General features: G+C 38.4%; 3 protein-coding genes across 5 annotated transcripts; all 3 read right to left on the reverse strand.

Annotated features, from left to right (window-relative positions):
• Positions 1-16,317: 16,317 nt before the first annotated feature.
• Positions 16,318-18,956, reverse strand: LOC149830853 (uncharacterized). Of its 2 annotated transcripts, XR_016432967.1 has the most exons (3): positions 18,120-18,956; positions 17,286-17,582; positions 16,318-16,555 (listed from the first exon to the last, which is right to left on the reverse strand). XR_016432967.1 is itself a non-coding variant. In XM_090011890.1 (2 exons), exons 1-2 carry the CDS (start codon positions 18,654-18,656, stop codon positions 17,346-17,348), a joined length of 774 nt encoding a protein of 257 aa, XP_089868016.1. In that variant the 5' UTR covers positions 18,657-18,956; the 3' UTR covers positions 17,163-17,345. The 2 variants fall into 2 exon arrangements, 1 of the variants encoding a protein (XP_089868016.1); XM_090011890.1 differs by lacking the exon at positions 16,318-16,555 and having other exon boundaries at positions 17,163-17,582.
• Positions 18,957-26,840: 7,884 nt separating this feature from the next.
• On the reverse strand, positions 26,841-44,882 carry LOC149830854 (universal stress protein PHOS34-like). The gene is made up of 2 exons (XM_090011892.1): positions 43,946-44,882; positions 26,841-27,095 (listed from the first exon to the last, which is right to left on the reverse strand). The coding sequence occupies exons 1-2, from the start codon at positions 44,601-44,603 to the stop codon at positions 27,082-27,084; spliced, it is 672 nt and encodes a 223-aa protein (XP_089868018.1). The 5' UTR covers positions 44,604-44,882; the 3' UTR covers positions 26,841-27,081.
• A 7,373-nt stretch (positions 44,883-52,255) lies between these two features.
• Positions 52,256-58,041, reverse strand: LOC149830855 (uncharacterized). 2 transcript variants are annotated; one of them, XM_090011893.1, is made up of 5 exons: positions 57,442-58,041; positions 57,222-57,285; positions 54,932-55,096; positions 53,419-53,484; positions 52,256-52,733 (listed from the first exon to the last, which is right to left on the reverse strand). In XM_090011893.1, the coding sequence occupies exons 1-5, from the start codon at positions 57,711-57,713 to the stop codon at positions 52,494-52,496; spliced, it is 807 nt and encodes a 268-aa protein (XP_089868019.1). In that variant the 5' UTR covers positions 57,714-58,041; the 3' UTR covers positions 52,256-52,493. The 2 variants fall into 2 exon arrangements, with proteins under 2 accessions (XP_089868019.1, XP_089868020.1); XM_090011894.1 differs by lacking the exon at positions 53,419-53,484.
• Positions 58,042-64,421: the final 6,380 nt, after the last annotated feature.

Genomic DNA, 64,421 nt, shown 5'->3' on the forward strand with positions numbered 1-64,421 from the left:
AAAATTATTTATAATCAAATAAAATTAATAAGAGTAGATAAAATTCAAATTAAGCTAATGTTTTTTTTCCAAAGGTAATGTAGTTAAATTGAGTATATCAGATAAAATGAAGGCACTAATGGTTTTAAATACTGTGGGATAAATAACCAAGGGGTCTGATGTTCGAATTTCACAGGGATATCCCATAGATCGCATATCACGAGACAAGCTGACATAGTGCGGCCCCCATGCTGGATTTTGAGTCAAGAACTTAAGATCCCTCATACAAACTTCAAAGAAAATGAGAAAGAGATCTAAGGGTCTCTTGTCCAATGAAGAGGTTGAATCCAACTCAGATCCTCGGATCTCAAACCCATGGATCTCATTCGGAACTGAGATATGAGGGATTCAAATGCATCCTAAGAGATGGATGGTTGTGGAGAAGCATAAAGGGTGGCAGATAATGGAGTTGGTGCAAGTATGGGCTAACCAAAAAAAATGTAAGATGTAATTTTTCATTTTGTTATGATTTTGCTGGAGCTTTATTTTTTGTTGAAATATCACTATCTTGTGATATTTTTCACTATGGCCCAAACCCCACCCCATTACACACACACAAACCGGGGTGTCCAACCATGTGTTGCAGGTAGAAATGTCAACAGGTTGAATATATCCGACCCGATTCTGAATCCAATTAGTCAAATTTGGTTAAGAAAACTGAACCCTATTAGTAATTGGATTCGGATCCGGTATAAGAATTTCATGGCTGAAACCGTTGGACATCTGAATCCAATTACATGTATTTTTGGCATATGGTATTGGCTTTTTCCCAACCCGAATCTGAATTTGATTAGACAATATCCTATAAGTTGGTTTTGGTATTGGCTTCATCCAACCCTGACCCTTTACTTAATTGAATTGATCCTATGATTCTCCAAAGTAAAGAAAGAAATAGCCAAAAAATGTATGTTGGTTTTTTTACTTTTACTCGGAGAAACCACCCAGGCGCAGAGACCTAACGGTGTTGGCTTAGTCCGCCATATTTACAGTCACTGTCCTGTCAGCGTAAAACTCCAAGGGCTTACCCATCAACCCCAGAGACTCGCCAAAATGTATGTTGTTGCCATTCCGGAAGATTAAAGATCACTCTAAATCATAGTGACAAATATCTCAAGATTTATGAAAAATCTCGCGATAATATCTTGAGAAATTGCCTGAAAGTTTAAAACGGCAATTTCTTGCAAGATTTTCAAAATATCGCGAGATTTATGAAAAAACATAAATACCGTGATTTAAACACGATATTTAAGTTTTAAATGGCTATTTATCGCAAGACAAACATGTATTTTTATTTTTAAATAATTTTTATTAATAGTTTCTTATAAAAATAACTTTTATATTTTTTAATTTATTTTTTTTATTGCAGAGATTTTGCCGAAAAAAAGGCGAGATTTTACGAAAAATTTTCAATTTCTCACGAGTTTTTGAAAAACGCGTTTAAAACTTTTGTCACTATGCTCTAAAATCTAATGATTCAAAGATAAGTGATTACAAAACAAGAAACCACCATTTTCAATTATTGTCTCAATCAAGTGGATGGGATCACAATAAGAAATGATCCAGGTGTTGCGGACGGCATCAACCAAACAAGGTGGTTGGCTTGTAACATCTCATCCACTCCAATAATAGTAAAAACTACATGGGGCAGGAACACCAGTTGAACTTGAAATGATAAAGGAATATTTGGATATTGGGAATGATTACTACCTTGGTGCTCAAGAGTGCTGAGATATGGAAGAGTGAGCTTTAGAACTGTATTTGACATGGTTCTATCGATCTAGATTCCCTTGTAAACAATGGCATTTTATGCGGCGAGGATCATATACATCTCCCCACTGGACTGTCAATGTCGCTGATGTCTTTAAGTATATATATATATATATATATATATAGTGTTGACTACATTACCGCGGTTGCATCAGACCATTAGTTGTGTGGAGTGACTGTTAGCAAGGTGCTCAACAGTGCCACAAATATTGTGCTGGAGATTTTCTCAACAAAGAAAACAAAAAGCTAATCATTTTGGTTTAAATCCTGGTAAAAACAACATTTTATCTTGATCGATGAAAACAGGCATGAAATTTAATTTATTGCAATTTTATCTGAATTCGACTTTTTCAATTTTAATCGTGAATTTAATGAAAAAGCAAAAAGGAAAGCTTTAGTGATATTTGTTACTATGGGCGCTGAGCTTATCACCAAAGTAATCAATTGTGAAAACCGGATCTTACTGGTTTACCGTGGAATGAACTTTTCATATATATATATATATATATATATATATATATATATATATAGAGAGAGAGAGAGAGAGAGAGCTAACCATCATGCTAACAAGTTTTAGAAAGGGTTTTTCATGTTTTTGTTAAAATTTGACCATACATGTATTTTACACGTTTGATTTTTTAAGAATCGACTGTAGGATGACGGTTTAATATTTTCTTAAATATTTAAGCCTTAAAAAGTATTTTTTTCATCGAAAAAACATGATCTAAGTGCTTTTTCCTAGTAAATTTTCCGTGCTAAACACATTTTTATGTTCAAATTTAAGTAACACGGGAAAAACCCTTCGAAAGTCTGGTTAACATAGCGGTTAGCACGAACAGTAGTTAGCAGCTATCTCCTTCTCTTTTTTTATATATAGTTTTATTGAGAGAGAGAGAGAGATCACTTGTGGAAGAGCTCAGTTGTGGATGCTTGTGTGCTGGGCCCTATGAAGTATGATCCCCTCTTTCCCTTTAGCTTTGGCGTTCAGCAGAAAGAACGGAAAACAATATAATAAAGGGGGATCCAACTTGTTGATGAAGTAGGTTGGCTGGTATCTATTCAGCTCAGAATCACCACCAAATCACCCCAAGATAACCCAATCAGACAGAACAAGTACATGATTCCCACGAGAAGCAACGATTCATGTATTTCTCTGAATTCCCTATTCGTGCCGTTGATGTGAAAGCAAGCGTGGTATGCACATTGGATATCCATTTCCATTGCAAGCACTCACTGTTGGATTCTATTTACTGGTTTCTCTTGAATAGATGGTTTTGGTCACTCAAAACTCGAACTTTCTAGGAGCCAATAAAACCAACCTAGAGATTGGCTACTTGACTACACACAGGGCTCGACCCTCCGTGCATTAATGTTCACATGTACATGCGTGAGGATAGGGATGGCAGTGGACCGGGGGAAAGCAGGGCCCGCCCTTGCCCCAGTTTGGACCGGGGATGAAAGGTATGAAACGGTGATGGAGGCGGGGACGAAGGTTAAAATCCATCCCCGTTCGGGGATGGACGTACCCTTTTCCCTGCCCCGCCCCGTCCCTGCCACGATCCCCGCCACTTTTCCCCGCCTCATCCCCACCCCGCCCCGCCTCATCCCCGTATGACCCGGGGATGGAGGACATGAAACGGGGATGAAGGCGGGGGTGGAGGTTAAAATCCATCCCCGCGGAGGGTGGAGGTGGGGATGGAGGTTCTAATCTTGAGGCGGGGCGGGGGTGGAGCCCTTGTCCCCCGCCCCGCCCCACTGCCATCCCTACGTGAGGATGTGGCCATATGATTCAAACATAAGCATGTGCTCATAGTGGTGCAGATCTTTCACCTTGAGATGCTTTCATAATTGATCAGGACTGTTATGCACTTTTTATTCTAGTATTAGGCAAATTCTCTCTCTCTCTCTCTCTCTCTCTCTCTCTCTCTCTCTCTCTATATATATATATATATATATATATATATAAATTGTACAAGAAATATAAATTGTGTCGTTCTCGATATTTAATTTTCAAATAATTTTTTTTATTTTTTTTTCGTGTTTGCGATGGATTAGCGGCGGATTATTCCATCGCTATGCATATAAATCTAGTGATGGCTTAGCGACAACTGTAAATCCGTCGCCAACCGAGGTCGTCGTTTAGTACCGGCGGATTGGCGACGGAATACGCCGTTCGTTATTCTGTCGCAACTAGCGACAGAACTGGCGACGGATGTATTTTGTCGCCAGTTAGCGTCGAAAAATTCGCGACGTAAGCTTTCCATCGCCTCGTCGTCGCTAAGCCGATTAGCAACGGAATGTGGTCGTCGCTAATCCACTGCTTTGTTGTGGTGTACCCATAAATTTGATAATCGTGCTAGGTAATGTGTATTTATCAGATATCCACATGTAAGTTGGGTATAAAGTGTATGATCTCGAATCAAACAAATTTTTTGTTATTTGAGACGTCAAATTTTATAAAAAATATGTTCTCATTTCGAGATCATCAAACTCTAAATGACAATGATAAAAATGTATTGCCCATACCCATTTTTGAATCGCAATAATCATTTTCACAAGATCAAGGTGATAAAAGCATAACACAAAACCCCACTAGTGAACCAATTTTTTGATCCAGCAACTCAAATAAGTACCTTTGCTCCAATGGACGTCCGTATATCTAATGCCCATGATCATGCACATGAAACCTCTCAACTCTGTAAATTAGATCGAGTTCGCCATCTGCCATTGTATCTCAAGGATTTTAGATGTTATTCAGTAGCCCCACACTACAAGAAAAACCCTGATTAGCGACAGACATTTGCGACAGATTTTTTTTGTCGCAAATTAGCAACAGAATTTGCGAGAGAAAATTATACATCGCCAATCTTTGAAATATTTCTGAAATTAGCGACGAAACAAATTTCGTCGCTAATTAGCGAGAGATTGGCGACAAAAAAAAATTGTCGCAAAAACTGTAGCAGCTTAGCGATGGAATTAGCGAGGGAAATATTTTGTCACAAAGTTGTCGCTAATTAGCGACAGATTTGATACGAAATATTTTCCTCGCTAATTTTCGATTAAAGCTACCAAATTAGGGTGTTAAATTCTCCCTCCCGAGAGGGTGGTGTATGTTCGCCCCCGATGATTCACTGAATCGCACGTCTGTGTTCGGGGCTTTGAATGAGCACCATGTATACAAGCACATGGGGCTCGTATTCCCGTGTATGTTGACATAACTTTGCATCGGACTCTGGTGTTGTTGCAAAGACTTAAGTACCCTTTCTTGCTATTCTTCCCATAAAGTGATGGTTTGAGAAAATGACAAAAATGCCCTTTATTCAAAAAAGAAAAAACAAACAGTTCAAAAAAAGGACAAACATGTCCTCCATCCAGAAAGTCGAGGATGATGTTGACAATTCAAAGTCTTCTTCTTTTTCTGTTCAAAAAAAGGACAAACATGTCTTCTTCTTCTTTCTCAGTAAAACACTGTAAAACCCTCTCTCTCTAGAGAAGAAATCAAGGGAAACAAAGAGTTCTTCCTGAAGAAGGCCATGAACATCAACCCTCTCACTCTCTCTCCCTTCTCTCTCTACTTCTGTGCACATCCAACAGACGATCCTACATTGCTCCATCGTCATCTTCTTCTTCTTCCTTCTTCGTAAAACACTGTAAAACCCTCTCTCTCTCTAGAGAAGAAATCAAGGGAGGTAAAGGGTTCCTCCTGGAGAAGGTCATGAACACCAACCCTCTCACTCTCTCTCCCTTCTCTCTCTACTTATGTGCCTGATTTAGAGTTTTTGCCCTTACAGGAGGGGGGTCCAGGGGTTCATCCCAGCGTGGGTAGCATCATTCAACTAAATGAGTTGTAGATCCTGATTCAGAGTTTTTACCCTTATAGGAGAGGGGTCTGGGGGCTCCTCCCAACGTGGGTAGCATCGTTCAACTTGATGAGTTGTGGAGCCTGATTTAGAGTTTTTGCCCTTACAGGAGGGGGGTTTGGGGGCTCCTCCCAACGTGGGTAGCATCATTCAACTTGAAGAGTTGTAGAGTCTGATTCAAAGTTTTTACACATTCATATTTTAAGGCATTAGATCTCATTTTTGAACGTCCACGCATGTGCAGTTTGCTTTCATCATGTTCAGTTGCTTTCTAGATTATACTTTCAATTCTGGTGCATTTTAGATCTATCGATTTGTATGTAACCAGAGCCTATTTTAATTTGATTTTTTTACTGCAACTTCATGCATACGTCTTCATGCTCTCCACCAAAAATCAGATCATTCTGAGTTTGTTTGACTCACTTTAAAAATCGAGATTCAAAACCTGTTATTTTGCACCGTCAGGATTTTAGCAAAATCAGGACCAACTTGCGGAAGTGATTTCTCCCTAACCAGAGATGATCTTTCCGATCCGTAAAAAGGGTTGTTTTCTAAATTGAATCTAGTTTGTTTATACTAAATTTCAACGATTTCCATGGTGTTTTCATACCAGTTTCGGGTCAAAAACCATAACCCTATTACCCTGTGTCATTTTAACGGCTCAGATTTTGATCCATTTTGTTTGAATTTTATTTTCCTAATGGGAGATCATTTTTCAATTTTGTAAAACGGGTTCTCTTCGTTTATGTGTCTAGTTCATCTCTGTAAATTTTCAAAATTTTTCATGGTCAATTACTATTTTATTTTTTTTAAATACCATAACCTTGTATCCAGATTTTATAAATGTTCTGATTTTGGCCCCCATATCATGACTGTTGTAGCACTTCTTCAACAAATCGTTATTTGATTGCCAATATTCTTCAGCAAATTGTTGTTATGATTTTTTTGAGTCTCTAATGAGTTTTTACTATGATTTGTAGTATTTTTTGGTCTCCAACGAGCCTCACAATGATTTATAGTATTGTCCGGTATTTTAGCTATGATTTATAGTGCTTTGGGGTCTCCAACAAGCCCCACAATGATTTGTAGTGTTTTTCGATCTTTTAACTATGATTTATAGTGTTTTCGGGTCTATAACAAGACTCACAGTGATTTATAGTGTTGTTGGACCTCGCTATAGCGATTTGTAGTGTTTCTCGCTAAACACTACAGCTATTTGTGATACAAATCGCTATCTGAATAAGGACCATATCTCCCTAACCAGAGATCGGATTTCAAATCCGTAAAAAATGGTGTCTTTGTTATGAAGTCTAGTTTATTCCTGTAAATTTTCAGCGATTTGTATGGTCATTTAATACCCCATTTATATCTAAAACCAGACTCCTATCAGTCTGCCTTATTTGAGTGACATAGGTTTTTATTTCATTTTGTAAGAGTCATATCTCACCAACGGAAGATCATTTTTCAAATCCGTAAAAAAGGTTCTCTTTCTCTATGTGTCTAGTTTATATCTGGAAAGTTTTATAACTTTTTATGCTCATTTGATATTTCAAACCTGTTAAAAACCGAGACATGTTATAAAATGTTATAAAACTTAAAAAGTTTAAAACTTCCTCTATGTGTCTCGATTTTTAACAGGTTTGAAATATCAAATGAGCATAAAAAGTTATAAAACTTTTCAGATATAAACTAGACACATAGAAGAAGAAAACCCTTTTTACGGATTTGGAAAATGATCTTCCGTTGGGGAGATATGACTCTTACAAAATGAAATAAAAACCTATGTCACTCAAATAAGGCAGACTGATAGAGGTCTGGTTTTAGATCCAAATAGGGTATCAAATGACTATAAAAAACGCTGAAAATTTACAGGAATAAACTAGACTTCATAACAAAGACACCATTTTTTACGAATTTGAAATCCGATCTCTGGTTAGGGAGATATGATCCTGACAAGTTGGTCCTGATTCGGATAGCGATTTGTATCACAAATAGCTGTAGTGTTTAGCGAGAAACACTACAAATCGCTATAGCGAGGTCCAGCAACACTATAAATCGCTGTGGGTCTCGTTATAGACCCGAAAACACTATAAATCATAGCTAAAAGATCGAAAAACACTACAAATCATTGTGGGGCTCGTTGGAGACCCCAAAGCACTATAAATCATAGCTAAAATATCGGACAACACTATAAATCATTGTGAGGCTCGTTGGAGACCCAAAAATACTACAAATCATAGTAGGAACTCATTAGAGACTCAAAAAAATCAAAACAACAATTTGCTGAAGAATATTGCCAATCAAATAACGATTTGTTGAAGAAGTGCTACAACAGTCATGATATGGGGGCCAAAATCAGAACATTTATAAAATTTGGATATAAGGTTATGGTATTTAATCAAAATAAAATAGTAATTGACCATGAAAAATTCTGAAAATTTACAAGGATGAACTAGACACATAAATGAAGAGAACCCGTTTTACAGAATGGAAAAATGATCTCCCATTAGGAAAATAAAATTCAAACAAAATGGATCAAAATCTGAGCCGTTAAAATGACACAGGGTAATAGGGTTATGGTTTTTTACCCGAAACTGGTATGAAAACACCATAGAAATCGCTGAAATTTAGTATAAACAAACTAGATTCAATTTAGAAAATAACCCTTTTTACGGATTGGAAAGATCATCTCTGGTTAGGGAGAAATCACTTCCGCAAGTTGGTCCTGATTTTGCTAAAATCCTGACGGTGCAAAATAATAGGTTTTGAATCTCGATTTTTAAAGTGAGTCAAACAAACTCAGAATGATCTGATTTTTGGTGGAGAGCATGAAGCCGTATGCATGAAGTTGCAGTAAAAAAATCAAATTAAAATGGGCTCTGGTTACATACAAATCGATAGATCTAAAATGCACTAGAATTCAAAGTATAATCTAGAAAGCAACTGAACATGATGAAAGCAAACTGCACATGCGTGGATGTTCAAAAATGAGATCTAATGCCTTAAAATATGAATGGGTAAAAACTTTGAATCAGATTCTACAACTCTTCAAGTTGAATGATGCTACCCACGCTGGGAGGAGCCCCCAAACCCCCCTCCTGTAAGGGCAAAAACTCTAAATCAGGCTCCACAACTCATCAAGTTGAACGATGCTACAGTTAGTGTGCAGGTCAGTCGGTGTTTGATGGAGAAATGTTGGATCATTTGTTGGATGTGCACAGAAGTAGAGAGAGAAGAGAGAGAGAGTGAGATGAGGTTTTACCCCTCTCTTATAAGGGTAAAAACTCTGAATCAGGATCTACAACTCATTTAGTTGAATGATGATACCCACGCTGGGAGGAGCCCCCAAACCCTCCTCCTGTAAGGGTAAAAACTCTGAATCAGGCTCCACAAGAGTCAATGTACAAGTCAGTCGGTGCTTGATGGAGCAATGTATGATCTTCTAATAGATGTGCACAGAAGCAGAAATAGAAAGGAGAGAGAGAGTGAGAGGGTTGATGTTCATGGCCTCCTTCAGGGGAGATTTCTTTTTCGGATAATCCTGAAGTGCAGAGACTGGGTCTTAAATAATCATCTTCGGGGCACTTAAGTCTTTACAACCACTCCTTTTCAAGAACCGTCATTTTTTTTTGCACCAATGGAGGAGAGGGTACTTAAGTCTTTGCAATCGCATCAAACTCCAACGCTAATTAATGCTGACAAACATGGGGATATGAGATGCACATGCTTACATACGTGGTGCTCTTTGGGACCCCCGATCATGAGATGTAGCTAACTGCCCTGTTTGGGGGGGGGGGGGGGACATATAACCTGCTTTGCTCCCTCCCTCCCTCTCTCGTTACCCTTGGGGTGCTTCGCCTCCCTCCTCCCCCAGGTCGACTTTGTCGTTGTCCGCGTCATCTCCGACGCCGGCAACGGCGACGACCCCTCCTCGCTCGCGGAGGAGGAAGGCAAAGCCCTAATCAAGAAAAATATCACTTGGCATAGTTCAATTACTTGCTGGGCGCGTGCTATCAGAATTCAGTTACTTGCTTCGGTAGATGGAAGTAACTTCTTCTTACAGTTTTTTTTTTTGTGTGTGCTTAATTTTAGTATAGGGTATGGGATTGGTTGGGGGAAGGGTCTTGTTGAGGGAAACATTTTGGTTTGTTTCATGCACTCCCCATCTTTGTCGACGCGCTTCTTCCAGCTTCGGGCGCGATTCTGATATCTGTCACTTTGATTCTGGCATTGGGGGAGGTACCATTTCCTTTCATGTCCGTTCTGAACTTCAGACAGAAAAAATATGGCTGGGATTTGGATGATGGTTATCTTGAGATGTTCATGGCTTGTGAATGTGGCGAGATTCTCCAAAATCTCAGTTGTTTCCGACATATAGTGATAATCTGAATTTTTCTATTTTTTTTTTTTTTTGGGGGGGGGGGGGGGGAATATTGGGAACATCATTGCTAAAATGGTGTAAAATATGGTTCTTCCAGATTATTCCTCAGGCAGTATGCTCTCGTTATGGACTGAAAATTGGAGCAAAACTTTCTGTTGTCGTTCGTGTGCTTCTGTTTATATTTTTGCCCATCACGTATCCAATTAGTAAGGTATGTAGGAGCTATCAGTGACTTTTATTTGCTGCCTGGTTACGTTTCAATTCTATGAGCAAAACTTAAATTCTTTGTTTTCTTGTTTCATGGACTGTTCATCCATTTGCTTACTCAAGAGAGTAAATTCTATCACTACTTACCAACCACTGTAACGTCTTGACGATAATAGATGTGTGACTAGAACAGAAGATTTTATTTTTCACTTGAAATTAAGATAATACTGAGGTTGGGTTTGATCCTGACACAAATCATCACTCAAACTCAACAGAGGATCAGTCCAAATTTTAGTTGTGTCATCCTTTGTCATTTAGTTCTATCCCCACTTCTTCCTGCACATCTATACTCAAGTAACCTTCCCCTCTTGTAGCTTCTGTTTATTTATGGAAATGGATACGACCAACAGTGGTTCAAATGTTCATCTGACCTGTTTACAGCCTTACTCCAACCTCAGGTTCATAAAAAATCTTGAAATTTCAGAACAAATTGAAGAGGTCTGCAAAACAAGGATTCTTAAAATAGTGACCTCGACCAGAAGGTGTTTCCATTGAGTTGAACAGTTAGGTTTGACTAGGTACTTGAAGTGGTCACTAGTTCGTTAGAATTCTGTATGAATGACACTTTCACACGGACGCGAAGATCTTAGGATATTTTACTTTTCACTCCAGCATGAAGATCTTAGGATATTTTTAGAATTTCTCTTTATGCAGGAGTAGATTTTGCTAATCTGTCATGTAGGAACTGGGATATCATCTTACATTTCTTTAAAATTTATTAAAACTATTGCATCATTTTCATGAGGACTGAAGTGTTTCCATGATTAGTTTTACATACCTGCAATAGATTGCTTGACATTGTTCTGCGCAGGCTTTTCTGAAGGAAGCTACTACTATTATTCGACTTGTTATATTTGATGATCCTTGGTGCCTCGTTTATCTACTGTTCACCAATTTGAAAATTCATTTGTTTGGATCAGGAATCTGCTAGAGAGGTATGCATTAAAAGCATTAGCTTGTATTTAGTCATGATACTAAAGAGGTTAATTTTCATGACTGGCAAAGGTTGTAATTTTCATGAACTGTTGTTGTTTGTCTAGTTAATTTTGTTTCACCTGTATATGTATTTTTTTTTTTATAAGCAGGTTATATGAATTGTATTACGAGACATTTTTCTCGAGTTTCATAATTCAAATAATTTTTTAAATTTTTTTTTTAAAATTAGTGGCGGATTAGCGACGGATTATTTCCGTCGCCAATTTCATTCAGACGATGGTTTGCGACGGACTTTAATCCGTCGCTAACGTGCCGACGAAAAGTTAGCGACGAAGTTTATCCGGATATAATTTGTCGATAATCCATCGCTATTTAGCGACGGATTAGCAGCAGATTATTCTTATCGCTAATTCGTCTGTCGACAGATAAATTTTTTCGCAATTTAGCGACTAGGATTATGCGACAAACACTATCCGTCCCTAACACGTTAGCAATGGAATTTGCGCCGAATTAGCGACGGATAGCGTCCGTCGCTAATTGGCATTTTTCTTGTAGTGCCATTCTTCAATTTAACGATTGGAGTGTGGTGGTCCCAAGCACCAATCATTTCTTTAGTCATTAACTTTCATATCATAAATTTTCTCATTGTCACAGAGTTTTCTTAGCAGTTATTACCCAAAATTTAGAACGTAAAACTTTCATTCAAGCTATGGAACATCAAGATTTGCGTGATGCAATGTCTGTCGAGATCCAAGCACTTGAGGAGAATAACACCTGGTCGGTGACAGATTTACCTGAAGGAAAACAACCCGTTGGATGCAAATGGGTCTATAAGATCAAATATAGATCCGATGAATCTATAGAGAGATATAAAGCATGGTTAGTTGCAAAGGAATATATACAAATTGAAGGCTTAGATTACAATAAGACATATGCACTTGTAGCAAAACTTGTCACCATCATATGTCTACTTGCTATTGCCACAATCTACAATTACCATCTTTATCAAGTGAACGTTAACAATGCCTTCTTGCATGGTGACTTGGATGAGAAAGTATATATGCAGCCACCTCTGAGATTTTTTAGTCGGGTGGCGTAGGGTGTGTCGTCTCAACAAATCCCTCTATGAACTCAAACAATCTTAACAGAGTTGGTTCGCCAAATTCTCATCATATCTAAAGCAAAGTTATTTTACTCAGTCTAAGGCAAACTACTCATTGTTTTCTTGGATTAGGAATAAGAGTCCTCTATTCATATTGGTCTATGTCGACGACATTATCATTGTTGGTAACGATCTTATACAGATTGAGGAGCTTAAGAAGGATTTCAACAATCGGTTTTGTCTCAAAGATCATAGATACCTCAAATATTTCCTCAACATTAAAGTAGCCCGTTCTAAAAAAGATATATTCCTATCCCAAAGAAAATATGCCTTAGACATATTAGAAGATATGGGATATTTGGGTGCTAGACCTTGCAATTTTTCAATGAAACAATACCTCAAGCTTGATAATGAGGGAGGTAAGGCCCTTGAAGAACCAAGTTTGTATCGATGATTGATTGGATGCCTAGTTTAATTATTTGACAGTCATGAAGCATGACATATTGTTCCCAGTTCACATCTTAAGTCCGTTTTTGAGCCAACTGCGCACTACTCATATGAACGCCGCTATTCAGATCTTAAGATATTTTAAGTCTACACCTGGCCAAGGTGTGCTCATGAGCTCTTCCGACTTATTAGAAGTCATTGGTTATTGTGATTCGTATTGGGCGGCCTGCCCAATGACCCAAAGATCCACCTCAGCCTAATCTCTTGGAAGTCTAAAAAGTTGTCCACTGTTTCACACTCCTCCTTGAATACAGATCCATGGTCCTTGCCAATTATGAACTCACTTGGATCAAATACTTGATCACAAACTTGGGCATCCAAAATTCTCTTCCCATGACTATTCTGCCATAATCAGGCCGCCCTTGATATTGCTGTCATGAGTGCACCAAACACATTGAATTGGACTAACCCGGTTTATCATCCAAGAAAAATCCAAAGCGGCTTGATCCGAACTCAATTTGTCCCTGCCACTTGCCAATGTGTTGATTTATTTACCAAGCCCTTGGGTAGTGACCACCTCTCAGTATTGAAATCCAAGTTGGGCATGCTCGATCCACACGATCCAACTTGAGGGAGGGTATTAGCAATATTACATAGTTACCATGTTAACTCATTGTTAACATGATAACTTCTTTTCTTTTTTCACTTACCATTAACATTTTGTATACTGTTTCTATTTGTTTTATTGTTGTAACATGTAAATCTATACAGTTGGTAAATCCCTAAGAACGAGAGAAGTTACCAGGTCGATACTGTAAAGGCAATCTGCTGGATTCAAAGAATCACAGCTGTCTATATGTAGCATTTGTTTTCCCATTTTAATCAAGCCAAAATCAGAACGGTCATTGTGTTTTCCCTTTTATCAATATGTGGTTTATATATTTACTGTATATATTATATGTATTAAATATATATATATATATATATATATATGTGTGTGTGTGTGTGTGTGTGTGCGCGCACGTGTGTGTGTGTTATTAAGCTTAAAAAACACTGAAGAATATTTTTTAAATAAAACAAGCCAGCCCGTGATCGGCTTACCAAGCTCGGGCTTGGCTCAGCTCGGCTCGTTACAGCTCAAGCTGGGGTGTACTCTTAATGAGCTGAGCCCGAACATCCTAAGCATGGCTCATTTGGCTCGTTTACCAGCCCTACATATATAAAAATATATATGAAATTAAAAGTGAAATATAATATACAAAAATTAGTTAAAAGTGTTTTCATATTTAAAAAGAGTAAGCTGCATCTTCTCAAACAGACTTCACAAATAAATGATATTTTTCAAAATATTGCATTTTTCGGTATAATATCAACACTAGAAAATTTGGCTTTAGAAATCATGGTATTTATTTCAAAATAGGGGCGACATTCGTCACTATTCTCACAACTAGGAGGCGCAGATGGACTGGAAATACTTGCATAAGAGATCCAAATCGAGCATGCTATTTCTGGATTTGGATTCGGAGTGCATAATGAAACTTTATTTTTTTTTATTCTGATGGGAATAAAATCAGTATTTTAGTTCATCTATAATTCACATTTGGATCAAAATCCAATCCAATTGTATTGTTTACAACAAAGAGCCTGTTATTGATATTCTATTATAGGATCCGATGTTACCCCCATATACTTTAGATCTAGATTCAAGCCTACCTCACTATATATGATTTGGTTCTACTGTTAGCATTTCAGATTCGGTTTCAAGTATTACATGATTTGGCCTGTATCAGATCCCTATTCACAACTCATGAGGTTTGATAGACTTTCAGATGCACAATACAAAATAATAATCAGATAAGAAAAAAAAAGACACATTGTTACGGAGCCCACATTCATTATTTTTATCTTCAAGCTTGCTCAACCATTAACTCAAAGAAATCCCATTTAAGCTTCCAAATGGAAGAGAACTCCCAAACAAAATAGTACAAAATACAAATCCTCCCCTCTTATCGTTAAGCCATAAAAAAATCACTAAAGACGAGAACGTGACTTCGTCCTCTATCCAGGATCAAGATAAGCACTAGCCACCACGGTTATGGAGGAGCTTATTTAATTAATCAATTATTTAAATTTTTTTGTTTGATATTGGATCCTCTTTAAAAGAAATCTTCGAAAACTTTAAGATCAAAACCCCTTACAAAACGTGGATAGCACAAGCTGCGGACTAGAAGACAAAAGATGGTAACATTGGTTGGGTCATGCATCCTATTCTCAGGCTTTATGGAAGAATGGAAGGCCATATTATATGAAAAAATGCATCACAAAATAAACAGTTTCTTTCTATTGTAAGGGGCATCGTACTTAGCCCCAAGGGCGTTTGGCGTAGTGGGGTAGGACCTTGGCTGCCAGATGGGCAGTCAAGGTTCGATTCCCATGGGCATCGCCCTTCTGCGCAAGCCAACAAGTAGCATAGGCTTTGGGGGTAAGGGTCCTAGCCTCGGAGTTTTATGTTTCTGGCATAATGACAGCAGGTATGACAGGCTGAGCCAGCGTGGCCAGGTCTTCGTGCTGGCGGCGATTTCTTCGGGTTATAAATTAGAAAAAAAGGCACATCCTACTTGAAAAGAATAGTTGGCCTTCTGGAGCTATGGGATTACAACTCAATAGCTTTTGCTAAAGAAGGAAGTGAGGCAGCTTGGAGCAGACATCTACTTAAAATTCAACCCATGGATGTTGAGGACATGAACACACACGCACGCACACACATTTTGTGGTGGACACATCTAAGTTTTTGAAATGGTTAAAAGCAGGTAAATTTTCTTATGGTTACATAAAATGATAAAAAAAAAATCCATCTTGAGTTAAACATTGGTTTGTTTATCAAAGCACAAATTTAGGTGCATTTCTTACAATTTCAAAACTTACATGTACGTTTTATTGTTTTTAATAATTTAGATATATTTAAGGTTTTAAAATCAATGGCGCATATCCTTCATAAATATTCAAGCATTAAAAAATCATATTTTTTCATCAAAAATACACGACCCATTGATTCCTAGCAAATTCATCATGCCAAGTTGGAAATGCCCATATTTCCGGTTCTCAAATTTCAGTTCTCATATTCTAGTGATTCTATATACGTATGTATGGATAAAAAGATAATGCTGGCTACAATCATTGGTAAGAAACCCTGAAAAAAAATAACTTTTTTACTTTTAAATTCTTCTTGTATAGTATATCTGGCTACAATCATTGGATTTAGTAAAAACCATCTCTTGGATCATGTGATCATGTTTTTGGGATGTGTATATTGGATTTTCCAAGAGTTGAAAACTCAACGGCTTACAGTGCAGAGCAACGATTTTTCATCCTTCAAAAAATCATATTTTTAATTATTTTGACCAGATTTCGTCAACGTAACCTCTCTCAATAAGTTCATAGCAACGTACGCTTTAGCCTTTAAAGTAAATGAGTAATAGTGAATCCAAGTGTACGGTCGATCTACTAAAGATACGTGAGTAATGATAATTTATTCGTCACACCAGTTTTGTGGTGTACGTAAGCCAAAGTATAACATATTTTACAGAATGGTAAGAGGAACAGTCAATATCGTGCCAAAAATAAAAATTTTAAAATATAAAGCTTTTTCACATCCAACATGATACATGAAAACATGATTCATATACTAGCAGACCGTGAAAAAACACATCCGCACCAAATTGATCAACTTAAAGAGATCCCACTCGTTGATACGAGCTGTGACAAAGGGAAAAAATTGTAAATTTACCTTTGTATGTTAAAATCTACTGATCTTGTGATCCGAACCAACATATATATATATATATATATATATATATATATATATATATATATATATATATATAGGTCACCGTTAGGATTCTTCAAAATCATAGTTTTCGGTGTTTTATGATAGATCTGAACCGTCAGATGTGTTTATCATTGTTTACTCAATAGAAAACATGTTTTTGACTAAGCATTGTTATGCTCAGATGCATATTTTGAAGAGGTAAAAAATCAATGGTTGATATTGTAATAAAATATGATATAACAGAAGATGCGAATGGCTTTGCTTAAATCCTACTCCAAAAGCACCCACCCACCCCATAATCGTTCTTGCCCCCAAACGTAGCAATGGGCATTTACTCAACACTGACACTGACAAAAGAGTAGTGACTGGGCTCCATTCCATTTCATGCATGCATGTGCCCCCAAACAGTCCCTCCCCTTGACACCCATCCGCAACAACCCAACCCCTTCATCCATGTTTCTTCCCACCCATTTCTCATTGCATTGAAGAGTAAAAACAAACAAAAACCAATAAAAAAGAATAAGAGGAGGAAGAGGCACACAAATTTTCACTATATCTTTTTTGAAATCACGATTGTGATCGCAAATTTACTTATAGCGGTGAGTGAGGTTAGATCGGTTAAAAAAGAGATCACAAGAAAACGAGGAAGGTGCATACCTCCCTTTTTCTTTTTTTGCTGGTTTTTTCTTTTGTCACATCTGAGGTTTCTCGGAGACGTTAGATACCAGATCGACGGTCTTTGCTGCGCTGGACGTCGATCTTCTCGACGCCGTTGGGCATGTCGTTCTGCAGTCTGTTAAGAGTCTCGATTGGATTCGTTATCGAGCTCGCAGCGGCCTCGCCGTCGCCGGATGCCTTCTTCAGCTCCTTCGGCGCCCTCGAGGGCGCGGAGGACGTCGCGTTGTCTTCGACCGTACTGCGATTCGCCTGAGACGACGAGCATCCGTTCACTTCCTGCAATCCGCAATCGATGATCATCAGATCGGCAACACAAAAAGCTCGGGAAAAATTTGAAAAAAAACATGTAAAATTATTAAAAAAAAAAAAAGATAAGAAATCAACGGAAGCATCAAACTTTCAGCATTTTCTACGATTGATAGAAAGAGAAGCAAATCTTGACCAAACATACATAAAAAATGCAATAAAGAAAGAAAAAGAAAATTCATATCGTAGTCGAAGCACTAAAACATCTCGCGTTTTGGTCGATCTTGACAACAAACAGAGAGATGGGAGAAAAAAGACTACTCTTTGAACAAAATGTTTCTCAAAATCCCGGAATCCCTCTCGATCGATCAAATCGAATAAAATTTCACTGAAATGCATAAAAGATTAGTATCTCAGGAAAAAGATTTTACCAAAATCCCAAGCGATCGCTCGAATCCGAACTAAGAAAATCCCTATTCTCAAAAAAATCCCGCTTTTTCCACTTTCCTCACCCTAATTTCTCGCGATGTCTCCGCGGAAACGAAATTGCAGGCAGTTACTACGAACCTGATGCAGGAAGTTCCCGTTCTGACGCCTCCGTTTCATCGAGACTGCCAGCGGAGTCTCGGAACCGACGCATCCGTGGCCGAAGGCTCTTCCGGAGGACTCCTCCTCGCTGCTAGGGCTCGCTTCCGGGCTGGAGAGCGACGTCGGCGGCGTCAACTTCCAGGGAACCACCTGGTTCTCCCCGTCCTCCTCTTCCTCCTCCACGTCTTCCACCACAACATCCACCTCGTCGTCGCCGTCCTCCTCCTCTTCTCCTCCGCTCGTCCTGTCCCGGCTCTCCGCCACCGCGTCCGAAGCCGGCAAGCCGCTGTACCTCCCGGCGCACTTCTCGCAGACGGAGGTCGCCGGTCCGAGCCGGGCTCCAGAGGCTCTCCACGGGGTGGGCGCCTGGCAAGCCTGGCACAGCAGGCTCCTCGAGTGCCTCGCCACCAGGAAGTTCGCTGAGTGCACCTTCGCGTCGCAGGTCCAGCAGAGGCTCGCTTGGTCCGACTCGCAGTGCATCCTCGCCGGCCTCTCGCACAGCTCGCATTCCCTCATCTTCTTCTTCCCCTCCTTCCTCGTCTTCCTCTTTTTCTCTGCAACTCTCCCTCTTGAGAAAAACCCTAGCTCCCTTCCCGATTAAGAAAACCAAACACCAAAAAAACAAACATCCTTCTTTTTAAAAAAAATGTGGAAGAAAGGAATCAACGTTCTTCAGTGATGGTTCCAATCCAATTTAAGTAGGTATTTTGGTGTTTGGTTTCGATAGATCGCTTTGGATCCTCGCCTTGCCTCGCCCAGTTTGGATCGGGACAAAGGACATGAAACAGAGATGAAGGTTAAAATCAAAACTCACACGAAGACGAAAGTGAGGATGAAGGGCGAGATTTTGAGATGGGGTCAGAGTAGAGACCTTGTCCCTTGGCATGCCAGGGTCCACTGCCATCCCTAAATTTAACCCCGAGGCTTCCAGCAAAGCAATCGGTGCTTATCGTCCTTTTTTTATACCACGTGGCCGACCAAGAACCGTCCGATCGTACTCAAACCATTGTCTGGCTTGAACCCTCTCGGGAATATTTTGCGTGAAAGGGTGACGTGGCGTCGAGCTGGTGGCTGGTGAATTGGGGATCGCTCTGTCCGACGTGGCGTTCGCTCGTCCACCAGCAGGATGTGGGGCCACGTAAGGCATCTCCTGGTCGGCCGTTCGCTGGGTCCCGCCAAATAAACAAATGGGTCGGGGTACTTTTCTTATTATCTCTTTATTTATTTTGTTTACTTTAACCATCCCAAACCTTGTTAAACCCAATTATTATAAAATAACGAAGGTAGCGGTGGTAAAGGTTTTTTTTTTTTTTCAGGTGGGTGGGTGGGTGGGGGTTTAAAGCCCCAACATCAGGGCAGCCACACCCATTTTTCTCGATGACGTGGCACGCAATCAATGGCCCAAGATTTTCAGGTGGTGGGTCACACCAAGATCTCCTGCGGCAGAGCGCCACCGCTCACCAACGCAACCGCTTAGGAGTCGGGATTAGGTGTCATCACATAGCCCTAACTTTGAAGTGTGCCGCTGCTTCTGATGCCCTCCATCTTTGACTGACAGTATGTCAGTTGTGGGCCCAAAATCTGATGGAGGGCAGCCAGGTGCATAGGATGACACTCCTTCAATTATTGACCATCCAACCAAAAGGTCTAAAATTTATAACTAACAATTCAATTATTGACCATCTCATCCACCGAACCTCATATATTTGTTCTTTATAATTTATTTAGTAAGAAATATGATTTACATGATGTAGACTTTACGCCATATATGCTGAAAAATCGATGACTTGCAATGCATTTAAAACTTTATAGGCTGTTGATTTTTAATGCTTTAAAAGATACATCTAAAACATCAAAAATTCATAATCCAAAAAATGGCACTCACACTAAATGAATGATAATAATCCAATATGTAAAGTCTGATCGATAAAAAAAACTCAGTCGTTAGGGAAGGAACACAATGGATTATCATCGGTTGTAGATTTTGAATCATTCTTTGGTAGGACGGTTCCTCCTCCCTATATATATATTATCAAGCTTTGGAATACACTTGAAAAACAATTTGTTCAGAAAATAAGTCTGCTCATGATCGTCTTGCAAAGCTAGACTTGTAACCAGTTTGACCTCAGCTCGGCTCATGAAGAGCTTAAAATTTCAGTCCGAGGAATGGTGTAGCAGCACAAACTCCCGGCCGTATATGGGTTAGATCAACCTTGAATGACACTAAATCCTAATTTGAAGAGTAGTTTCAATTTGGATCCTTATCTGACTCAGATCTTATGGATCCAGTTATGATGAGACCCTCGGGCTACGTTACCATGGCACAATACTTAAGGTCCGTGTCCAAGGGGGTGACGAATTGGATACTGTGACATGACTAGAACAGGTTTTGACACTATTTCAATATTTTTAATATTGTAATAATCGTCAATTTATATTTCCATAAAATTGTATCTTATATATTAAACAAATTAAAAAATAGTTAAAATTTTGAAAAAAAATCACAAACTCGTACCTGTATCGAGGGTGTTGTGTGTTCTCCCCGGAACACAAATTGTGTGTTCCGATGTGTACGGAGGAATATTTTGGGACCCGCGATAATTCATATGCCAATGTTGCCCACGATGACTTAATAATAAAATAACATATAAAAAAGGTAGATATGCTTTTGACGGAAATGTCCTCCCGTAAGATAGATATGCGTTGGACAAAAATGTCGTCCCACTCCCCGTAAATAGATTTGCACGCTCTGCCTTTGTTTTTAGCTTGTGTTACAACACATTGTCGCCTTCTCGTTCCTACCTTGTGTTGATAGAAAACTTTCCTGGGTTCGTTCCTACTTCGTGGAGATAACTATAAATCGAACAACTGGTTCGATCATTGGTGGGCGTCATAGGGGGATTTGTCGGCCATCTTTTTTTACAGTCTTCTCTTCTTCTTCGTTTTCGTTAGGTAGTATGAAAAAAAGCAATGACGCACAAACATTCTAACAAGTGCCATTAAAGTGTGGTGAGTACCTTTCCATGTCATCATGCTATTTTTGAAAATTGTATGTCATCGTGAGTGTCATTAAGGCGTTGTTTTATTATTGCAGGTAGATTTTATCGTTTCAATGATTGGAAACTTGAAAACATTTGTAAGACGTTGGGACCTGTTGACAAGAATGCTTAGTAATAGATGCGAGCAAGGGCCTCTACCACATCTGGTATCGTCCATTCACTCAGTATATTCAATGTAACGCAAATCACGATTGTAGTAACATGTATATTGATTTGTGAGATATTGTTTTGTTTATTAATTTTGATTTGTAATATATTCTGTGTTTTCTAGTGTCGATTTATGAGATATTGTTTTGCTTGATAATATCGATTTGTAATATATTATGTCGAATTACCGTATATGGATTTGTAAGATATTATGTATTTTCTAGATTCATTTATGAGATATTGTTTCAGTTGAAAATCTCAATTTGTAATATATTTTATTGAATTTTCGTATATCGATTTGTAAGATATTATGTGTTTTCCAGTGTCGATTTGTGAGATATTGTTTTGTTTGTTAATATCGATTTGTAATATATTATATTGAATTGCCGTATATCGATCTGTAAGATATTATGTGTTTTCTAGTGTCGATTTGTGAGATATTATTTTGTTTGTCAATCTCGATTTGTAATATATTATGTTGAATTTTCGTAAATCGATTTGTAAGATGTTATTTGTTTTTTGGTGTTGATTTTTGAGTTATTGTTTTTATTGTTATTATCGATTTGTAATATATTTTGCTGAATTGTTGTAAACGTATGTGCTGACTAACGCAAATTGATGTTTTGCTCATGACAGTGTTGAGCATATCAATTGGTTCCAGTGAAGATGATGTGTCTCAATCATTGAAAAATCATGGAGCGACGGACATCTATACTATCAATGCACCTAAAGAAGTGAATATGTGCACTATTGATGCACATGATAAGAAGGGTGCAGGCATTGGATTCACTCTAGACTTGAATATTTCAGCAGACGAAATGCAATTCGATAATGATATTTCATCAGACGAAATGCAAATCGATAATGAATTAGACGATCATGACAGTGCACTTGACAAAGGTGCAGGCACCTCAAGTCTACATGATATTACACTTGACTTTGTTCCCGTAGAGAGAATGCAGTTTAATAATAAGGAAGTTGCATACAAATTTTACAATGATTATGCCTTAAAACTTGGATTCAGTGTTAGAAGGTATTCTTGGGCAAAAAATGCACAGAGTGTCGTGGTGAGAAAGGCATATGTTTGTTCTAAGCAAGGTTGGAAGAAGTCAAGTGGAAATTCAACAAGGAGCAAGCCAGATTCAAGATATGGATGTCCAGCGAGAATGGTGTTAAGAAGACTTCTGAATGAAAAATATGTAGTTCGTACTTTAATCAATTATCATAACCATGAATTAGCCCCTTCTTTTATGACTCTTATGTTAAGGTCACATCGTAAAGTAACCGAAGTACATGCTGCAATTGCTGAAATAGCTGATAGCGCAGGCATTGTACTATGAAAGATATACAATTTGTGTGTGTGCATAGATGGTGATCGCGAGAATACACTATTCACACTTATGGATCTAAGAAACCATTGAGAAGGAAGAGGTCAGACAACATGAAGAATGGAGGAATATGTTCTTTGATTGATTACGTACAAAAGAATTCAAGCAATGACCCTAGTTTTTTTAGTGCAATGCAACTGGATGAAGAAGGGTATGTTGTGAATATGTTTTGGGCAGATTCAAAATCAGGAGTAGATTATGAATGTTTCAATGATATGTTTGCTTTTTATACAACAGTGAAGATTAATATGGAACAGTAGCCATTTGCACAATTTCTCAGAGTGAACCATCACTCACGAAGATGTATATTAGGCGGCGCTTTTTTGTATGACCAGACCAAGGAAACCTTTGAGTGGTTGTTCAGAGTATTTACACAAGCATTGAATGGGAAGCACCATGAAATTGTACTTAATTATAGATGTTGATCGTGCAATTGCGACTGCAATGTCTCATGTATGGCCATATGCACATCATCGCCTATGTTTGTGGCATATCGTTCAAAATGCAGCAAAAAACATAGGACACATTTTTAATCAGAAGACAGAGTTTGATAAAATGTTTAGAAAGTGTGGACTTGAAAGCATGGACGAGGTCATTTTTCTGTCTGATTGGGAGCAAATGATTCAGATGTACGACCTTGAAGACTGTGTGGTTACAAAATTTATATGCGGAAAAAGAGAAGTAGGCATTGGCATATGAAAGACAATACCTTTGTGCAGGTATGATAAGCACACAGAGTTGAATCTATGCATGTCACACTGAAAAAACCTTGTATTCATGTTTAACAATGTTTCGCTTCATGAAACAGTATGAATTATTTGTAGACGGTCTTAGACAGAATGAGCTTGAACAAGATGTGAAGTGCTTCAACACCCGCCCTGTAAACACCTAAAAGGTAGATGTAGCCGATGGTGGCAACGATGCTCCGACTACGCTCCGACGGCAGCAGACGATGACAAAGGGTGCTCCAACGGCAATAGACGACGACAAAGGGTGCTTTGACGACAACAGACGATGGCAAAGGTTACATCATCAAAGGGAGCTCCTATTACAGCAGATGGTGCATCGTCAAAGGGTGATCCAGAACGTTTAGGGCGGCATATTGCGAGGAACTCTTGTTAAGGCAAAGAAGTTTACTTCTTAGGGCGAAAATGATGATGATTTTAATCCTTTCTGGCGGGAGGACATTTTTGTTCTTTACTCGAAACATTTTTTTATGGTACCAATAGCGAGAAAGGGTACTTAAGTATTTGCAAACTCTGGCGGGAGAACATTTTTGTCCTTTACTCGAAACATTGTTTCATGGCGCTATTGCGGAAAAGGGTACTTAAGTCTTTGCAAACGCACCGGACTTTGATGATAAGTGATGCTGACACACACGGGGAAACGAACCCCACGTGCTTACATATGTGGCGCTCATTCAGACCCGAGAACACGCACCTGCGTGTTCGGGGGAGGGGAACATATAACTTGCTTCGCCTTTTGGGGGTTATGCAATCGTTGGGAGTGGCCTCTACCCAATGGTTGCCTTATGGCCCATTCACATCCCTACAACCCACTGGACACAAAATGGCCGGGATGGTGCTGGTCAGGAAGGGCGACACCATCCCGACCATTTCCGGCCGGTAGGTGGCCAGACACTTTTTTTATATTTTTTTTCTCAGTTTTTTTGTTGTTTCTTACAACATTCTGGCCACCTTCCAGCTGGAAAATGGCCGGGCTGGTGCTACACTCAAAGGGCGGCACCATTCCGGCCGTTTTTCCTCCGGTGGGTGGCCGGAAAATGGCCAGCATCTGCTTTTCTGTTTTTTTTTTAGTTTTTGATGGTCAAACCTGGTCATCCAAACAGTTCACTTGATACGATTCTGAGGCAAAACCAGGCTTTTGACAAACCTGGTTTTGCCCGTCATCCATTCAGGGCCTATGTTTTGATCGGTAAAAAAAGGCAGCCAAACGGAAAAAATGAAAACTTTTATAGTTTCATGTTTTTATCGGCTTAGTGTCAGCTAAATAAACGAATTAAAAACTAAAAAATATATATGTAAAGGTTTTTAAATTATAAAATTCACGAAAATATAATAGCACTATTTCCTGTGATTTAGATGTTAAAAATTGTAAACATTGCATTATCCGAACATTTTCTAAACCATTTCTAAACACTAGAATATTTTGAACTTTTAAAGCGGCTGACAAAATATCGTGATATTTTCGAAATCTCTGCAATCTTTGTCGCATTGTTTATGAGTTCGAGGATGAAAACAGGTTGGATATGGGTCGGATCAAGCTTGACTCAACAATGCATCTTTTTTGAAGAATGGATTTGAATCTAAATCTGGATCTGAATTAGTGGAGCCTCTACTTCAGTCATGATCTAAGCTTTTGCATTGATGGATCTTGCTGAAAAGAGGTAAACTTTTACTTCATGTAGAAAAGGTAAATGGATCTAGTAAGACCGAACCTAAGCCCGAATGGATTATATGTATTTGCCCAATTCTGAACCGGATCTGATAGACCTGACCACATTTGTTATGGATCTGACCAAGACAGAAACAATACTGCCTGAATCCAGTAATATGAGATGGATACGGGTTGCACCCAGGTCAGAGCTCCAAACCATTTGCAACCTTTTTTACCAGATTCAGGTCGGAAAGGTAGGTGTTGCCCAGCGAAACTCGAGTCCAGACACAGATCCAGATCCGATTAGGTTCTATTTGATTATTGTTTATATCCAAGGGTCCACAATAAGCTGACAACCTTGGATATAATTTGTAGGCCACCAGGAGCTATCAGTCTTAAGGGAGAAGGCTTTGAGATAGATTATAGCTCAGTGTTAGGTTCCAAGGTAGTAAATAAACCTTGCTAGATATCTAATGAATTATTATTAACTGAGAAGAATTGATTCTAGTTGGGCCAAAGCATAGTAAATTTCCTTAGTATACCAACCATATTGCGATATACTTCCACATCAAATGTCCTATGTTGCAATGATATGGTTAAAAGAACACGGGACGCCATTTTTGTGTAAATTTTCATTAAAAATAGCATACAGGGGACAAGACACGAATGTCCAACATGGACAACAACACGAGTATGGCAAGTATTCATCTAATTAAATCTAAGCAAATTTTAATATTCTTTTGTGTAGCACGTTCCTCGGCCAAACAACTATCTTTTTATAATCAAGATATTGCATTGAGATCCATGTATTTAGAGTCTTAGACGTGCCCTGGAAGAGACCTCACGAATTCCAACATCATAAGACTCCTTTAACCATCAAAAGAGCACAAAAGCGAATCTCAATAGTATCATCCAAACAGTTCCTGCGGTAGCTAGCCTGGACCACGACTTCAAAAGTAAATACCAGCCCAAGGGACACCTCACTAAACCAATCAAGGTTTCCTAATCTTACCTAGGGATGCAACTCGATACCCGACCTGAATCAGAGTCAATTAGGAGGATTTGGTAGCCAAATCTGGATGCAATTAATTATCAGATTCGGGTTTGGTATTAAGTTTTGCATTCAAACCAGAACCTAAATCCAACTAAAACATGACATGACCCGATTAAGTGTAAAAACAGTGTTTTACGCTAGTCATTTAGAGGTTTGGTTTTATCTTTTTTCATCCAAATTCAAATCTAAATCCAATTAAGCCAAACCTGATTAAATGGGACTTGGTAATCTGGATGCAATTAGTAATCAGATCCAGATTTGGTATTAAGTTCTGCAATCAAACCTGAACCTAAATCCAACAAAAACCTGACATAACCCGATTAAGTGTAAATACAGGGTTTTAAGCTAGTCAGACTCGGATCCGGGTTTGGTTTTATCTTTTTTCATCCTAATCCAAATCTAAATCCAATCAAGCCAAACCTGATTAAATGGGACTTGGTAATGCCCAGATCCGACCTGAATCCCAACTGTTTACATCCCTACTCTTACCCTACCAGAAAACAAACCGACTGAAAAAACCCACGTTGGTGACAAGTTCAGGTATTGCCATATTGGACCTCATGCACACAAGCACAAAACATATATATATATATATATATATATATATATATATAGAGAGAGAGAGAGAGAGAGAGAGAGAGATCAACCACACGCATGTGAAAATGTTTGAAGTCTAAAAAGTGTCACTGAACAAAGCCAACCCAAACTAGAGACACCAACAGCATCCGTCAACCTGATTCTATAACCACAGGCAATTGATATGCAGTCAAGAATACAAAACTACCCACGACTTGATCAAAGTTTAGAACCCGCATGAAACAGTACCCACATCCAACACCCATGACTCAGTCTTCACTTTCTGAAACGAAAAAAGAGAACTGCCATATAAGATGAGCTCAAGCCTCTTTTTCTGCAACAGAACACAAAGCCCATGGGAAACATTAGACAATTCTTCGAATCAAGAATCATGGCTTTCAAACTTTCCATAACAGAAAACAAGGTAAAATTAGATGAACATTCTGCAAGGAACCCTTAGTAGTGCATCTGTAATGGACCAACTTGAATGCCAGAAGAAAAGAAAATTCACAATTTAGATATTCTAAGCTCTTCACTTAATAATAGTCAAATTTGAACCAAAAAGATTCTTAAGCTTCATATCAAATGCATGGACAAGGCAAATAGAAAGATACTCCACAAGCATAAAAATGTAACAGATAAACAGCCCTTACCCATGATAAAATGGTGAAAAAGAGCAAATAAGTGGATAGATATACTACAGTAAAGCTAGAACAAGACCAGAAGAGAAACAATGAGAATGGTTGTAAATTCCCATCTTGGATGTGAATCACTTTGCAACACAACTTACCAAGCAAAAGAGAGGAGTTGAAAACGTAAGAAACTATTAAGAACACTCAACCATGCATCTCAAAGCTATGAGTAAATCTACTTTCAAATATTAAGATTCTTTAATGATGCTTACTTTAAATTGCCTGATTATGACCTCTTGCACTGTAGTTGAAGATATTAGACTTTCCTATCACACCACGGCTCCATGTATCAAGCTGGCAAAACTTCATTATCAAAATATCCCAGCAGCATAGGTGGTTCCAATAATCTCACATTTAAAGCCTCAAGAGAGAAGGATAACTAATTTTTTCTTTCTTTCCGAGAGGTGTCTGTTAAAATGTAACATGTAATACATATATAATATATATATTAATAAAATAATAATATAATATATATTTATAAATATATTTTTTATTTCTTTTATTTTTTTTCTTTTCTATTATCCTTTTTTTTATTTTCTAATTCATTTTGAACTAGTTAGTCAAGATCTAGATAGATCTTGTACAACTATATAGTCGTCCAACTGCTCTATTTATAGCCATTGGACTAGTCGACTCTTAGGAAGAGCTCTTCCCACCTCACTCTCCTCTTCTATATATATATATATATATATATATATATATATATATATATATATATATATGGGCAACCCCCTCCTCTGCATTTCAAAGCTTTTTAAGCATCTCTTGTGAAGAAATAAATATTTATTATTTTAGTGTGTTCTTTCATTTTTACCTTTTTATGGGTTGTGCTTGAGGTGTCTCCAATAGACACTCTTTTGAAGGTTTCTCGTTCTTTTGTGGAAGGCCACCATTTCATTACATAGTATCAAAGCCTTGAAGATTTTTAGATCTTGAATAATTCTCACCTCATTTTTTGTGTCTCCTTTGCAAAGGGTGATTCATTCTCTTGTTCGTGACTCAAGAGGTCTATTTTGAAGAAGGAAAGCATTTAGAGGAAGCTTTGTTACGAAAAATTGTATTTGTATTAATTCTTATTCTCTTATCTTTCTCTTTCTCTCTTTTTTCTTCTTTCATCTATTCTTTCTTTTTCTCACTCTTGTAAAAGATAGATGACAATGATAAGATCACCATCGTACTCAATGAAATTAAATAACACTAACTATGTGATGTCGGCACATTTGAAAAAAAGGGTTGTGAGGTATAGTGGATGGTTTCAATTCGAAACCGAAACTAATCCTCACAAAAGTTGAGAATGATAAAGAAGTACCTCTCACGGAATGAGAGAATAATAAGGCCTTGGCGACCTATAAGAAAAAATGGAAAGAGTAGAGGATAGGACTGTTAGAAAATAATACATGTGTATATATAAATATAAATATAAATATATATATACATACATACTCTTCTTAATACAAGAGTATATATATGTATAAGTATATGTATATAAATATATATACTCAAGTATATACGTGTATATTTGTAATCTTTTCTTTAATTCTATAATTTTCCTTTTTTATTTATTTTACCTTTTAAATTCTTTTTATTTAATTTGTCATCAGCTGAACACTGTCAGTTAATGACAACAGACTGTGTAGCACAGTCTGTCAACTAATGACAGACCGTGTGCGGCAGAGTCTGGCAGCCAAGAGACATTGGGAATGTACCCAACAGCTCTACAGCCCAACGACGCCCTCACTTTTACACACTATAAATAAGGGCTTTTAATCCCATTGTAAATTCATTCAAGAAAGGGTTTTATATCCCCTAGTGTTCATTAATGAAATAGTGCATTTTATGCACTTTCTTGCTTTTGTGGTGTGTAGTATTTGAATGTTACTTTGTGCTAGCCTATGTTTTTGTATGTTTGAAATATCAAGTTATTTGAAAACTTGATTGTTTGTAAGCATCTTCACATAGTATCAAAGCAAGGTTTATGATCAACGGTGCTTATTCTACTTCATGGTGATGACTTCCTTTCCTCCTTTAATTCACCATGGATGAATCTTTTCCACACAATAGAAGCAACTCCAACTTTATTCCGCCGTTCAAACTTGAAGGAAGCAACTATAATATTTGGGCAGGACACCGAGAGACATTCATCAAAATTCAAGGTTTGTGGGGATGTGTAAGAGGTATTATTCTTAAACCCACTCCCAAAATTTCATTAGGTGAAAATGGGGTTGTGACTAGTCTTGAAGAAAGAAACAAAGTCATAGAAGAATAATAAAAGAAATTGGATGAACGGGAAATGAGAAACGCAAAAATTCTTTCATGGATGCTAAGTGGAGTTGAGACAAAAATTGCCTCAAATCTATTATGCTACAAAAAAGTAAATGAAGCGTGGGAATATCTTAAAGGTATGTTTACCGAAAAAGATATGGCTCACAAGTATTATTTTCAAGAAAATATTAGAAATATCAAACAAGGAGATAAAAATGTAAGAGATTACTTTATGAGTTATCTTTCATTTGGACCCAACTTACCCAATTTGAACCCAAATGGGAAGGTAAGTGTATAGAAATGCGAAGAGTTCAAGTTGAAGAAGATATACTCTTCACTTTCCTCTATGGTTTGAGACCCGAATTTGAACAAAGGCCTTTCTGCTATCATCTTCGTCACCCCCTCCTATTCATGAGATTCTCACTAAACTTAGTGGAGAAGAAACTAGGCTAAACATGAGTAAAAATATTAGTGTTCTTGCTACTTTTAGCAATGGTCAGGAAGAGGACTGCGCTTTTTCCGCATCAAAACCAGGACATTATATCAAGTCATATAAAGAAGAGAATCAAAAATCATTTGCCATAATTGTAATGAGCCTGATCACATTAGGCCTCAATGTCCTAAATACAAATATAGGCCTCAAGAAAAATGTGTTGTCATTGCACCATCAAAACAAGATCAAAATACTCTGAATCTCAAAGGTCTCATCAAATCATTATCTCAACTGACGGAAGCTTTCAACCATTGCTTAAAGGATCTACGTCAGGAGCGGTCACTGCATCATCTTCTACTCCTGGTATGTGCTCTTAGCTTATAGATTCAGGAGCTTATTTTTATATGACTTCACATAAGTCTATATTATCCGAATGTCAATCTAATTCAAATACATCCTTTGTTTTCACTGCTGATGGTACTGCCTTAGAAATAGAAGGTGTTGGAACTTTTAAAAATGATTTATCAAAACATAATAAATTTTATATTCCAAAAATAAGATTTATACCTAAACTACATCTTAACCTACTTTCAGTTTCGCAAATATCAGATCATGGATGTGATGTTATTTTCTCATCAAATAAATGGTGGGAGAAAATAAATGTTGGGTGCAGGATCTGAGAAATTGATTAGGGAATGTTCTAGGCAAGGAGATCTTTATTATATGGATTTCCTTTGTATTCCAAATGAATCATTTTGTAACATTGCCCAAACAAAAGATATACGGACTTGGGCATCCAAATATAAAGAAATTAAATTTTGTACAAGTTACCAAGGATATTTGTGAAGAAAATTTTGAACGTACAGAATGTTTACTTGGTAAAATGATAGCCTTACCTTATGGTCAAAGAACTTTTTATTCTTCAATGCCTTTTGAATTAGTTCATTCAGATGTGTGCACCCGTAGCTTGTAAAGGAGGATTCTCCTACTATGTTGTATTTATCAATTATTTCACTAGATATTATTGGATTTACTTTCTTAAGTTTAAATCTAATGTATTCGCAATCATCAAAACATTTCATAACATGATTAAAAATCAGTTTGAAAGTAAACTCAAAATCCTCAGAACTGACTCTGGAGGAGAATATTTGTCAAATGAATTTAAACAATTTTTAGAAAATGAAGGAATTCTACATCAAAGATCGTGTCCTAGTACTCCACAACAAAACAAAATTTTCGAAAGAAAACACAGACACATTATGCAAACTACAAGGACTCTTCTTATTGCTAAAAATGTTCCAAAAATTCTTTGGGCTGAAGTTGCATTAACTTCAGTATATCTTATAAATAAGATGCCTTCAAAAACATTGTCCAATGAAATTCCCTTTGAAAAATTATTCAAATATCAACCTGACTATAATCTTTTGTTGCAAATGTTATGTTTTAAATGATAAAGTAGATAAACTGTCCTCTAAGGTTATTCCCTGTGCGTTCATTGGCTATTCAGAAACACAAAAAGGATTCAAATGTTGTGATATAAAACATGATAAACTTCTCGTATCAAGGAATGTTAATTTTGTTGAAAATGAAAGTGGATTTGAAGAAAACATGTCGCAAGACATAAATTTTGATTACACATTCTTGTTTCAACTGTTGTCTAATGATGAAAATATTTATGTAGAACTTCCTATTGAGAATATAACAATAGTTGAACCAAGAGTATACACCAGAAGCAATCAAAATGCAACCAATGAAGGTGTAAATCAAAGTAATCATGAAGCTTTAGAAATACCCTCACAATAAACAACTATTCGTAGATCTGAACAAACCTCAAGGATCCCAAATAAATTTGTGTCTTATGACTCATTCTCTCCTAAACATAGAGCATGTTTTATAGTCATTCATTCTTACTTTGAGCTCTCATGTTACAATGAAGCAAAAAATTTACCCGAGTGGATAAAAGCTATGCATATAGAATTAGATGCTCTTAAAGAGGCTGATACTTGAGAAATTTACCCATTGGAAAGAAGACCATAGGTTGTAGATGGGTTTAAGGTAAAAACCAAAAGTGATGGATCCTTGGAAAGATATTAAGTCAAGCTAGTTGCCAAAGGATATTCTCAAGAATACGGAGTCGATTATGAAGAAACTTTTGCTCCTGTTGCTAAGATGACCATTGGTCGGATGCTTGTAGATATTTCAACTATTGAAAATTAGAGTATATTTCAAACGAATGTTAAAAATGTCTTTTGAATGGGCATCTTAACGAGGAAGTATACATGGATGTTCTACCTAGATTGATAATTCTTTCAGGTAAAGTGCTTAAATTAAAAAAGGCATTGTATGGTCTCAAACAAGCACCTAAAGCTTGGTTTGATACCTTTAACAATGTTATTACAAGGTATGGTTTTAAACCATGTTAAAATGATACAACTTAATTTATCAAGAATTCTTCTGCAGGTATTTTACTTTTGTATGTTTATGATATGTTGATTACAAGTAGTGACAAAGAAGGAATCAAGAAAGTAAAATAGCCAGCATGTTGAAATTGGAAGGCAACTTGATATGCGGTCTATCCCCATGTGTCGCTGCTCCACCAGCTAAGACAATCCTCAACCAAACTTTTTGTGTTACTAACAAGCACATCTCTAGCAGTATCACTAACAAATCCTTCTCCCTTTCAAATTATCGATATCTTTTGATGCAACCTACATAAAGACAAGTCACAACACAAATAGTTTCACAGGCAACATAACATCCTTACACATTGGATCCATAGGCTCAACCAGACAAACATTTTGATCTAACATCTAAATCAACCAAAATTTCAGTATGCAAATCACCCCTTTCTGGCCCCAAAAGGGTTTGGCTTAGTGGGATGCGCAGGTGGTCTAGGTTCAAATCCCATAGATGTTACCCTCTGCGCAAGCCGAAGCATGGTGGCTCCCTGGGGGCAAGGGGTAAGCCTACAGAGTTTTACGCTGCCAGGACAGCGACCATAAGTACAGCAGGCAAAGCCAGCGCAGCTAGGTCTTTGATCCTAGGGTGATTTCTCCGTGTAAATATAAAAAGAAATCAGCCCTTTCTGAAATTTCTAATATATATATATTGTCATACCATCCCAATCAAGGCAAACATAGGTGGGAGACCAGCAGATAAATCCTGCTATTTCCAACTTTTTGCTTGCAAATAAATAAGGCAAAGTAATCTTTTTTTCTGTAATACAAAAGTAATCTTTCTAGCTCCTGCCATACAATGTACCACCTTCCAAACAACCCCCACCTCCAACTACCTCCCAATTCATGCACGTATGAATGAACAAATTAACAAATAAATGCAAAGATGCAGACATGCAAAACAGCTATTCTTACATTTCCATGATGCACACACTAAGCCCCTAGAGAAAATGCCGCATCTCTCTCTGAATATGGGATCTTGTCCTTTCGGGGTAAGTTGTTCATATAATGATCCTCTGTGTTTTGAATTGACAAAAATGTGCCACATTATCAGTGTGAGATCATATCATTCAACCTCTAGCTATAATTTTCTAAATCACTCCTCCCTAGATTTATGTCGTATATCTCTACTTGTAAAAGGAACTTGCTACATAATTATTTAGGCACAAGGCTGTTATCAAAAGAAACACAAACAGCTGACAAGGGTCTCATTAGTAATTTCTAAAGTTACAATACCGCAAACAGTTAATTATTGTACAAAATGCACATCTCAGTTAATCTTCACAATTAATACATCCAAACCCATCTCAATCACCTTGAAGGTTCAGCCATGGCCAATAAAATCAATACTTAACAATCTTCTAGGACTGGCGTCAGGTAAAGAAAAAGAGACAGTAACCATTTCCTTTGATTTTTCTCCATTATTTTACAATCATTCTTTTCAAACAAACATATGTTTACATCAAGCATTTCTAATCCTAAATTCCTAATCATACTAGCTAAATTAAAGGCCTCCACTGGTTTACCATAACAAAGTCAATCTTCAAACGTAAACCACAATAGTCATGATCAGTGTTGTAAGTATCGTACCATGTACAATACATATCGTACTTTTTTGAAGTATGATACAATACACACTCGTATCGTGATATGAGTATGTATCGTACGATACACCCCTATATTGTATCGTACGATACAAGTGTGGCGCACTTAAAAAAGACCCAAAACTTAAAAAGTTTTGGGTTTTAAAGGCCTCTTGAGGGCCGACTTCTCTATTTGTCCAAAGGTTGTTAGAAGAGAACCCACGCACCCTAGGAGTCGTGAGATCGATTTGAGGGCCGATTCATGCACAAGAAAGAGAGTTTTTGTGATTTTCTTAAGAATGCATTTTCACCATTTTTTCGCTCAAGGAAGTGGGTCAAGGTAAAAAATCCCTATTATTTGCTTCTTATTGAGTTTCTTTCGGGGAAGATGACATAAGAGGATTTGGCATGGCAATGGGGCAATCAAGTAATGAGTAAAAACCGATTAAAAATCAAGTGCAACTATTGCCAAAATTCTTTTTCGAATGGTATCTCTCGGTTGAAGCATCATTTAGTCGGGACACATCACAATGTGCAAGCATGCACGTCAAAAAAATTGTCGAATGTTGTAAAATGGTAATGCCAACACTATATGAAGTGAGAGGAAAAAGACAAGAAAGAGAGATGAATGAGGCAGAAATTTGGTATGCGGAGCCCTTGAAGAATGTGTATTACGAAGATGAGCTCCATACTTCCGATCCTACAGCCCCTAACATAAGATCAGAAGTAGGAAGTTCTCTAGCAAAAGGGAAAGGTGTATCTGATGCCAGTAGTAGTGTCGTTGTGGGCACAAAAATAAGAGGAAAGAGTTCTTCGAGAGGAGGTAGAACTAAAGGCTCTATTAGGAGCTTTTTCCCTCATAAGATTGCTCCTGGGATGCAACCCGACATTCGTACTACTATAACTCATAAATGTCACGATTAGGAGATGGTTCTATAATGCATGCATTTCTTTCAATGCGGCAAATTCCTTTCATTTTCAAGTAATGGCAGATGTCATAACTAGTATCGGGCCTAGATACAAGATGACTTCGTATCATGCTTTGGAAAAAAAAGTTTTAGATAATAATGTGAAAGAAGTGAAGGCATATTGTGACGAGAAGAGGTAGTCGTGGAGAGAAACAGGGTATACCATCATGGCAAATGGGTGGACAGACAGAAAGTCAAGGACCTTGATAAATTTCTTTGTCTACTTTTCCAAAGGAACTATGTTTTTATAGTCAATTGATCTGTCTAATACGCCCAAGACAACAGATGTATTGCTCAGAGTTTTTTATCAGATTACAGAAGAGGTCCAACCTCAAAATGTTATGCAATTTATTATTGATAATGCAGCAAATTATAGGGCAAGAGATAAAGAATTAGCAGACAATTTTGGGTCATTCTTTTGAACCCCGTGTGCTTCCCATTGCATAGACCTCATGCTTGAAGACATCAGCAGCATGGATTAGATAAAGCAAACAGTTGAATGTTGCCAAGAAATTACTAAATTTATTTACAATCATGCATGAGTTTTGAGTCGAATGAGAAATTACATTGGTAGTGCTAAACTGATTCGTAGTGCAGTTAGTAGATTTTCTACGAATTTTTTAACAATGCAAAGTCCAGTAAAGAATGGAGTTGCACTAAAAAAATGTTTTCATTAGAAGAGTAGAATGCATATCCTCATGCACAAAAAAGAACCCACGAAATTGTAGATATTGTATTCAGAAGTGAATTTTGAGATTCATACGTGAAGTTGTTTAGAATAAATATACCTTTGGTGAAGGGGCTTCGATTGGTTGACAACAAAGACAGACTAGCTATAGGCTATCTCTACGAGGCTATGGATAAGGCAAAAGATGTCATTAGAGATAATTTGAAGGGTAAGAAAAAAGTATACATATCATAGGTAGACTGGGCAACTTCATCAACCTCTTTATGTTGCAGCATATTATTTAAATCTTGCATTTAGATACTCTTCTGCATTTAAAATGGACAGAGAAGTCAACAAGGGACCTTTGGATTACATCGAAAGGTTAAACCCTAATTATAGGGTTCAAGATCAAATTCATAAAGAAATGAAAACTTATAATAATGCAATTGGAGACCTGCAGCAGTGCAAAACCGTGTCACGATGCGTCCAAGTAATTTATTTTGTCTATTTCAATTTTGATTTCATATTGTTATTTAGTTATGATGTTTTTTATGATTGTATTTGTTATTGTCTTATTGATTTCTCATTTTCTTATTTTTTTTCAGACATATGGTGGGTCAATTTTGAAAGTGATGTTCTAAATTTGAGAGCTTTTGACATTCGCATTCTTAGTCAAACATATAGTAAAAGTAGATGCAAGAGAAACTAGAGTGTCTTTGAGAAAATTCATACAAAAAAAAGAAATAGATTTGAGCACAAAAGGCTTAATGACCTCATCTACGTCCGCTACAACTTACGAGTGAGGCAGAGGCAGAGGTATATAAAATTATAAAGTTTATTTGTCATTTTCACGTGTTTATTTAAAGTTTTTTTATATCATTCAAAACCCAACTAATTTTAATTTTTTCATCTCATCTTTTCAGGCAAATCAAAAATTTATCATCAATGAGGCATAAAGAGCAATTTTATCCCAACAGTTTGGAACATTTTGATGAATTTGATGCATGGATTGAAGGAAAAGCAATGACTCTTTTGAATGAATAAGACATACATGGGATTAACGTGGAAGAAGCACAAGAGGTAGATGATAAAGACCCACGTATCTTGGACACGATGTGGATGTCGAAAGAGAAGAAGAAGAAGATAATTATGATTATTGAAGTTTTATATAATGTGTTTTAAAAAAACTTAGTTATTTAACATTTCATTGTTCATAAACTTGGTTATTTTGTTTTTATTTATTTAATATGAAAGTATGAGTCTTGTGACATGTTCTTAATTGCAAGATATTTAATATTTTGCAATGTTCTTGTGAGATATGCATGCAATATTATCTATGATTCTATATTAGTTGATGTTTAATGAGATCTTATGCGGTTCATAGAGACATAAATGCTTCATATGTGATTTTATGGTTGTATTTTGTACAATTTATCATTCTTTCATGTAATATGATTTTTTTTAGAATTTTTGCTATTTTTTCTGATTTTTTGCTATTATTTGTATTTTTTTATTTTTTGCAATTTTTTATTAAAAATTTATGATATTTTACTATACGATACAATACAGTGTTACTTTGGGCCCGACCGATACGGGTAACGATAAAATACTTACAACCTTGGTCATGATTAATCTAGACCTATTATTAATTATAACATACGACTAGTGTTATTAAAAACGCACCTCAAGGCGCAAACAGCGTGCCTCGCCTCAAGGCGAGGGCCTTTGAAGTGTAAAAGCCTCGAGGCGTACGCCTTGAGGCGCGGGCATAAAGTGTAAAAGCCTCGAGGCGTATGTCTCATACGCCTTGAGGCGTTCACACCTCATTTGTTTGGTCAACTGAGGGTCAAAGCCCTCATTTGACCAAAACTAAAATTTTATAAAATCAGGGCCCCTGCATGATTAACCTAGACCTATTATTAATTATAACATACGACTAGTATTATTAAAAACGTGCCTCAAGGCGCAAAAAGCGTGCCTTGCCTCAAGGCGAGGGCCTTTGAAGTGTAAAAGCCTCGAGGCGTACGCCTCATACGCCTTGAGGCGTTCACGCCTCATTTGTTTGGTCAACTGAGGGTCAAAGCCATCATTTGACCAAAACTGAAATTTTATAAAATCAGGGTCTCTCTCTCTCTCTCTCTCTCTCTCTCTCTCTCTCTCTCTCTCTCTCGCAGTCCTCTTTTGGGTTGGAGTTGGTGTAGCATTGTCAGCATTATTCTCTTGGTGAGGAATAGTAAAAAAATTTGTTTACTTAATCATAGTTATTATAGTTTCTCTTTTTATAACCATGTCTGTCTCTGATTTGGAAACGATTACTTTTTGCAGGTAGCGACAAAATTAAAGGTGTGTCTTTTCCATTTAGCAATCTAGTTTTAGTCAAGTGTTTGTAGAATTTATTTGTCTGCATGGACAATGTGCCAGATGTTTGGAAGGACTTGGATGTTCCATCAAATGCAAATATAAGCTTCTTTTCAGAGAGTTGGAATGATAAGCTAGCTAGCTTTTCTGAGTCCCAGAACATCCCACTTCCATCTGCCTTAAGGTTTCCCTGATTGGTAACACTGTCAAGCCTTTGGATACTGGACACCACAGGTGACTCCAGTTATGTAAACGATTTCTTAGTATATTTTTTTTATTGGTTAATCTCATATTTTTTCCAGTTATGTAGTCATTTTTTTAGTTACTTTTATATGTTAATCTCATTTTTTAGAATAATCTCATATATTTTAACTTTTGTAGGTTAATCTCATTTCTCATATATTTTTCAGTTATTTCAGTTATGTAATAAGCTTCTTAGTATATTTTAACTTTTTTTGGTTAATCTCATATATTTTCCAATTATATAATCAGTTTTTAGTTACTTTTATATGTTAATCTCATATTTTTTAGTACTTAATTGAGATTTTCTATTTCTTATTGGTTGTTATTTCATCAATAAAGTATTTCTTTATTATTTGTATTTTTAGATATTTTTTATAATTTTTTTAAAGTTTTAAAAAAAAATTAAGGCTTACGCTTTACGCCTCGCCTCGATTTTTGGTGGAGCGCCTCGCTACGCCTCAACGCTTTTCACAACACTGCATACGACCATCAAAAACCCCATAGATCAATTCTAAAACCCAGAACTATACTAACGAAACACAAAGGTCAATGGTCAAACTCCAAACTGGAAACAACTGTGATGTCTGGTTGCCTGTTTTGGGAGAAATTGGTTTTGGATAGAGTCAGATAATACCTAATTTTATCTCACCCACATTTTACACAAAGAGCATGCCAACTCACATGGTAAAAACTTACCAAATGTGTAAAACCTACAACCATGGTAAATTTCATATTCTAGAACACAAGTCATGTGCTCAACCAACCCCTTGTTATCAACTCTCTCAATGTTACATCCCATGGTGCACAAACTCACGTCACATTCTTAAGATCACCCAACAAGTTCAGGTAAATTAAAAGTTAAAATCAAAATAAGCCAGCACCAAACATGAAGTATTAAAAAGCAATGAGAAAAATTATAGGGAACACTGATATCCACAAAGCTTGATCTCCACTGCTGAGAACAATTATCACATACACCATTGACCAGGTCATGCACACAAGCAAAATTCAGATTTTCCACATGCTGTTTCATGCTCAAACTTCCAACCTGTTGCTCTTCATCTCAACACAGGTTTTCAGATTCAGAACGAAGAAGCATCTTAGACTCATTTTTCATGAAAACTAACACGTTTGTTCACAAGAAATAAGACAAAGAACCCCATTTTTTCTTTCATTTTCCATTTGTTTCTTGAGTGGCCAAAAAATAATAACACGATGAAAACTAACATATTTTTTCTCCAAAAAGTTGTTTTGGGCTTTATAAAACACACCGTTCCAAACCTTTTTTGGTTCAAAATGACAGCCAAACATGTTATTCGGCAAGAAACGCTGCAGAGTGACGATGTTCTTCTGGGGAGAGGGAAGGAAAGGAATCCACAATCTTCCGACCATTTCTTCAGAATAACTCTCCTGCAAATCCCTCCAGTTCCACTTGGGATTCCCCCAAATATCAATCCCATCTCATCATCTTATTTGTCAACAAGAAGCTTGGGCATTGCCGATGGAGTTGCTGCTATCATGGTGAAGAATCAAGTGATGGAGTTGCTGCTATCATGGTGAAGAATCAAGTGACGGGGTTGCGGTGATCATGGTAAAGAATCAAGTGATGGGATTGCTGTTATCATGGAGTTGGTGATGGAGTTGCTGCTATCATGGTGAAGAATCAAGTGATGAGAGAAAGAGAGATAGTTTGAACAGCTTAAAGATAAAAATGTAAAATTTTGGTTTTAACACTACTTGGGTTAATGAAAACCCCAGTTAACTGAACCGAAAGTGCATTTTTGGTTAACGGCTCAAAGTTTAGGTGTGTTTCTGACAAAACAAAAATGTTAGGTGTGTTTTTTATTATTGATAATTTGTTAGGTGCTATTTAGAAAATTTCCCTAAGAAAAAAGGAATCATTTCTTTTAGGCCATGATCTGAAGCCAAAAATGGAGAGCCTCGAATATGGTTAGTTAAGCCCTTAAATCACCTACACAAGAAGCTCAAAATTTCTTAAAACAAATGCTTGGGTGAACAGTTAGTCACTCTGTTCACAGTTCAAAATAGCAACTGGAAATTTAAGCCAAAAACTAAAAGGCAAAGCAAAATATATTTGGAGTTAATGGTCCTGCTCAAGAAAAGGTATGGAAAAGATAATATGTCAGCAGCCAAATTCAAATATTCAAAATAAGCTGTATGTGAGTAGCACTTCCTTTACCCCTTGTTTGGATCACTTTATAAATTGCTCCTAACCATTTATGCCTATTTTGAAGAGCAAGTTTTGATGTTTGGATCTTTTGTTTTTACTTTTTTTAATGACTTTTTATAAATTTCACCCCTTTTTTAACAAGTAGAGGGAGACCTACTTTTTTTTTAGTACTTATTTTCTTCCATCCCACTTCCAGCATCCTCATCACCACTGCCACTGCCACCGTCACCATCATCACTACCACTATTCCACCATTACCACCACTATCCATCACCACCACCACCACCTTTGTCATCACCACCATGACCACTACCATCACCATCACCACTACCGCCACCACCATCATAATCATTACCATTGCCATCACCACCATCACCATCTACCATTACCATCATCACCCCTACTCACTAATATTCTTTTCTTGTTTATTATAATTTAAATAGTGATGATCCAAACATTCCCTTAATTAAAAGCAAAAGCAAAGGCCTTAATAAGTTATTAAAAAAACAAAAAATAAAACCAGTCCCCTTTGGGAGTTGTGTCATTCTCAAAAGAAGAGGTAGTCTCTAAGCAACTATCATAAACTGGAGGTTTCTTACTAAAAGAACAAATAAGTTTATAATATCATTTTCGATTAGTAGCAACTGTTCATGTGGCTAGACTGTATAGACTCAAAGCACATTGTTTTCCGCTCAAAGTTCAGATCCTGTCAATGTTACTTGTAAATGCTTGCCCAACAGCAGAAAGCAGCCCTACACAACCCAAGTTTAATAGCATATGATGACGATCCCGACATCCTGCACCAACTTAGGCCAAGTTCTCCATCATATGAAGAGAGAGAGAGAGAGAGAGAGTCGTGGCCAGATTTTACAGAAGCAATTGTTATGGCAGCCTGAAAGTCATCTAATGCACCCAATAGGACGATGTGACATGCATATGCAGTAGGCAAGAATTTGAAGCATGAATCAAACATCTTCCAATTTCTTTGTGTTGTTTCTCAAAAAATGAATCCAGTATCACAACTCTCGGCATCGGAATTTTCTGGGCTATGACAAGTTAATAATATCTTTTTATTTTTGGGAAAATCTAGGCATATCTAAAAGTTTAAAAAAACATATAAAGACATCGGAAATATGATAACAAATTTTTGAAGGGGCAACATCACGATGGAATCATAACATTTTGAAGAAAAAGGTGATAATTATCATTTATGTGACATCGCAACATTTTAAAATGTCACCTATATTTGTGACAGCTCAAATCTGGGGCAAGTAAAGGTAAAAGAAACTCTCGCATAACACAGCACTTCTGTAAGAATTTCCATAAGAGAACTATGACTTTATCACATCATATAAGGAAACACTCTGAGAACAGTACATTTTATGTCGTGTGGAGCATCCATTAATACAAATATGCTTATGAATATTATGAGCCATTGATTTTAAATCCTTAAAAAAATCTCGTTTATGCATCAAAATCGGATGATTCAAGAGCAGATTCTTATAAAACCAAGCATGTAGATCACATCCGTACGGTTAGATTCAAGAGAAAAGAACAAAAAATCCATGAAAATTGTGGTTCACACATTAGTTCTCATATTTTCAGTTCTCATATTCTAGTGACTATATATATAAAATTTAGATCGGCATTTGAAGCATTAATAAAATCATATATAAAGAGCCACAATATGCCACCTTTCAAAGATCTATAAAAGGAACAAAAGGGCGCAAAATAATTTTAGTAGTGATTGTGACATATCACCTCCTTACCATCAAACATTCCATTGTAAAAATTTTGATGCCCATTATAACTAGAAACAGAAGAAAACTCAAACTTTCACGCTGGGCTGACATGCCAAAAGCCAGGCAGGCTTTTGACGATGGTCGTCCCTAGAGTCAAAATTCTCTAACCCGTTAGTCTTTATGGCTTGACAACGACCTCCTTTATTCTCCCAAAGAGCACCAATGATTCAAAAGGCTATGGTTTGAAAAGAACAGGAACAAATATATCAATGAAATCTTTGTGGTCTTTACCAATGGGGCTCCGCTTGTCTGGCAGGAGCAGTTAGTGCATGTCACCTTGTGCTGGGGTGTTGCAAGTTTGAATCCCAATCGTATGGTTGTATAACTGGTAGGGGTCTGCCTAACCCCAGCTTTCTCTGTCGAAGAAAATCTTTGTGGTCCTTCATTCTGTGTGCTTGTACGCACGCATTACAAAAGTTTAAGTTGAATAGCTCTCTTCCTCTGACCTCGAAGCAAGAACAAAATCTAAGTGTTGTATATGGAGATTAATAAAAATGATCCAAGCAGCTCATGGCTCAGCTCAATTCTGGTTGTCCATGGTCGTTTATGATCTGTTTATTTAGACCGTGAGACGAGTGCAAGCTTGTTTCTTGCAGATAGCCGACTCGAGCACTAACAGGGGACGTTTGCCTTGGCCCAGCTTGTATAGCCTTGTTTAGATCGCTTATACAGTATTTCTGCATCACACATCTTAAAAGAAGCATGATAACTCAACTGATTGGATGGACATACTTGCAAGTTGCAACCACCAACTTACGGGTTTCATTAAACTTTTTTTTCCACTTAAATGAGTCAGCCCATGCTCGGCTCAGTTGGTTCGGGCCTACCCGAGCTGAGCTTGGTTTGGATTGCACGAGCCAGACAAGCCAAATCCAAAAACTACCTCAATGTAAACAAGCAGAGCCCAAAAAGCCGCTATTCAGTTTGTTCAGCTCGTCCACCAGCCCTAGCTACACCGGGTCTTTTTAGAGAGAGAGAGAGAGAGAGTGAATTATGGTTGAATGGCTCCCTCTAGCCCATTATAGAGATGGTTCAAACCTGTTTGAATGGAGAGAGAGAGAGAGAGAGAGAGAGATGTTATGCTCCTTATTTTCCATTTAAACAGGTTTGAACCATCTTTATAATGGGCTATAGGGAGACACTCAACCAAAACTCTCTCTCCAACCAAACAGACACTGCCTCAATCGAAATAAAACAAAACATGAATTTAAGAGAAACCCAAATTCTACTGCATTTCAACAATAAAGTCACCCAAGAGACAACGGGGAAAGGCTTTCAGAAGACATCGAACTATTTGCATAAGAAAAATAAAATTTACCACATTTCTCTAATAACAATGCAACAGAAGAACCATCCAATCAAATAAGCCATCCACCAAAAGATCAACAAGGAAAAAAGAGGGAGAAGTAACCAAGCCGCACAAAAAGCTTAGATTTTTCAGACATTCTTATTTCAACACAAGCACATTCAATAGAGAGAAGCCCAAGAATCAAAAGGTCAAACAAAAGAGGACGGAAGGAAACCCTAACCTTTATGCTCATCAGAAGCGGAGTGGTACTCCGGTTCCTCCTCCGGCACCGGATGCAACTCCAGCTCCTTCTCCGGTGCCTTCTCGGCCGTGGCGGCGGCCCCTCCACCATCCTTATCGTCCGGGTAACGCACGACGACGACGGGGCAGATGCAGTGGTGGACGCAGTAGTCGCTGACGCTGCCGAGCCGGCCCTTGCTGGACCGCCTCGAGGCGCCGAACCCCCGGCTGCCCATGATGACGGCGCTGAGGCTGAGCCGCTCGACCTCGAGGCAGAGCCGCTCCTTCATGTCGTGGTCCTTCACGATGTGGATCCTGAAGGGGATATGCGCCTCGACGAGCGGCTGGGCGAGGTCGGTGACCTTCGTCGTCGTGAAGGTGTCGAACTCGGCCTCGAGCTTCTGCTTCGCCTCGTGGTCGGTGTCGACGGAGATGTCGATCGAGCCCCAGTCGGCGCCGTAGAGGACGCTCGTCGGCCGGACGTGGAGGAGGATGACGTTGTCCCCAGGCCGGAGGTAGTTCTGGACCGCCCACTTCACGGCGTATGCGCTCTCGTCACTCAGATCAACGGCGATCGCGATCTTCCGCTGGACGCCGACTCTAGTGAGGGACACTCTCGGCGAGCGGGGGGATCGGTCGGATTCCGACGGGGTCTGCATTTGCGGGGGAAGCGGACAACCCGGAAAGAAGGAACGAAAAAAAAAAACGAGAGAATCAAACGGAGGAAAATGTGAAAAAGGGTTTCGTCGGAGAGTCGTATCTGTTATGCAATTTCGACTTTCTTCCTTTCTTCTTGTTTTGTTCTTTTTGATGTCTCTTCGCTATCTCGTCGGTTTTGGTCTCTGCGTGCGTTTGGGGGAAAAACGCAGATGGAGGGAATCTAAGCAAGGATAATTCCTAGTGGGTCAGGTTTTGATTGACTAACCGACTTAAATCTCTCTCTCTCTCTCTCTCTCTCTCTCTCTCTCTATATATATATATATATATATATATATATATATATGAGAATTAAAAATATAATCATTTCAACACTTTTTTTGCAAATCCTGGATGTCCTTGGCGTGGTGGTGAATTTGCTAAATGTATTTTTAATGGAAATATAATTTTTAAATGCTTGAATATTTAGAAAGATTAATGAGATTGATTTTAAAGTTTTAAAAAATCTTATTTATGCACCAAAAATTAAATGATTCAAGAGCAAGCTCTTATAAAACCAAGCATGTATAACACTTCTGAAAGCTCAGATTCAAGATAAAAAACAAATAAATCTCAGATTCAAGATAAAAAACAAATAAATTCATGAAAATCAGGGTTCATACATTAGTTCTCATGCTTTCAATTCTCATATTCTGACTATATATTCGGACAAGATTTTCTCGCCAGACAGACGATAGGGTTTTCCAAAAATGACAAGAATATGCTTTGCCCTTGAGGTCTTTTTCCCAAACTCTTTATCGGTTCTGGATCACGTGAATCTGGATCCATTTAGCCAACGTCCATTTAGTTAAATCTGGTATTGATCACATCTGATCCGAGCCCAAACCGTTTACATCTGTAAATAAGGCCTACGTCCTAGAGAATCTGATTATCTAGCCTGTTTGCATCCCTATCCATACCTGACTAAGTGGGTTTGATTGGCTTAACTAGGCTTCTTGTGATGGTACGGCAACTGCTTGTCCTAAGTAGCCTATATCGGATGCAACAGGATTGGATCTATGCCCGAATTTGAAGCAACACATCAGAATTCAGATCCAGATCCACATATACCCAATAAAGTAGATGAGTCATATGGATTCTATTTTGGATCTAGGTAAAAGCAAGTTTTTCATTTTATGGAAATGAGTTTTGAGTGGTAAGAGGCATGAAGGAGCTATAAGATTCTATTTGTATATTTTTTTAGTTTCCCATGCACGAGCATGCATACAGATCATCGGATACATCTTCATATCCCATTTGGAGCCTTGCATTATTCTATCTAACCCAATAAACGCCTTTGAACATAGTTTGACACTAAGATGTGCCTTATGAATGTTTAAACTAAAGTTCAATGTCCTAATCAGGTTGTGCTGGGTTGGACCCATTAACTAATTGGACCTGGCTTAGTAAATTCAAACCCCAATAATGTCGAATCGGATCGGGTAAGACCCGAGCCATTGACCGATCTAGTTGGATCGGAGGGGACCGCTACAAATCCGATATTGCGAGGGCTTATCTACTGTCAGAGGGTATGACGAAATATCATAAATACCCTTTGCCCCCACGCTTCCGTTATCCGCATACACAAGACGACAAAACTATCGATTTGGAATAGGCACTCATAAATGAGCTCACAGTATTGGCTCGAATGGTGTGGAACTAGGGGTGTCAACGGGTCGGGTTTGATTCGGACCAAGGTAAAACCAGACTTAGATCAGATTTTTTGGGTATGGTATCAGGTCCGGACCCAAGTCTAATCGGGTCTATCATAAGAGAAATTATACCCAGACCCGATAACAACTACACAAATTAGACCCGAACCACACCATGTAAAATAATATTTTTTATCATTTTATATTAGAAAATTATGGGTCTTAACCAGAACTTGGGTCAGGCCCATGGTCTGGTATAAATTTTCACAAACTATACCTGAGTCTATATATTAATTGGATCTTCGGGTCCAGACCCGGGTCTTCTTATTAATCACCATACCCGGACCTTATAAGGTTTGGATCAGATCGGGTCCGGGTAAACCTGAACCATTGACACCCCTATGTGGGACCAGTAAATGGGTCTGGTTCGATTTGGACTAAATGAGTCTGGGTCCAGGTCCAACTTTTGTGGGGATTCTCCATGTCACCATATGTCTGGGTCTGGTTCGGTCCCAGTAGAGATGCAGATACAAATCAGTTTGGGAGTCCATCATGGGCCTGCACTGGATCTGACCCATTTTCTGGATAAGGCAAACACTTGTCTGAATCTAGTCGGATTTGGGACATGCATGTTCTCTTCGTGTGGATCTGGGTCCCAAATCGGGTAAACAATATATAGTTGGATCCGGGTCTGAATCAAACTTAACCTGAATCTTTTACATTCTTCAGATTAGGAACTAATTATATCCACCAATATTTCGGGGTGTAACTGGGCCAGGTTCGGGGTTGGATTAATTAGTCCCAACCCAAAATGTGGACCAAAAATTGAACCCAAATAATGGTTATATTGTTTCTTCGGGATCCAAATGGGTCAGACACGAAACTCTGAGTCCAAGACAAAATTCGGATTCAAATCTGACTAGGGGTGCCAATGAGGTTGGACTTATATTTTATCTGTGTGGGCCCTAACCCGGATCGGACGTTGAGGTGTTGCTACCAGGTCCAGATCTGGGTCAGACTGTCTCTACAATAAAAATCATAGCGAGGTCCTAATAAGGATAAGATAAGCCACATCCGGTCAATAATAGTAAAATAATAAATTTTATGTTTTTTACATTAAAATTTTCGGATCATAATTGGAACTTAGGTCAAACCCAAGTATGGTATGAAATTTAATAAACCATACACAGCTCCATATAATAATTGGACCATGTGGATCCAACCCAAAGTGTTAATTGGACCTCTTTCTTTCTTACCAAACTCGGATCCTGCCAGATGCAGTGCATATCAGAATCGGGTTGTACCCGGCCCATCGACCCATACCCCTACCGATCCGCTTCCTGGTCATGGGATCCTGTGAGCTAGATGTGGATTCAGATCCAGGTGAAGCATTGTCAACCAACCCTGTTCCGGCAACTGTTTGCAGCAAGTTAAGAAACGGAAAAGAACCATCCGCGCGATCATTTGAACATGTCCCAACACGGTGTCTGTATCCAGTTCCCGGATCTAGCAAACTGAGTCCAGTTTGACATGGACTTGGATCCACCGCCCCAGTTTATATACCCAACTTATTCGGGTATCGGATCTAACCCAATTGATAGAGCCCACAGAATGCAGGAGTGAAGGATCCTTGTACTTTCGCTTTTATAAATTAACTAATAATATTACTCATACTTTGCTACTAAGAAAATTCTTTCAGATGGAATGAGAATCATATCAGAATATTTATTCTAACTCAAATATCAGAATAATCAGCCTTTCACATAAATAAATACATTACATTCACCGTCACCTAAACTTTTTATTATTCCTCGAATTATGCGCCATATATATTCATCAAACAACTTGTTGGCGCAAACATGATAAAACAAGTGGTTGAATTTCTTTTTAAATATATAATAGCTTGATCATTTATTTGTGTAGAGTTTAATCCATTAAAAATCATATTCTATAAATAATTTACTAATTTTTTGAGGTATGTGATTTTATTTCTCATTTGATTCCTTGTATTGCTTTACTTTTTCCCGGTTATTCAAATTGGCCTATGTCACAGTAGACTAAGGGGGGAAAATGCAGTTTGTCGACCATGCATTTATCAGGAAAAATTGTTGCCACTGGCTTTTTTTATGACACTAAAATATAAAATAAGATGCGCATAGTAAGATATACATATTGTTGCCACTGGCTTTTTTTTATAACCAAAAGAAACTGCATCCGAGGACATGGCATTGGATAGAAATGATTGGAGGAGAAGGATTCATGTGGAAGACCCAGAATGATTTTCTTTTTTGGTTCATTTCGCCGACCCCAATTGTTTTGGGATGAAGGCGTAGTTGTTGTAGTAGTTGTTGTTGTTGTTGTTGGTGTAATAAACTGCATCCGGCATGAAGAGTTGGTTAAGCTGGCTCAGTTGGCTGTCATACCGATGTCATGTCGGGCGGTGACGTAAAATTCTGAGGCTAAGACTCCTGCCGGCTTATGCAGAGGGAAGACACCCATGAGAATCAAACCTTGACCGCCTGTCTAGTGGCCAAGGGACCACAACCCCTTTGGAGCCATGTTGTGTTGCCACTTTTTTTATATTTAAATGAAGAAACTACCCTCAAGGTCAGAGACCTAGCGCGCCTACCGTACTTACGGTTGCTGTCCTGACAGCGTAAAACTTTGTGGGCTTACCCCTTGCCCCCATGGAGTTGCCCACTTGACATGAAGCATTTAAAGGGACTAATGTCAAACCGTATTGAGCATGTGTGTTTGCTTCACATGCAAAAGGGGTTAAGAGTTTACCATTTCATTTGGGACTTTCGAGTGTGAGTAGTAGCATCATGAGAATTGGAGTCACATGCATGTTGTGACTTGTGACTCCTTTCTCATTGCTCAGGCCAAAAGCGTGAACTCATGAGAATCATTCTCTCACATTTACACCCAGCCACGTGGGAAAGTGATATTTCTTGAGAATCATTCTCTAACATTTGCACGCAGCCACGTGGGAGAATGATATTTCTTGAGAATCATTCTCTCGTTCTCATTATAGAATGATTCGCATGGGAGTTAAAGCAAACGTGCCCTTTATTCCTTGTTTTTTTCTTCAGTTTATATCAGATTTTGCACTTAGAAGTGTCATATGTGATTCTCTAAAAATATTCTTATTCATTCATTCCCTTATCCGTTGTACAGCTTTGGCAAAGAAATCCATTCTTTTCTAATACTTGAATTTTGTTGGTCTTTTTATAATAGTCCAAATAAAAACAGTTCATCACCGACCGCACATTGGCTGGCCTGGGGTGGGTAAAACCCTTAATTTGTACATCCAGCTTTGGCTTTACGGCCAGAGACGCCACCCGTGGGATTCGAACTTGTGATGTCCTGTCAACTTGGTGACATTCACAAGTCAATCCTACCAGTTGACAAAGGAAACTACTACCCATGAAAAGGATTCACACCCTCGCATGGCTCTATCAATCGCGTGTGGATATAACTCGAATGCCTTAATTTGAAACCAACTAATCAGGAGTACCGAGCCCTTCTCTTCATTTTGGTATTCTACTTCATGGAGTTCCTACGGGCGAGTAAGGCGGTGCCCATGCTCCACTTGGACGTCGTCAACTTTATGAGTGAAGAGTCCCCTTGTATGATCCCTGCCTCGACATCGGAAACGTCGAACGTCCATATGGTGTCTGCATTTCAGATAAAACGGGGCCTTCAACGAGGTGATCGAACATTTCTAGTAGCAGTATGAGAAGAAACAAAGGGGAAACCCCCCAAAGATATACCAGCTCCTATTATTACGATATTAAAATAGTTTCAAGAAATTTTGCCCCAGAAGTTGCCAAGAAAATTGCCGCCGCGAAGGAAAGTAGATCATCAGATAGAGTTAGTATCGGGTGCAAGGCCTCCCACAATAGTACCAGCCGAGTAGATCATCAGATAGAACATGCTCGGTGGCAAGAGTTCTTAGCTGAATTTGATATGGTTCTAGAGTACAAGCCGAGAAGGTCTAATGTAGTGGCAGACACACTAAGCATGAAGGTCAGATTGGCATCTTTGATTGAAGATAAAAGTGGGAATACTGAACCTCGAAGTGACCTTCTCGACAGAATCCGAGAGGGCTTGTGAGAAGACCCCATGGCATAACATCTTTTCTCTCTGGTAAAAAAAGGAAAGGCAATACGATTTTGGGAACAAAAAGGATTGTTGATAACAACTGGGAATCGAGTATATGTACCCCAATGAGGATCCTTGCGTCGAGAGATATTGCAAGAATGTCACGACTCTCCCTGGGTAGGACATCCGGGGCAAGAAAGAACATTGGCATTGATGGAGCAAGTTTATTACTGGCCTCAAATGTGTAACGATGTAGATGGTTATATACGTACTTGTTTGATTTGCCAACAGGATAAGACCATTAATCAGAAGACTGTGGGTCTATTAGAGCCTCTTCCCGTTTCAAGCCAACCTTGGGAGAGCATTTCTATAGATTTTATAGTCAGTCTGCCAAAAGTTGAGGGAAATAGTATCATCTTCGTTGTAGTTGATAGATTCTCAAAATATGCAACCTTTGCACATGTGGTCATAACAATTGTTCAGTAAAAGATACGGCTCGACTCTTTGTGAAGCTTGTCATGAAATATTGGGGCATTTCAGAGAGCATTATCAGCGATCGGGATGCCCAGTTCACAGATAAATTTTAGAGAAAAGTCTTTCGGTTACTGAGATCAGAATTACACTTTTCTATCAGTTTTCACCCGCAAACAGACGGTCAGACTAAACGTATTAATGGGATACTGGAAGAATATTTAAGGCACTTTGTATGTGCAAATCAGAAAAATTGGACAAATTTATTGGATATCGCTCAATTCTGTTACAATCTTCAAAAGAGTAAATCATCGAGACACAGTCCATTCAAGATTATGACAGGACAACAACCTCAAACACCACACTCTATCGCCGCCCAAGGTCGAGGAAAGGTTCCCTTTGCGTATAACTTTATCAAGAATTGGCATGATTAGACGAAATTAGCAAAGGCAATTCTATACAAAGTTGTGAAACGAATGAAGAAGTGGGCAGATCAAGATCGTCGACATGTCGAGTTCCAAGTCGGAGATAAAGTATTGGTCAAACTATACCCCAAGAGAACGACTATCTTTCGAAGACTCATTCGAAAATATGATGAATCATTCTGTTATCCAGAGGATTGACAAGTTAGCATATAAGCTAGACCTTCCTAATAGTTTTCAGGTTCACCCTGTTTTTCATGTGTGTAATCTAAAACCCTTCAACGAAGATGAAGATGATTTCGATTGTAGTCTACCTTAACGGGCTCTCATTCCTCAACGAGCCCCAACATCGACCTCTAGTGAAATTGAATTCATCATGGGCCACATCAACAATTATCTAGGAGAAGTGAAGAAATATCTTGTGAAATGAAAAGGATTGCCAGAGAGTGAAGCCAGTTGGGAGACTACAAGAAATATTCACCAGTTTCAGCAAACCATTGAAGACTACCAACAACAGATTACGTCGAGGATGGCACCAGTTTAGGCGGGAGAGAATGTTTCAGGCCGCCATGTTGACACCTTTGTTTCTTGATGTAAATACCTCTTTGATCCTTCGTAATGTACATAAATAGCCTCTGGCCTAAGATCCCCCGAGAACAACAATTGTTACGGGTCCCCCCCCCCCCCCTCTTACATTTTTTTGTAATCTTGCAACTTATGAATATGGGTTACTTTCTTTCTATCTCTCGGTTGCTCTCTTTAAGTTTGTGCATGCTTTATTGCGATTGTGCACCTTTCTGCAGGGTGTTTGTGTTGCTTTCTCGACTCGGAAGACTGACCTGGTTGAAACTACCAGGTGACGCACAAAGCTTTCAGATAAGCCTATGACACCCATGAAGGCACCGAGTGCTATCACAAAAGAAAAGAAGCACGACAAAAGGTTAAGATTCACACAAGCCCACGATGAGATAAATGGCCTTCTGAGCTGCTATCATTCAGATTCATCCAGTTTCAACATGTACTAGGGGAAAAGTATAGACATGAAACTCATGAGTTAGTCAATAGCTGAATTTAATTTTACCGACTCAGAGTGATTGACATGTACACTTCTACATAGAATTACAACGCTAAATTAGATGCGTGTACAGATAAATAAGCATGGGATTTTTCATTTTTTAGATATTCACACAACCAACCAACCATCTTAGAAGGTTGGTGGTACAAGAGGAACTGAACAGTTGCTGTCTGCATTCCATGAATGAACGCTGACACTGTTTTCAGGTCTCTCCATGCTGCAAACTTCAGGTGATTTGGTAGATAGTATCAGGGGAGTTTCGCAGAGTTCTAAAAGAGGACCGTTGCCTGCCCTGTTTATGCATATCGTGTCTCCTCTGCCATGCCAAACTCCATCTCGAACATTGTTCATTTCCAACGTTCTGGTTTCCTGCAAAATAAGAGTCTAGGTTCAGAAACTGAATTCTGGCATCATAGTCAGGTTTATATAGCACTCCTGAATCAGCACAATGTCAGTTATTCAATGAAAGATAAGACTGAAGAAATGGCGGAATTTCAAAAGACTAGACAAGCAATTTGGACATATGCAACCTAGCCTAACAGTCAAGTTGGTCCAAAGTGTTAGTTTCTAGTTGATTCTACTGAGGCAAAAAACGACCAAGTCACTTGAAGGATCAGCTGAATCTGGTGCTTTGCTAAATCATTTAACTTGGCAAAATTTGCCAATTGATGCTAACTCAAATCAGGTCATTCGAGATATTTTTCCTTAAGGGGTTGTTTGGGTGCACCCACTTACCCAGATAAATGGGATAAGCTGGAAAATTGCATTATCATCTATAACAGAAGATCCCATTTTCTCCCGTTCATCTGGATCAGCAGTTGCATCTAACCACCACCTAAAGGTAAAGAGGAATGGCAAGAAGGTTCTGAAAAAACTTGGGCCTTTGTCTAGTGCAGTTTGTTTTGTCACAACTTGGAGAAAATTTAACAGATTTCGCTTGCAATAACCAACTAGGGTTCATCTTCAGAGTCCCATACACCTTCAATTACATAGGCACCTTGTTTCTACGCACATTGCAACGGCCAACAGCAAAACAGCAGTTCCATAAACACACCTGGCATAATGCACAACATGGACAAAGAAGATGGTTCATGCAATCATCCAAAGCACTGTCAGTACCCTGCAAGAGCATAACCTCCATAAGGTGAGAATACTGAACCATCTGCTGATAAACCAGCAGGAGATGAAGATTACTACAGTTAATTCAACATGCTCTGAAGGATTAATCAAGCATCACAGAAATGCAATTGACAAAATCCATTTGTAATAATACACCTCCTGTAGTTTCGAACTTACAAAAAATTCTCCCAAGACAAACTTCCAAGAAGAAGAAGAGGTTTTAGTTAGTTTATTTTACTTTTATTTTTAATTAGTAAGCTTTTAATGAAGAAGAAGTTTTAATTAGTTTGTTTTACTTTTATTTTTAATTAGTAAGCTTTTAATTAGTTTTAAATTAGTTTATTTTACTTTTTATATGTCAATTTCATATTTTTTAGTACTTATTTGAGTTTTTCTATTGCTTATTGGTTGTTGCTTTATAGGACATTATATTTTTCAATTATATAATTAGTTTTCCAGTTATGTAATCAGTTTCTTAGTTACTTTTATATGCTAATCTCAGTACTGATTTGAGATTTTCTATTTCTTATTGGTTGTTACTTCATCAATAAAGCATTTCTTTATTTATTTATATTTTTAGATATTTTTTTATAATGTTTTTTAAGTTTTCAAAAAAAAATTTGAGGCTTACGCTTTACGCCTCACCTCAGTTTTTGGTGGAGCACCTCGCAACGCCTCAACGCTTTTCACAACACTGGACCAGCTCATTTAAGGATAGAGGGGTCTCAGTGGGGCCAGGCTTGAGCCTGGAAAAGTGAAAAGCATTACAATGTGTGATCGAATCCAGAACAAAAGGTCTGTGAAAGGCTCAGAAGAGAATCCAGCCTAATACCATCTGGAGGACCTAGACAGGGCCTCAACCTGATTCTGAACCACAACCATGATCAGCTTTTCTCAAAGCATATGAAGAAGGGGCAAAAGGTGGTTTAGTGCATGATTAAGAGGTTCTCTACTTTGGACAACAATAATCAAGTGTTTGCAACACGTAGAACATGCATAGTTGTACCAAAGCTTTCAACAATGGATCTTTTAGAGGCAGTTACAAACAAAATGAGCATGAAATAGCCGTTCACAACATAACTACGATAAAATAACCATTACAACCAGAAAAACTTATTACACAACCTCATGGACCACATTTTCGGCACATTTTATGGAAAAAAGATATGTCACGGTGCAAGAAGATCGGTACAAAAACAATAGGGATAGTGGATAACGTTAAATCCTACAAAATCTTATTGTATCAAATACAACAGTTTGCCACTAACCTGTGTAGTATGTAAAACTTCCAAACAACCAACTTGCATAGAAAATTAATGAATATTCTTTCACAAGGCAGACACATAAGTAGATAAAGCTAACATCATTTCTCAGACATTACCAAAATATACACTGGAGGTTTCAAATAAATGTAGACTTAGCAAAAACAAAAACGCATACATACATACCTTGATATTGAATTGCTTTCGTATCTGTAGACGAAAGTAGCCAAGATATATTGCAAGCGAAATGGTCAAAGCAACAGCTACATATAGAAAATGATGTCTCTTTGTGACACCAAATGCAATGTAACCAAGAAGAGCAGCCACTAAAAGGAAAAGATGTACAGCTCCCTGCATTAGCAGAAAATAATCCTTAGGTGTATTTAGGGACACGTAAAACTGAAGTTTTTCTTTTTCAGAGAAAGTACCAATTGGACCATAAAGGGGCCTCAGTGCATCTAAAAGGAAATCACTAAAGTCAAGCACAGTTAATTTTTAATTAAATCAAGGAAGCCACATCAAATACCTAGACATCATTAAGTTGTACAGTCCAATCTCCCAAACAACTTATGTACCTATAACCACTAAGGCAAAAATGAAAACATAAATATCTTTTAATGTCTATAACATGCTTTATCCATTTCAATCCAAGAGTAAATACAAGCTTAAATACCATTTAGAAATACTTGGATAGTGCCGTAGTTAAAAATCAGTGTACTGATTACTGACACATGTCGATATGACATGACAAGGATTCGGACCCAGGACACTACACGATTCCTGTAGGACAGGGTCAACACTGTGTCCAACACAGTATCCGGCCATATTTATCTTAAAAATTTTGTTTTGATTTGAGTTTGTGTGTTCAAATTTGAATTTTCAACCCAAAATTCAAATCTCTCATCACTTACCGTGTTATATTCATGTTACATTCATTTTTTCCTATAACTATATATAGTTTTTATTTTTAATGTATAATATACATTGTACAGGGTCAACACTGTGTCCAACACAGTCAACACTGTATCCAACCATATTTATCTTAAAAAATTTGTTTTGATTTGAATTTGTATGTTCAAATTTGAATTTTCAACCCAAAATTCAAATCCCTCGTCACTTACCATGTTATATTCATGTTACATTCGTTTTTTCCTATAACTATATATAGTTTTTGTTTTTGTATAATATACATTGTACTGGGTCAACACTGTGTCCAACACAGTTAACACTGTATCCAACCATATTTGTCCTAAAATTTTTGTTTTGATTTGAATTTGGATGTTCAAATTTGAATTTTTCAACCCAAAATTCAAATCTCTCGTCACTTACCGTGTTATATTCATGTTACATTCGTTTTTTCTTATAACTATATATAGTTTTTTTTTAAATGTATAATATACATTGTATATTATATGTAATAAAAATATATACAATATATGTACCTAATTTTTGAAAATGGTCTTTTAGTACCAAGCATATCTACATCGTGTCTTGCATCCACAACCATGTGACATAGAATTCACTAGCTCATTTACATAGGTTTCAAAAAGTCCCTTGAAAGATCCAATGTTGATTAAACACATAAATACATGTGCAGGTTGCCTAATTCAGAATGTCGCAACAATAGCACACCACTTATGGAAGACACCTGTTATTGGCTTCATGCCTTCGTCTACTGTTGACAAGCACTTTGGCCTTTTGTCATTGGCATAACATGTCTTGTGCTTCAAATGCAACTTGTCTATGAGACAAAAGAGTGAAAGATGAACTCTGTGGAAATATTTGAATATCTTACTTTTAACTAAAGATGAAAATTGTTAACCTCATAAGTTATAAAGTTTGACATAGAATATCATAAACCATTTTAATGGCCCAGAATTGATTAAGTAGACAAAAAATAATGTAGAAAGACTTGCAAGTATTTGAGAATAGCTAAAAGAATCACTTAGTAGCGTAAAACAGATAAAACTACTTGAACTCTAGAGAGAAGCAAGCTGTTACAGCAACAACGTAATTCGAACAGCTAATAGCTGATCAACAACGTAAATTATTCTATTAGTGTAGAAGAAACAATTCTCATCCTCTTTTCCTTTCAATTTCTTTTTGGTCCTATTTCTCCCTTTGATAATAGTTCCTCTGATGGGTTTCAAACCAGCGAGCCGTTGCATACCATGAATATTTCACCAATCTATTTCCAGCAAGAAACGATTAAAAAAAGAAATGGAAATCATGAGAGGCATGCCCTCTTAACTCTACAACCACCATCATGAGTTACTTCAAGCCATTTTAATGATGAATCTAGTAATTAACGATACAAACTATTACTTTCTTTCGCAAACTAACCAAATCCACAAAATCAAACGTATTCATATGAAAAATGCTGTCATTAGCTCCACACTTTCAACAGAAAAAATCAAATTTCACATAATAACAGCAACTCAAAAATCCAAATCCCCCAAAACAGAAAGCTCCTCACCCGAAGGAAACACGGACCAAACCCGGCTCTCTTCATGTTCTTTCCAAATGTGCAACTGGGACAACTGCAACCAGATTCTCCCCCAAATAAAACAAAATCAAAACCCTAAAAAAATGCATAAGAATCACAAACCCTACAAATCAAAAACTTGTCACAAAAACAATAATCCATCTAAACCCTAAACTAACAGAGAGAGAGAGAGAGAGAGAAAAAATCTCACCAGACGGAGTCGATGGCGATGCGGCGATCCTGGAAGCAGTCGAGGACTTCGCCCTCCCACATCCTCTGCACGCCTCCTCCTCCTCTTCCTCCTCCCCCGTCGGCCTCCACCTTCCCACCTCCCCCCGCTGGCGAGAACCCCCTCGTCTGGAGTGCCACTGTCGCGCACAGCATGTCGAAGTCCACCACCGCCATCAACGTCTCCTCCTCCCTCTCTTTCCCACCTCCACCATCAACGCCTCCCTCCTCCTTCCTAGGACTCACATCCTCCATCACTTACCTCTCTCTCTCTCTGTACTCTACTTCTCTTCCTTTCTAGGATTAGGGTTTGGCTAGTGCTCTCTTCCTTCCTTCCTATTCCTTATCGCCTAGGGTTACCGGGAGCGCTAACCAATCTTATTCTTAGGCTCTCTGTCGGTCTGGGAGGTTGTGCTCGGAGAAGTGGTTGCAGCCGATAGCCAACCTCAATGTCCCGAATAACGGTCCAACGGAAGATTGACACGTCTATAGCCTGTGTTTTTTTTGGCGAGCCGGAACATTCGCTGTGGCCGTTGCGGTCGCCGGAAATCCAGGGAAGGGTGGTGATTTTCACCGTCTCATGTGAGATGGGTGGGGAATGAATTTTGTTTAAAGAAAAAAGAAGGGGATGGATGCCTGTCCGCCACATGACGTGGGGGCACCTTGGACGGCGGCTGTCGTCTCTATCCAATCTTTGTGTGATTTTATTTATCTGAAACGTGAAAAGTATGGGTGGACCCACAGGCCTGGCCCAGTCATCGACCTGCCGAAAACCCCAACCCAACTCTCTCCAGTTCGGGTTGGGTTGGGCTTAGGTGGGTCTGAACTCTGAAAAACCAAACACTAAATGGGTTTGGCTGGATCCGGCCAAGCTCCATAGAGATACCACTTTGTGCTTATCCAGGCTCGATCAGTTTACTAGTTGGGCTGAGGTCAAGCGCCACACTCGTTAGGTTTCTGGGCTGCATCCCATCAGTAGGGATGTCAACAGGTCCCGTGCCACCGGACACCTGACCCAAATCCAAGTCTGTTAGACGGGTTTGGTAGCCAAATATAGTTCTGGTTAATAATTAGATCTAAGTTTGATATTAAGTCTTACATTTAAACCCCAATCCGACTAAAACCTGAGTTCAATAGTTCTGCTCATGGTTTGTTTGTTTGTTTGTTTTTGGATGAACCACCCTACTCAACAAGTTCACTTGTGGAAAACCCAAGGTGTCCACAAGAAAGTACAAACTTTCATCATGTTTCAAACATCTTGTCAACTTGATGTCTTTCATGAGTCATCTCTATCTCATGTAGGACTGGAAAACAAGCTGAGCTGCTCGGCTAGAAAGCGTTCAAACTCACAAAATAAGCTTGGCAAATTGAACCTAAACCATAGGTACTTGGCTCCACTCAACTCGTATAAGCTCGTTAGGTATTTTTTTACATGTATTTTTTTTTTTTGTAATCCTATTTCTTTCAACTCTAAACTAATGCATTTTTTCTCTACACAAGTAAGCTTGAACTCAACTAGTTTAACTCGAGCTCATTATAAGCTTGAATTCGGCTTGGCTTGCCAGAAAAATAAGCCGTGAACACTTCAAGCTCGACTTGTTTACCAGCCCTAATCCTATGTCATAAGGACACGCCATTTTGGTGGTGGGTCATTAGTGACACGAATAGACATGCGGTGAATAGATAATATTTTAATGTTTTAAAATAATATTTTAATAAAAATGCATTTTAACATTAATATATCATAAACTAGTTTTTTTATTGATAAAATTAAAAGATTCCATGTCCTAATGACCTATTTTTCAAAAAAAAAATCCAACTTGCCAGTCGAACCCGCATATAGCCCCTGTCAGATGAGTGGTTCCCTCGTAGGCTCCATTGGTTTGTTTGTTGGAGTTTGGATCCTAGGCTTTGAAGAATTTTTCATCTGTATTTTTTTATTTAATGTGATGGGTTTCATCATTGATTTTGGAGATTACAGAGACATGCTTTTTTCCCTCAATATATATATATATATATATATATATATATATATATATATATATATATATATATATATATATATATATATATATATATGACTCATGACTAGCCAACTACAAGTAGAATACACTACATGGGTGTCACACTTGGCACCCACTTGCCCCCACACCCCCCAATAGTTTGGTAGCATATCAGGTCAGGTGAAAATGAGCATTTTTGCTCATGCTGACATTGTGGCCATCCCATTTGCATTTTAAAAAGCTCAAAAGTCAACAAAACCACGTGGCATTCATCCAAAATGCAAACAGACGGCCAAGATGCCCACATGAGCAAAAACGCTCATTTTCAGCATGACCTGATCTGCTTCCCAATAGTTTAGCTTGAAGCTGCATGCTTCGAGGGCAAGGCCTCCGCATGCCCCGCCAACCTGGCGTCTAACTGCCGCCCATTCCAAGGTCCCACAGGAAGTCTCTTGCAACCGTCCACATGATCGGTCGTTCCGCCGACAGGACCGGTCGTTCTGCCCACAACACCTTTGCAGCGCGCCTCTTGGTTTCGCCCGTCGGGCCTTTGTCGCATGCCTCCTTCTAATTCTTCCCGCTCGAAACCGCGAAATTCGATGGAGAGGCTTTAGCACGTTGCCTCAACTGACTTTCATCCACAGTATGGGTCTAACTGTTCCCGCCCTCTGACTCCACCAGAGGCGTGGCCGATGAACCACTCGACCACATGTTTGTCACGCCTAAGCGTGACTTGGCACCATTTCTCACAGCATCTTCCGCCAAATGGAGCCAAGTGCTCCCTCGCGTTCTGCCTCCTCCGGAACGTGCTTCACCGTAACTGTTTTCATACAGATTTTGGCTACTTCAAAACTTGGATCTCACGGGCCTCCCCCACCCACCTAGCTTGACATCTCTGTCGAGCCAGTTAAGTAGGAATTAACTAACTCTTCAAATCGCCAAAGAGTAGCATCGCGCTCTCAACTGTTCTCAGTCTCGGGCAAACCTTTTCACTTGACTAAGAACTCGCAAAACCAAGCTTTCTTGCCATGGCCACTCCACCTATGGCCAAGGATTCGATCTACTTATCGATCAAGTTGGACACTTATGTTTGGTGGAGCTCGGCTGGACACTCCTCGTGTCGACTCCTCACTGTCATCATGATAAGGCTTCAAAAAGCTAACATAAAAAATTGGGTGTGACTTAATCCTTGAAGGAAACTCCAACCTATAAGCCATAGTGCCAATTTTCTTAAGCACTTTAAAGGGTTCATCGTACCTCACAGCTAAACCATGGTGTACCAACTTGCTATTGACTTTCTTCCAAATCTGAGGGATCAACTTAAGCATTACTGAGTCTTCTTCCTTGAATTCCAAAGGCCTTCAGTTTCGGTCAACTGCCTCTTTTATTCTTTTGACAGCTTTGGCCAAACAGTCGTGTGCCTCATCCATAGTCTCTCTCTTGTCACGAATTATTCTAACTGCTGCAGAGCACTTTCCCTATTCAGTCAAACCTAAGTCCGCTGAAGTAAGAGGTTGTTGCCCCATCACAGCTTCGAAGGGACTCCACTCAATGTTGCTAGACCTCTGCAAGTTATAACAAAACTGAGCTTTTTTAGCAATGTCACCCAATTCTTTTGATTCACGGTCACATAATGCCGTAAATATTCCTTCAATATCACATTTATCTGCTCAGTCTGTCTGTCACTTTACGGATGGTTGCTTGTTGAAAAGTTTGATTTCGTGCTAAGCAACTCAAAGTGACAGGTCCAAAATCGCACAGTAAACCTGGCATGATGGTCACTCACTATGTCAATAGGGATACCCCAATACTTTACCACATTGCTGAAGTAGAGTCTGGCTATCTGTTCAGCGGTGCATACTTTTGGGATAGGGATGAACGTCTCTTACTTAGAGAATCGATCAATCACTACCAAGATTGAACCCATGTTTACACGTTCAATCTTGGTAGTCTGCTAGGGACATCTCACCCTGTTGCATTGTCGTAGCTTGTGTACACGTTCGGACAATATCGTTCCAAACTGTGGAACTTAGTGATGTAGTCTGCTAGGGACATCTCACCCTGTTGCAGGTCCAAGAACTCTTGCATCTTCTTTGCCCTCTCGTGCTTGGGAAAATAGGTGGCATTGAAGACTTCTACAAATTCAGTCCAGGATACTGGGCCGTCTTGGAACTTGATTGCCCTGGTGGTTTCCCACCACTTTTCAGCATGATCCTTGAGACGATAAGTCCCAAAGTCCACCCGACGCTCCTCGGGCACCTCCAGTACACGGAAGATACGTTCAATCTCCCGAATCCAACTCTCAGCAGCTTATGGATCCGTCTTTCCAGAGAAAGCAGGGGGATCCATGTCCATGAATTTTTTGTAGGACATAGTCCCACCGTTTGTACTCCTCTCATGGGCCACATGGTGTAGATTGTCGCCCATCTGCTGCATTGTCGTAGCTTGCTGGCCTACTACTTCGGCCAGATTATGTAGTGTTTCCATAATATCGTTGCAACGATTTGCCCACGCCATCTATTCGAGCAAATAAAATTCATTACAACCTGAGCTATGATTTTGTGAATTAATCATACACACTCATATGTTTTTATCTCTATATTATAAAAACAACTTTTCTACATACTTACAGAGTCATCGCGGTCGCTGGAAGAGCCAAGATCTCAGATTATTCAGTCCTGCTCTGATACCAAAACTGTAACGCCCCAACTTTTTATAGTAAAAATTTTAGAGTATTTTTTTTTTTTAAATAGCGGAAGTGCGAAAACACAAGTCGGGTGCATTACAGGGTAAAACAGAGAAGTACTAAACATATCATTCATTAATTGAAACATTAATGTCATTAATTACATCCCATAACAGAAATGTAAATCTACTAATCAGAGTTCGAACAGTAAACACTGAAAAACTGAGATTTCTTGACTACTTCCATACGCGACGCCAACGATGCTCCGATTTAATTACTACCTGAAAAACATTTAAAGCAGAAGGGTCAGACTCCCCTGTCTGCGTAAGAAGCATTATATTTATATGTGGTGCTCAGTGTCATGTGTATAAATATGTGCAACAACTATAGATATAACCAGCATGGAAATTTATATCATTCTAAGAAAATGATTATGCTTTCTAATCGTTGATACAGTGCAACAGATAACTGAACTAAAGTTACATTTATTCACATTAGCATAAGCTGTAGATTCTACAAGTTTTGCAAAAGTCATAACGACAATTCCCGATTCTTCAAGAATGAGTATTTCATTTAACTTAAATTATTTAATGTTTATCTTACTCTTACCCTGTGGGTACGCACAGGCATAGACCTCGTAGCGGACCGAGACCATACGGGCGTCTATTGTTTAATAACCCGTATGACTAGCCGTACGGATATCCAAAGGGGACGGTCAATGACCGAGAGAGAACTCCCCAGTGGCTAGAACAAGAATTAGGATGCACCCTGTACTTCTGCAGAAGACTTGGATCTACCACCTAGGACATACTGGTAGTCCTAGTCCCCTAACTTCGTGGACTGGGGACCTGGTGAGACGCCTAGCTCTCACGAAAACAAGAATGTCCACGAAGCTTGTACCACCTACCCTCTCCGGGGTAGATCATGGGTCCAGTAACATACACCATCTTTTAGGTGTACCCAGAGCCCGAAGAATCCGGTAACATATACCGTCTTTCAGGTATACCCAGAGTCTCAAAGGTTTTATATTTCATTTTACATTTTTCTTTATAACCAAGTGCGAGCTATCACACTACGAGGGGTCCGGTAACATATACCTTCTGCCAGGTATACCCAAAACCATATGATTTGATGTTTTACATTCTTTTGTTTGTTTCTCCTGTGCGAGTCATCGCACCACAATGAATTTTCCAAAAATCCCAAACCCGCCACGGGGTTCACACCAATTGTATGCATTTTATAGTCTGGGTGACATATGCACCACCAATGAGTGAAGTTTCCTTGGGATCGGCTTGGCCCGAAAACCCACGTTCAACAACTTAATTTTATGGTATACTCTTTTGTACCCTAAAATAACAACATATCGGTGGCAAGCATTGTTGTCCCTCCTTATGCGCTTTACATTTTGACTTATCGGTGCCATTGTGGCCCTCGCCACAACTGTCGCCCAAACCTGGTGTACACACTTCCACTTGGTTAAAGTGGGTCGATTGGGTTGCGAAAATGACTAACCACATCCCGTGAGTACAACGACCACCAGGTCATCGTGGTCCGCAACAATGGTGCAACCTAAAACAAAAACCAAGGTCAAGCCGTCTTTTGTCAAACCCATGCACGGGTACTGTGGTTTTTGGCAAACTCACATGGAGTTCCAAACACAACTCTGACATTCAGCCAGAAGCAACATTAACGGGTTGTTGATCCAGCTATATGCTGGATAGGCCAGCATCACCAAAGTGATAATTCACGGTTTCGATCAGCCGAACACGCTGTGTCGACGTCATATGATCACCCAACAGGTGTGGTCCATTTCCAGCCTACTCACCACATCTCCTCAGCTTCGTGTGTGAATGTATAGCAGGGCCATACATGGTCACAACACAAATCTACGTGTTTTATTTATATATATATATGTATATGTATATACATGAGAGCAAATGCGTTCCATAAAAGAAATGCACACAGTCTGATTATCAACTAATGACTGTTGTAAAAATTAAAACCACGTAATCCTAAAGGATTTCTAAGTAAAAATCTCATTCCTCTTGTTCATATTATAATATGTAAGCACTTTATGCAAATTTCTGTTAGGGGCCTATAAAATACATACAGAATAATAATACATGCATGACAGAAAATTTTTTTTTAACCATGGATAAACAAAGAATACAGTCATAAACTAATATGCTTGATATGCAATAAACAAAAAAAATAATATTGATTCAATGAGGAAAAGACCACGCATATATATTTTTTTTCCAGTTTTCAAATAAT

This window comes from Nuphar pumila, chromosome 7 (assembly GCF_984573655.1).
Source record: "Nuphar pumila chromosome 7, dmNupPumi1.hap1.1, whole genome shotgun sequence".
In the NCBI taxonomy this organism is placed as follows: domain Eukaryota; kingdom Viridiplantae; phylum Streptophyta; class Magnoliopsida; order Nymphaeales; family Nymphaeaceae; genus Nuphar; species Nuphar pumila.

What these genes read in the sequence shown, in the direction of transcription:
- LOC149830854 (XM_090011892.1), bottom strand. Translation starts at nt 44,603, where the DNA reads ATGCAGACCCCGTCGGAATCCGACCGATCCCCCCGCTCGCCGAGAGTG.
- LOC149830853 (XM_090011890.1), bottom strand. Translation starts at nt 18,656, where the DNA reads ATGAGGGAATGCGAGCTGTGCGAGAGGCCGGCGAGGATGCACTGCGAG. An exon ending in ACGGGAACTTCCTGCATCAG is followed by an intron (nt 17,583 to 18,119) that starts GTTCGTAGTAAC and finishes TGCGGATTGCAG; the next exon opens with GAAGTGAACGGATGCTCGTC.
- LOC149830855 (XM_090011893.1), bottom strand. Translation starts at nt 57,713, where the DNA reads ATGGAGGATGTGAGTCCTAGGAAGGAGGAGGGAGGCGTTGATGGTGGA. An exon ending in TTGGTCCGTGTTTCCTTCGG is followed by an intron (nt 55,097 to 57,221) that starts GTGAGGAGCTTT and finishes CTGCTAATGCAG; the next exon opens with GGAGCTGTACATCTTTTCCT. An exon ending in CATGTTGTGCATTATGCCAG is followed by an intron (nt 52,734 to 53,418) that starts GTGTGTTTATGG and finishes CTTATTTTGCAG; the next exon opens with GAAACCAGAACGTTGGAAAT.